The following is a 72,089-nucleotide window of genomic DNA, read 5'->3' on the forward strand; positions in this document are numbered from 1 at the left end:
TTATGACCCACTGGGAATGTGATGAAAGAAATATAATGATTTATTTCAGCTTGTATGTACTATTATTCTTACATTTCATATTCTTAAAATAAAGTGGTGATCCTAACTGACCTAAAACAGGTAATTTTTACTCTGATTAAATGTCAGGAATTGTGAAAAACTGAGTTTAAATCTATTTGGTTAAGGTGTATGTAAACTTCTGACTTCAACTGTATGCTGGCTAAATTAGACCCCTAGTGGGATTAAATAGAAGAGTTAAACCAGGGCTGCTGCATGCTACGTCATAAGACCATACACAGTAGTAGAGGGAAAACCTTGCTCACGGTAATCCCTCTCTGTCCTAGTAACGACCTAGCCTCCTGGGTTAATGATTCAGCTCATTCAGGTTTAGGGGCTGCTGCATGCTGTAGGTCACACTTGCAAAACCAGTATGTAAACAGCACTATGTACTTACATACTGTACATGCCCCCTCAATGTATAGGATGATTATGACTATTTTAAGAATTGTGATGGTCCCCTAGATGGCATTGGGCCAACCTGTGATTTCTTTGTGCATTTCTAAAGAGAGGCAAGGTGTCTGGCAGATTTAATGAAGCCTTTGTTGCTCCTTTGGCTGAAGATATTTGGGTGCATTCATTCAGTAGTCTTGTTTTTTTTCATGTTGTAACAATAAGAGCTTTCAGTTAGAAATACAGTATTACAAGGGGAATTAGCATAGATATGTGATTCTGAAGGACTGCAGACACCCTGGCCCCGGCGAATTAGCATAGATATGTGATTCTGAAGGACTGCAGACACACTGGGCCCGGCAAAGTAGCATAGTCACCATTTGATTATATAATGAATCACCCTCTCTCAAATCCCGGCCAATCCTATCTGGAGGAACAAGTTGGTAGCACTGATTTACTTTGAGATTACCTAATCTTATTGAGGAGAAGACTTTCCCTTTTCCTTCAACCACGGAGAACATGAAGAGATTGAAGATAGACGAAGTGAGAGATGATGCAGATATTTTACCACATCCTACTGTACGTATCACTCAACTATCTCATTAAGTGGAGGGATATGCTAGGCTTATCATGAATGTGCATTATAGTTAGCTGAATAAAGCAAATTCAACTGAAGCCATTGCTTAATATCGTAGTGAGTGTTTGTTAATTGGATTCTTGGACAGGAACATAAGGCATTAGCTGTGTGATAGATAGAAAAGTTGGGAGCTGGATAATTTGTATGAAAATTGATGTACATGGCTTATTCACAACATTGCCTGAATATGTTTTGTTGATGAACACCACTGACCTTCTGTGGACCACTCGAACTGAATCACTTATGTGACAATAGACAAGTATATACAAGTATAATGCAAATTATTTGTGTTACAGTATTACTTCTAGTATTTCAACATTTCTGTAAAAAATAATATATATAATATTAATATATATATATATATATATATATATATATTTTTAAATCTAAAATGAATACCCCAGCATAGGGGGACACATATTATTGTGATTTTCTCCCCACCAGGTTCAAACTGTTCACTCTATGTGTGGCTGTAAAATAAAGTGAATATTTGAATGGTCACCTCATAAAACGTGACTCATACATTGCACATGATCAAAATCCCATTCTATTGCTCAGTGTGAATTCCTACTCATCCCAGCTCTTTGGAGGAACATTTCCTCTCCGTTATCTACTGTGTAAACATCATTTAGGTTGTCACCATGGTGATTCTAACTGAAACTGCCACTGACAGGAAATCACTTTATGTTTGTGAAGTCTGTGTTGATTGGTTGTGTGTCTGTGCATGCATATCCAATATGTAACAATCACACCTCAGCCTCTATAGTATACTATAGCTGAGTAATACGTTTTAACATTTTGAATGAATTCCCTGTTTTATTAGTATTGATGGAAAACCCAAGCCTAGTGGATTTAGGTTTCTGTGAATACTGAAGCGTTAACTACATGGTAACAGATCTGCTTTCATTGTCTTTAAAATTGTAAACCGATGATTGAGTTCAGCAGGTGTGCTGGAGCCCTCTCTCTACCCTGCTTTCAGTCTCTGTCTCTCTCTAACGTTCCCCACACACACACACATTTCCCCCGTCAACCTGTTCTTCTATCACTATTTCTAAATTCTGAAATATATTTTAATTCTATTTTTATTTCACTTTTATTTAGCCAGGTAGGCCAGTTGACACAAGTTCTCATTTACAACTGCAACCTGGCCAAGATAAAACAAAGCAGTGCGACCAAGAACAACAACCCAGTTACACATGGGATAAACAAACGTACAGTCAATAACACAATAGAAAAATCTATGTACAGTGTGTGCAAATATAGTAAGATTAGGGAGGTAAGGCAATAAATAGGCCATAGTGGTGAAATAATTACAATTTATCATTAACACTGGAGTGATAGATGTGTAGATGATGATGTGCAAGTAGAGATACTGGGGTGCAAAAGAGCAACAACAAAAACAACATGGGGATGAGGTAGTTGGGTGTTCTTTTTACAGATGGGCTGTGTACAGGTACAGTGATCGGCAAACTGCTCTGACAGCAAATGCTTAAAGTTAGAGAGGGAGATATTAAGTCTCCAGCTTCTGATTTTTGCAATTTGTTCCAGTCATTGGCAGCAGAGCACTGGAAGGAAAGGCGGAGAAAGGAGGTGTTGGCTTTGGGGATGGCCAGTGAAATATACCTGCTGGAGCACGTGCCACGGGTGGGTGTTGCTATGGTGACCAGTGAGCTGAGATAAGGTCTGGCTTTACCTAGCAAAGACTTATAGATGACCTGGAGCCAGTGGGTTTGGCGACGAATATGTAGCGAGGGCCAGCCAACGAGAGCATACAGATCGCAGAGGTAGGTAGAATATGGGGCTTTAGTGACAAAACGGATGGCGCTGTGATAGACTACATCCAATTTGCTGAGTAGAGTGTTGGAGGCTATTTTGTAAATGACATCGCCGAAATCAAGGATCGGTAGGATAGTCAGTTTTACGGGAGTATGTTTGGCAGCATGAATGAAGGAGGCTTTGTTGCGAAATAGGAAGACAATTCTAGATGTAATTTTGGATTGGAGATGCTTAATGTGAGTCTGGAAGGAGAGTTTACAGTCTAACCAGACACCTAGATATTTGTAGTTGTCCACATATTCTAAGTCAGAACCGTCCAGAGTAGTGGTGTTAGTCGGGTGGGCGGATGTGAGCTCTTGATCGGTTGAAGAGCATGCATTTACTTTTACTAGCATTTTAAGAGTAGTTGGAGGCCAAAGAATGAGTGTTGTAGGGCGTTGAAGCTCGTTTTAAGGTTTGTTAGCACAGTGTCCAAAGAAAGTGTGTGAGCAAACTCTGAACCTTGTTCAAAAACCCTGAACCTTGTTCAAAAGAAGTGAGTGAGAGAGAACTTAACTTCCCCTGATGACTTAACTTCCCCTGGTAGCTCTGCAGTTACCAGACAAATGCAGTGACAATCCCTCCTGCTCAATTACAGCAGTTGGGAGGGGAGCAGGGAGGTGTGGGGGAGAGGTTGGATAGAGGACTCGTGTTCCAGAGAATAGCACACGTCAGGGGTGTGTCATCTGACCCTCGTGAGCTGAACCACATCCATTTATACACACCACTCACTGTGTGTGAGACAGAGAACAAAACGTAACCTGGATTCAGCCTGAATTCCTTATTTAGCAGGGGTACGTTCTAAATTGTTAACAACAGACTTAGCAAAATACACAAAACTCGTTTTTTTTCTCTGTTTTGTGTATATTTGAAAATCAAACGTATTATTAATTTGTAGTGGTCATACAGTCAGTTGCTTTGCCATTGCAACACAACTGGACCTCTAAGCCACATCTTAAACCTTTACAACACCCTACAAGTGTCCTTCAGGAAGCTTGTACCACTGCCCATTGTAGGCAGCAGTGCAGTAACAGACAGCAGCAGCCTCCAGTAGGGGCAGTCCAGAGAAATATATTAGTCAGCTTACAGAGCTCCCTGACAACATAAAGAGAAAAAGAGAAAAAGCGCTTTGGGGGTCAGAGGAGGACACTCGAGTGATACAGGCTCAACCCAAGAGCAAGGACAATTCAACGTAACCTAACCCCTCCCTGCCTACTGTTTAACCCCTATGAGCCATCACCACAGCAACGTGCTGAACATGCCTGTTGGTTTAAAAAAAAGGATTGAGACCGGTTCTCTTTTTCCCCTCCTCCTCTCTCCTCTACTTCCTTGTTTCCTCCCCCACCCGATGTTCTTGTGAAAGAGAGTGTGTACTGCAGGCAGCCAGCCAGCCACCCTTTCGGCTGGGTTCTGCCCGGGAGGCCCCGGCTTCAGCAGTTCAGCCAATCAGAGCACAGGCAGAAGGAAGGGCTTAAACCAGTCCCCATCCCGGCCCCCCTACTGCGTGCATCTCATGCAAGCTAAACTTACTCCACATAGTCTGACTTCCTGGACCCAGGGAGAGAGTGTTGCGATAGTACTGATCTGTGTAGGAGCCCCATACATGACTGCTTTGTTTGAAACTGTGAGCTTGTTTTAACCTCCTCACCAGTGAGAAGAGACTATAGGGATTTGCCTTTTTTTAGCTCTCCATTTCTACTTCACCACATCGGTGGACAGGATGATAGCAGCACAGCTTCTGGCCTACTTCTTCACTGAGTTGAAGGATGATAAAGTCAAAAAGGTGAGTGCCCTGTAGGGACCTTGCAACAGCAGGAAGAGCTGTTGCTACCTTCCTCCTAAAAATAGGACAGCTTTGAGGCACAGAGCTCAGGGCCATGTGACAAAATGTGACATAATCTGAAGCCCTGGGCTTATCGAGTGCCCCCAGATTCTCTCTGACTAGAGTCATGGTTACGTTTCCCTGTGTTGTGATAGCGTGCAGCAGCGTTTACAGTGTTGGTCAGGGCATCTTGTCTGTACCAATGCAATGTCCTTGAAACCAGGATGTGGGCTGCCCTGAGCAGTGGGCCACGGGTTTTTCCACGTCTGTTGTGAATGAATGTGTAGGGTGTGGTAACTCTAACCCTGTGAGAGGTCAGGAGCATCTAAAGCTACCCACCTCTTATAAGCAGAGGGTCAGGTTTCAGCCACCGAATGACATTGCCTCCACCAGCTTCCTGGAGGCCCTTGCTGTAATGATTTCACTCTGTCATTGTTGAGAGAGAAAGGAATGCAAACGTTGAGAATGTGCATGTTGGAACTGCCCCATACCTCCTCTCTTGGCTGTTGTAGGACTACTGGCTAGGGTGTGTTAGTGGCAAATGTGCCTAAAGAAAAGCTAGCAAGTACATACTCTAGCTGGCAAGCCTATATCCTTGTGGTAAATGTAATGTCACTAGATTAAAACCAGCAATTATTCAGAAGTATCAAACATCTTTAGATTTCTCTGGCACATCCGTGTAAACAAATTACAGGGAGGTACAGGTTATATATTCTCTGAAGGTTATTTGTGTGGATGTCTGAGATGTGCTGCTGCATGACTTGTAGTGCTAATTAATGAAACATTCCGTTGCAAGTTGTTGGGCTCAACTAGTGTTTTGTAACAGGCCAAAACAGCGATCAAAAGATGTATGTGCTTTTACGTGTTTGGTCAGCTGCAAGTACATATTTTTTTAGAGTTATTTCCCCCTCTAAATCTGCTGTTTTGGTCATCAACTCAGTTAATGTAGGAAACTGCTAGAAAGAGAACCCATGTGTTCTCAATTGACGCAACTCTAGAAAGGAATCTAAAACATTTAGGTGTTGTACAATCCAATCTTCCTTAATTGTGCAATATCCTCTCACTTTTTTTTGACAGTATGTGCAATATGATCAAGGATAAGGAATGCGGCATAGGTATCACATAGATTGTGTGTATTTGTACTGACTCATTTACGTGATTAATATGTCCTACGTGCTAATAGGCCACACTCCCATTCTACATCTTTAGGAAACAGGAAACAATGTGATGACTGTAAAAAGTCACCAGTGAAAGCTAAGTTTACATATCCTCACTCCTTTATTGCGATGTGTGCTGTGGTAGTTTAAAAACATTGACATATCTAAATATTTGTTTGGCATACTCGAAGGCTTTTAGCTTGTGGCTAGAGAAACACACCCATATTACATTTGGTTATCAGGTTAAACTCTCAAACGGTGTTCTGAACACAGTGCAATGAAGGTTCAACAGGCAGCCATTTTTAGTCAATGCCAAGCATTCTTTACAGGGTTAATTGTGTCTACAAAACTACAATAAATAATACTACATGTTTGTAAAAAAAACGTATTACCAAATGTCATCAGCCTAATCTCAAGGCTGATGAAATGGTTAGAACAGGAAATATGTGTAATATTTAACCACTGGAACAGGAACTCCACGCATTCTTCTTAAATGACTGATATATTTAGTGCCTTCAGAAAGTATTCATACCTCTTGACTTATTCCACAATGTTGATTTGTTTCAGCCTGATTAGAAAATGTATTAAATACAATACCCAATAATGACAAAGTGAAAACAACATGTTTTTATACATTTCAGCAAGTTTATTGAAAATGTACTTAAGTATTCACATCCCTGAGACAATAAATGCTAGAATCACATTTGGCAGCGAGGACCGTTTTTGAGTCTTTCTGGGTAAGTCTCTGAGAGCTTTGCACACCTGGATTGTACAATATTTGCATATATGTGTTTTATTTTTTTTCCTCAATCTGAACCAGGCTGTTACACAACAAAATGTGTAAAAAGTCAAGGGGTGTGAAGGCACTGTATGGTGTGTGTTACTAATTTTTTTATAGCAATGCTGACTATGTTCTGTATGACAATCATCATGACTTGCTTTTTATATTTCCTCCATTGGAAATAGTAAAGTTTATACAGTTAGTGCTAACCCAATCATTTTATATCTCACATAAATTCCTTTCAGTTTTATTCCTCTTGTTACAGACCGGTACTGTCTAGCTCGTTACTGGAATGTCTCGAGGTAGCTCAATAGAGCTCTGTCCTCAAATAAACTCCTGTTTTATTTCACTAGTGCTGCCTTCATTCACATGGACAGATGTGGAAAGGCTTTAGAGAGAACGGCTCACTCTCCCAAGATTAAGGGTCAGAGGTGTGGCCTTCATGTCACTAGGCCCAGTATGTAAAAGGACAGCTGAATTACTAGTATTACTTGAATGTTTTGTAACTTTTGGTGTCGTTTGTGAGCCCATTGTGTTCCCTTTCAAGGAGAAAGCAGATAAAATAATCTTAATGTTTTGAATGTTGATGTATGAAGGATGAGTGGATTAAACTGAATAAAACATTTCCCTCAAGAAGAAGGTGGCTGTCAAATCAAACCTTATTTGTCACATGCGCTGAATACAACAGGTGTAGGTAGACCTTACAGTGAAATGCTGAATACAACAGGTGTAGGTAGACCTTACAGTGAAATGCTTACTTACAAGCCCTTAACCAACAATGAAGTTTTAATAGAAATATGTGTTAAGTAAATTTTTTAAAATAGAAAGTAACAAATAATTCAACAACAGTAGTAAAATAACAATAGCGGGGCTATATACACGGGGTACCGATACAAAGTTGATGTGCGGGGGCACCGGTTAGTCGAGGTAATTGAGGTAATATGTACATGTAGTTAAAGTGACTGCATAGATAATAAACAGAGAGTAGCAGCAGCGTAAAGAGGTATCTGGGTAGCCCTTTGATTAGCTGTTCAGGAGTCTTATGGCTTGGTGGTAGAAGCTGTTAAGAAGCCTTTTGGATCTAGACTCTAGCGCTCCGGTACCGCTTGCCGTGCAGTCTATGACTAGGGTAGCTGGAGTCTTTGAGAATTTTTAGGGCCTTCCTCTGACACCGCCTGGTATAGAGGTCCTGGGTGGCAGGAAGCTTAGCCCCAGTGATGTACTGGGCCGTACTACCCTCTGTAGTGCCTTGCAGTCGGAGACCGAGCAGTTGCCATACCAGGCAGTGATGGTGCAGCTGTAAAACCTTTTGAGGATCTGAGGACCCAAATCTTTTCAGTTTCCTGTGTGGGAATAGGCTTTGTCGTGCCCTCTTCACAACTGTCTTAGTGTGTTTGGACCATGACAGTCTGTTGGTGATGTGGACACCAAGGGAACTTGAAGCTCTCAACCTGTTCCACCTGGTCCTCCTTTTCCTGTAGTCCAAAATCATCTCCTTTGTCTTGATCATGTTGAGGTTGTTGTCCTGGCACCACATGGACAGGTCTCTGACCTTCCTATAGGCTGTCTCATCATTGTTGGTGATCAGGTCTACCACTGTTGTGTAATATGAAAACTTGATGATGGTGTTGGACTTGTGCCTGGCCATGCAGTCATGAGTGAATAGGGAGTACAGGAAGGGACTGAGCACGCACCCCTGAGGGGCCCCCGTGTTGAGGATCAATGTGGAGGATGTGTTGTTACCTACCCTTACCACCTGGGGGTGGCCCGTTAGGAAGTCCAGGATCCAGTTGCAGAGGGAGGTGTTTAGTCCCAGGGTCCTTAGCTTAGTGTTGAGCTTTGAGGGCACTATGGTGTTGAACGCTGAGCTTTAGTCAATGAATAGCATTCTCACATAGGTGTTTATTTTGTCCTGGTGGGAAAGGGCAATGTTGAGTGCAATAGAGATTGCATCATCTGTGGATCTGTTGGAGCGGTATGCAAATTAAGTGGGTCTAGGGTTTCTGGGATAATGGTGTTGATGTGAGCCATGAGTGATTGATGATGATGATGTGTTGATGTCTTTCAGATCGATAAGTACCTGTACGCCATGCGTTTCTCCGACGAGACGCTGTTGGACATCATGAAGCGCTTCAGGATGGAGCTGGGAAATGGGCTGGGCCAGGACACCAACCCCACAGCAACCGTCAAGATGCTGCCCACCTTCGTCAGGTCCATTCCTGACGGTTCAGGTGAGCATAGATATTCAGATGAAGAAGAATTGTGGGAAATGTATGCCTTTCTTTAAAGGGGACAAGATGTAACATGTTAAAGATTTGTACAGTTACTGGTGTAGGATCTTAATTAGTTTCAGGACATTTACTGCACACCAGGAAATACAAACTTGTAGTGTATTCAAGCTTTAAAAAAGGCTTCTAAAGTTCGTAATTTCCACTTTCGAATATCAGACTTGATTTGACCTCTGCTGAGTCCCCCAACAAGCAGCATTCCAAACACTTAAGACACACCTTCTCCCCTCAGCCCTCAAATTAAGTGGACACCTCTGATAACGTATTATGACGTCTGACGAGTTGACACTTGCAGGGAAAGGAGCGAGGGAAGAATAAATCAATTTTAAATGGACCACTCTTGCCTGGAAATTTGTCACTCGTTCATCCCACTGTTGTGTTTTCAGTCATTATGGAACTGTTGTGTGTGTGCATTATATGCGCGACATTCAATTATGATTACACTTCATATCTTGGCTAGAAGACAACGCATCCACAGACATCGAATGTTAGTTATCCTACTATATCGGGTAAATCGATGTATGAGTGTGATGTCAGGGAAAGTTATGTTCGCAAGTTATCGTTTCCAAAAGCTAAACCAAACAAAAACATCTACTGTTATCATATGTGTTTGAGTCATCATGTGCATTAGTAACACAATTTCTAACTTATTTACACTTGTATGTTGACTTCTCCATATTAATGTTGGTTTTAAATTTTGGCTGAGTTTTCTTAGCGGATGTACAGTCATCACGAATTGAATTATGGGGTGTTTCAGGCCCGTAGTGAACATAATTGTACACTCGCAAACTCGATCAAAAACGAGGGCTGAGGGGCTTATGTTGCCAACTTCCCTTGCTTGGCTAATCATTTGGACCAACGACAAAGATGGCCACGGGGATTCCCCAAGGGCATAAGGCGAGGGTGAGTGGAGGAGGGTCTGTCTTTTATGAGTTTGAAACGCAGCCCATGTGACGCTACTTCAGCTTTTGGACGTTAACAAGGCAACACTGCATCTTAACTCCTCCTCCACATTTACTGGATTGGTTGAACAGTGGAGAAGAGAACTTCCCCCAACAGTTTTTTTCTTCTTCTTGTCAAGACCAGTATATAAGGGATCTATTTTCAGGCATTTCTTTTACGCCTTATATGTTAGGTTAGCTCAACCAAAACATTTATAAACCCCGACAAAAATGTCCATTAATAATTCACATTTCCTCTGCTGCAGAATTATTTTCCTGCTGTGAGAAACTGCTGAAATGAAAATCGAACATCTCTACACATCTAGGTGTGAGAAAGAATCCCGGGGTGTAATCATTAGCCTGAGATGTTAAAATTAGAGTTTTTATTGGACAAATTCAGATAAGTCCCTCCCCATTTCATTCCATTTGCTTTTGTTTAAGAAACGCTTTGCAACAGAATCGGTGGAATGATTTACACCCCAGATGGTCAAGTGGCATTGTTTCAGTTTTTTTCTCTCATTGGCTAGAGTTACAGTCACAATAAACATTTGAGGATCTGATTTCCTGAGTACAACCTACATTTAATTTTACCAATATTAAAGGACACAATCTCATACATCTCACCTCATCAATTCTCCTATGATCTTTCAGGGCAGGTCAATATGAGTTGGCAGCACATTCGATCTGCCAACATTCAAATCAAACCATTTTAATGAAAAGGGTTATCTGATGTTCCTGATACAGCAAGTTGAAATAATGTTTGATTCATGAAGAATTGCATCTTATTGTGTCCAACACTTGTAAACTTTGCTAGAATTTGGTGACAACTGGTGTGTCTTAATCTATAGTAGCAGAAGGTTGATACATTTTTTGATCAACTGTTTCAAATTGACAAATGAAGCATCCAGTTCATCAATGCATTCATTCAATGATGAAGGAACTGTTGTCGTCTGAATTGCTGTAGGCCTACTGCAGCGACAAGCTTGCCATGTAACCATGGTAGAATCTGCCTTTGCTGCAGCGTGTAAGCATTCTATATTCAAGCCCTCCAGCACCCTATCAAAAGCTTGTGATTACATCATAGATTACACATAATCCCACCTCCAGATTTTTACAGGCAGTCAGTGTCTGATTCTACCGTCTGTACTCGGTGGAAGGCTGTGTTATGTGTGTGACCGGCGGGGTTGGAACCCGGGTCTCCTGTGTGCCACAAGATTGTGGTAAGCCATTGAGCTGAAGCCTATAAGCATTAGCTTGGGGAGCTACAGTGGGGCAAAAAAGTATTTATTTATTTATTTATTTACAGGCCTCTCTCATCTTTTTAAGTGGGAGAACTTGCACAATTGGTGGCTGACTAAATACTTTTTTGCCCCGCTGTATGTGTGAGCATGGTCAACATGATCAACTATATGTGTTGTGTGTTATCAACTAAATGGAATACGTCTATCAGCTACGGCAACACAAATGTTTCCTGCGGTCAGTGACATGGTACTTCCTTCAATCATTTATTCCATAGGGAATTGTGGAAGGGAGTGGAGAATTAGATTTCAAACAATGTTTTTCACAAGGCCATCTATACTTTCATGTGATTTTCAGCGTCTTCATTTGTAAGTAATACGATACTAATAAAGATGGATATTGTAAATACAGTATAGTTGCTCCTTTAAGACTCCTACTGTTACTGTGTTAATAAGTAACATCCAGGCTGCTGAATTCTGCTGTCATTCACACTTTAAATATTTGTTCATTTATTAACAAGGAAGCAAGCAGTTAAGGAAGTCTAATGGGTTTGACTACCTCTTGACATAGCCTAATGTTGCAACGCTACACTGACTGAAGTTAGTGCAACTGTTTAGTGCAATCATTACCTAATGAATCAACTACTGGTAGGCTAAAAAGTATCTATTAACATGCTCTCAGGAAAGCGCAATTCAGAGACGAGTGGTCGTTGAAGCTTTCTCACTTTCCCCTATCAGAAGACCAATTTGTCAGACTGTGAAAACTAGCTGATAGCCAACCTAGCAATGATTTATTGTTGTCAGGCGACAGCAGTAGGGTGAATTAGGTTGTTAATCTGTCTGCACTCAGTGTTTTAGGATTGGATGTAAAAAAAATAATTTAAAAAAAGCATTTCCTGTCAAACAATCACTTTGAAGTAAATCACAGCAAATGTGGCATACATCACACTGTCAGGGTATTAGCTTGTGAATGGAGTAAGAGATCATATATGCAGTAGGTCTTTATGGTTCAAATGTTGCATTTCCTCTTGTTTTGTTTTTTTACTTTTCAGTTCTGTTGGTTTTCAAAGGAGAAGTTGTCATGCCCATAAAGTACTACTGCTTTAATTGTAACATGTTCTCAAGACAGTTTGACAATGTCTTTCATTCCCAGGAGAGCGGAGTTTTGGCAAGAGTTGCCAGGAGCTTTAGCCAAACTGATATACTCTTGCATGGCAATGCCAAGGATAGTCAACCCAGGCATGGGCAACACAAGGATAGTCAACCCAGGCATGGGCAACACAAGGATAGTCAACCCAGGCATGGGCAACACAAGGATAGTCAACCCAGGCATGGGCAACACAAGGATAGTCAACCCAGGCATGGGCAAGACCAGGAGTTCAGTCTCTGGGGAATGTGACTGTAGAAGTACATTTATAACCTACGTACCTATACTATGGGCCAGTGGCTCATATGTTCTTGCTGTGTCCACATTAGATTAGATTATATTAACTTTATTATCCCACCAGGGTAACATTTATTTGGTTGTGTTCTTAGAAAGACAAAGTACAGATGTAGGATCTTAATTTAAACACCCTGTTGAAGGAGAATTTTCCTGCAATGCATCAACCCCTACAAAAAAAATTATGATTCATTATAATCCACACAATAATTCACATTTCCTGTTGCTGCAGGATTATTTTCCAGCTGTAGCAAACTGGCTCAAATTAAGATACTCCGTCTGTACATAAAACAGAGGAACACAGAATAATAATAAAATGCATTTGAAGATGCGACGAACGTTACACATCCATATTGTTTTTGCTTGTTACAGAGAAGGGGGACTTCATTGCTCTGGATCTGGGAGGCTCGGCTTTCCGCATCCTGCGAGTAAAGGTGTCCCATGAGAAGAAGCAGACGGTTCAGATGGAGAGCCAGGTCTATGACACTCCTGAGGACATCATCCATGGCAGTGGCACTCAGGTACGGAGTAGACTTTCAAACTCAAACCATATGTAAATGTCTAAGAGCCCGATTCAGACTTGAGATAAGTAGACTTAAAACTGCAATATGCAACTTTTTGGGTAACCCGATCAAATTCACACAGAAATATGTTATAGATATGTCATTTGCATTGAAAGCAAGTCTAAGCGGCTGTAGATAGGTTCTTTGTGTGCTATTTCTGTGCTTAGTTCTTAAGTTTTGTTTTTGCGTCTTTTACTTTCGGTTTTGTACACCAGCTTCAAACAGCTGGGAAAAAATGTTGTTATTGAAAATATATTTCACAGCGGTGATTTCGGGGTGTGGTTTGATGTCGGTGTCTCTTGTGTGTGTTCGCAGGTGGGAAGAGTTAGCCCAATTATGTTGCCAATTAGCTTCAGCCGGCCGGGGTGCGAAAATTAGTTTGACTGTGGATAGCCTATCCCTGGAGATAGTTTGGGACCGTCAATAAATTGCACAATGTAAATGAGACAATAATTTCAGGTTGCACACCTTCTAGTTGTCTCATTAAATGCTTTCAATATTTGAATTTCTACAATTTTATAGTTGGTTTGAGGTTTTTAAGTCATTGACATTTGAAGCTATTGACATTTTAAAATATTGTCCCATGTACAATGTGTAATTTACTGATCGTCCCTAACTAGCCCCATAGAGATATTAAATGTCAAACCAAGTTGACCATGGGCATTACAAAATGATTACTTGGGTGCTGTGGGCAGGATTAAAATTAACAATAAGGTGTAACGGGTTCGAACAACAACAAAAAATGCTGTTTAAAGCTTACTTCGTTATTCAATGATTTTTAATCATTTTCAGTGCGTCAGTGATAGCCCTGAAAGCCTAGTGGCAAGGGAAACACAACCAAAGTGTGTATTGCAGTCTCTCCTTGTCCATACATTGCTTTCGAGATAAATGTCCCTCACTGAATTGTTTTCCTTTTGCAGCTGTTCGACCATGTTGCAGAGTGCCTGGGCGACTTCATGGAGAAGCAGAATATCAAGGACAAGAAGCTTCCAGTTGGCTTCACCTTTTCATTTCCCTGTGCACAAACCAAACTGAATGAGGTGAGATAATTATTTATTTATTTATTTTTAACCTTTATTTAACTTGGCAAGTCAGTTAAGAACAATGACGGCCTACCAAAAGGCAAAAGGCCTCCTGCAGGGACAGGGGGCTGGGATTCAAAATGAACACACCAATAGGACAGTACACCTAAGAGTATCCGTTTCAAAGACTGTTCATATATTATAGCTCATTCATCTTTAGCCTAACTTCCTGTTTGTCTGTTGCAGAGTTTTTTGCTCAATTGGACTAAACGCTTTAAAGCCAGTGGAGTTGAGGGAATGGACGTTGTGGCACTTCTGAATAAGGCCATCAAAAAGCGTGGGGTAGGTTTGATGTTTTCAAGCATCCTTGCCTGATGCAATGACAATGAAGTTCAGTCATAAGCAATGATTAGAAAGAAATCTGTTGCACCACGGTTGTATAATTGTAACCCTGTGCTTTTTTTCAGGACTATGACGCAGACATCATGGCAGTGGTCAATGACACAGTTGGAACCATGATGACCTGTGGCTTTGATGACCAGCGGTGTGAAGTTGGTATCATCATAGGTAGGACATCCACTTACCTCCCAACAGAGAGATACAGCGCTTTTGGATTTCAGTGTTTCCCTTCTTATCATCCTTTTACCCCAGTTTTGTTCAAGCCGGGCTGAAGCTCATTGGTTACACTCTTAAATGAAATGTTATTTGTCACAAGCGCCGAATACAACGGGTGTAGCCTTTACCGTGAAATGCTTGCTTAAAATAAAAATATTCTGCTTAAAAAAGTTTTTTAAAGGTTTAAATTATTATTATTTTTTATTTAAAAAAAATAGAGTAACACAAGTAATAAAGTAAAACGCACAAGAATGGAGCATCATGAATATACAAAGCTACACTGTATATACAGGAAGTAGTACTCTCGCTACTAATATGTTGTCTCTTGGTGTTTCCTCATTCTCCTTCATTTCTGGATATACAACAGAATTTTAAAACATGCAGCTGTAAATTAAAACTGCAGCCAACACTGTTTATAGGGAATTGATGTGGATGTCCTGGCCGTTGTTAATGACACAGTGGGAACCATGATGACCTGTGGCTATGACGACCAGCTTTGTGAAGTGGGGTTGTCATAGGTCAGCCTGGCATTCATTTGCCGCCTTCATTCAGAATGGCTGTTTCATTGTCAGTATTATGAGTCTTTACCTCTAGCTACTCAACAGTCTTTCAATTGAAAGGCTTTATTGGCATGGGAAACATGTTTTACATTGCCAAAGCAAATGGAATAGACAACAAACACAAGGGAAATAAACAATCAGTAAACATGACAAAAGTTTTAAAATAATAGAGATATTTCAAATGTTATATTATTGGCTGTGTACAGTGTTGTAACATTGTGTATCAGTGTTGCAAATAGTTGAAGGCAGATTCTTCCTCACCATTGCTTCGTCATCTTGTCATCATGTCATCTCAGGCACAGGTACTAATGCTTGCTACATGGAGGAGCTGAGGCACATTGACCTGGTGGAGGGAGACGAGGGCAGGATGTGCATCAACACAGAGTGGGGAGCCTTCGGGGACAATGGGATGCTGGAGGACATTCGCACAGAGTTTGACAGAGAGATTGACCGGGGATCTCTGAATCCAGGAAAACAGCTGTATGTCTGCTGTTATTATTAAACTATAAAGTAGATCTTACCGAGTGACTTGAAGACTTGAAAATATCAGTCTAGTGTTTTGGTAGTAGTTGTTGTCTTACGTGTTGCCTTTTCTCTCAGTGTTTAGTAATGTATTGTGTATTTTTCTCTCCAGGTTTGAGAAGATGGTCAGTGGGATGTACATGGGCGAACTTGTGCGACTCATCCTGGTCAAGATGGCCAAAGAAGAATTTTTGTTTGAGGGTCGGATAACCCCTGAACTTCTTACCAAAGGGACATTTGAAACAAAACATGTTTCTGCCATTGAAAAGTAGGTGTCAATCAGTTTTATTTTCCTTCGGGTCCAGACGACTTGTATCATGTTTTAAGACTGCACACTACTACTGTACACCTTTTAATGTTATTTACCACCACTGAGCTCATCCCTTCTCGGTACCTGTCATTGTCCAGGAGTAAAGAAGGCCTTACCAAAGCCAAGGAGATCCTAGGTCGCCTAGGTGTAGAACCATCTGCAGATGACTGCATCGCCGTGCAGCACGTATGCACCATAGTCTCCCATAGATCAGCCAACCTCATTGCTGCCACTCTGGGTGGCATCCTCTCCAGGCTAAAGGACAACAAAGGGAATCCTCGTCTTCGCACTACTGTGGGAATCGACGGCTCTCTCTACAAGATGCACCCGCAGTGAGTAGTCTATACCAGAAGAGGGCCCCGTAGATACAGTGATTAGCCTATACCGCTAGAGGGCCCCGTAGATACAGTGATTAGCCTATACCGCTAGAGGGCCCCGTAGATACAGTGATTAGCCTATACCGCTTGAGGGACCCCTGGATGCAGTGTTTAGCCTATACCGCTAGAGGGCACCCTGGATGCAGTGTTTAGCCTATACCGCTAGAGGGCCCCCTGGATGCAGTGTTTAGCCTATACCGCTAGAGGGCCCCCTGAATACAGTGATTAGCATGTGCCACTAGAGGGCCCCCTGGATACAAGGCATAATGTACCTAGCTCTTATTGTGAATCTTAATTGAGTACCTTGATTTGAAGATATGTGATTCTGTCATGGTTTAGGGGTATACTACAATGAACTTTGAAAAAAGAGACACTGATACAGATATCAACGTTATATTTTAAGTACTCGGGCAAAAAGTCTGAGTTGTTGAGTTGCATGAAAGGTTGAGTTACACATGAGAGTCTAAGGTCAGGATTTTGGTCTGGCTAAGAATCTCCCTGCCCATCTCTTCAGATATGCCCGGCGTCTCCACAAAACCGTCCGCCGCCTAGTTCCCGAGTCAGATGTCCGCTTCCTGCTCTCAGAGAGTGGCAGCTCCAAGGGCGCTGCCATGGTGACTGCCGTGGCCTACCGGCTGGCTGACCAGCGTCGTCAGATCACAGAGACCCTGGATGAGTTCAGACTGACCAATGACCAGCTGCTGGAGGTAAAGAAGAGGATGAGAACGGAGATCCAGAACGGCCTGGGGAAAAAGACCCATGACAGCGCCACCGTCAAGATGTGGCCCACATATGTACGCAGCACACCGGATGGATCAGGTAAGAAAAGTTCAACTGGTATTGAAACTAGTTAGCCGGGCTGTGATTCTACCTGTTGAACACAGTGGTTTAGCTCTGTGACAAAACATTTAGAGATGAATTACATTTGACATGCGTTATAACTCAATGGGAATTTTACACTTCCTCTGGTCTTCATGCTGTGTATAAAACCACATCAACAGGTTGACAGATCCCCATGCAGTATAAAACCACATCAACAGGTTGACAGATCCCCATGCAGTATAAAACCACATCAACAGGTTGACAGATCCCCATGCAGTATAAAACCACATCAACAGGTTGACAGATCCCCATGCAGTATAAAACCACATCAACAGGTTGACAGATCCCCATGCAGTATAGAACCACATCAACAGGTTGACAGATCCCCATGCAGTATAGAACCACATCAACAGGTTGACAGATCTCCATGCAGTATAAAACCACATCAACAGGTTGACAGATCCCCATGCAGTATAAAACCACATCAACAGGTTGACAGATCCCCATGCAGTATAAAACCACATCAACAGGTTGACAGATCTCCATGCAGTATAAAACCACATCAACAGGTTGACAGATCCCCATGCAGTATAGAACCACATCAACAGGTTGACAGATCCCCATGCAGTATAAAACCACATCAACAGGTTGACAGATCCCCATGCAGTATAGAACCACATCAACAGGTTGACAGATCTCCATGCAGTATAAAACCACATCAACAGGTTGACAGATCCCCATGCAGTATAGAACCACATCAACAGGTTGACAGATCCCCATGCAGTATAGAACCACATCAACAGGTTGACAGATCCCCATGCAGTATAGAACCACATCAACAGGTTGACAGATCTCCATGCAGTATAGAACCACATCAACAGGTTGACAGATCCCCATGCAGTATAGAACCACATCAACAGGTTGACAGATCCCCATGCAGTATAGAACCACATCAACAGGTTGACAGATCTCCATGCAGTATAAAACCACATCAACAGGTTGACAGATCTCCATGCAGTATAAAACCACATCAACAGGTTGACAGATCCCCATGCAGTATAGAACCACATCAACAGGTTGACAGATCCCCATGCAGTATAGAACCACATCAACAGGTTGACAGATCCTTAATGCTTTGCCACACTGCTGTATAATGATGGCCTCTTTCCATGTAAGGACATTACATTGTGCATTTTATTGGCTCAGCCCCTCTTGCAGTGCACTGATTAAGGTCAATGTGTTTCTAAGACTAGCACAATTATTGCACAGCACTCCCACACCTTGATGTAAATCAATCCAATTCTAATGAGAGATTAAACTCTGATAACACACTGCTTGTCTGAGCCCTAATTTCAATTGGCTATGACAGTGGTAACACTTTACATAAAGTGAACAAGTACAATGCATTGTAAGACTTGTCATAAGCTTTTATGAACCATTTATAATCACTTATGTTTTCTTAATCGCCTCATAAATGAAATGGAAAATCCAATAATATTTTGTTTAATTAAAGATGGTATTCTTATGTTGTGTTTTCCAGAAAAGGGTGATTTCTTGGCTTTGGATTTAGGAGGGACAAACTTTAGAGTGCTGTTAGTGAAGATCCGTAGTGGCAAGCGACGGACAGTAGAGATGCATAACAAAATATATGCCATTCCTATGGAGGTGATGCAGGGGACCGGAGAGGAGGTGAGTTCGTTTTGGACTTTCAATAGAGTATGGACTTATCTCATTCTGTACCAAAACAATAAACATGTTCTCACACATTAGAAAAGGTAAACGCAACAGATTCTATTATATTTCCATAGAAACAATAGAACACGCATTAAGCACATTCTAACAGCCAACCTTTGTTACCTATGTAACTTAAGTAAATGTAACATGTGCTTGTTGAAACATACCCTTCATTCCCCCCCCCCCCCCTCTAGCTCTTTGACCACATTGTCCAGTGCATATCTGACTTCCTGGACTACATGGGCATGAAGAACACCCGCCTGCCTCTGGGCTTCACCTTCTCGTTCCCGTGTAGACAAACCAGCCTGGATGCGGTGAGCTGACTGCATCCTTTACAGCAAGGTTTCTTAAACTAGGGGTCGGATGAGGTGTAAAGTAATCAGCCATTCATCAGCTTTTTACATCTCAGACATATTGTTCACAACTTGCTCATTGCTGTGTGTGTGTGTGTATGTGTCTGTGTGTGTGTGTATATTAGTGTACATGCATACATAAAGTTGAAGTCAGAAGTTTACATACACTTAGGTTGGAGTCATGAAAACTTGTTTTTCAACCACTCCACAAATTTCTTGTGAACAAACTATAGTTTTGGTCGGTTAGGACATCTACTTTGTGCATGACACAAGTCATTTTTCCAACCATTGTTTACAGACAGATTATTTCACTTATAATTCCCTGTATCACAATTCCAGTGTGTCAGAAGTTTACGTACACAAAGTTGACTGTGCCTTTAAACAGCTTGGAAAATTCCAGAAAATAATAGGCTAATTTACATAATTTGAGTAAATTGGAGGTGTACCTGTGGATGTATTTCAAGGCCTACCTTCAAACTCAGTGCCTCTTTGCTTCACATCATGGGAAAATCAAAAGTAATCAGCCAAGACCTCAGGAAAAAAAATTGTATACCTCCACAAGTCTGATTCATCCTTAGGAGCAATTTCCAAATGCCTGAAGGTACCACGTTCATCTGTACAAACAATAGTACTCAAGTATAAACACCTTGGGAACACGCAGCTGTCATACCGCTCAGGAAGGAGGTGTGTTCTGTCTCCACATTGGTGCGAAAAGTGCAAATCAATCCCAGAACAAAAGTAAAGGACATTGTGAAGATGCTGAAGGAAACAGGTACAAAAGTATCTATATCCACAGTAAAACGAGTCCTATATTGACATGACCTGAAAGGCCGCTCAGCAAGGAAGAAGCCACTGCTCCAAAACCGGCATAAAAAAGCCAGACTACGGTTTGGGGACAAAGATCGTACTTTTTGGAGAAATGTCCTCTAGTCGGATTAAACAAAAACACACTTTTGACTGTCTTCGCAAAGTATTGTGGAGCCCTCAACAATATATATATATTAGAGAGAGAGATTACTCTCAAAACTAAGGCAGGATCCCCATTTTAAATGTTGTGCCGATTTTCTTCATTTTAGGCTCAAAAGAAGTGCACTGTTTGTCCTGTTGCATGTTTTCTAAAGATAGTAGCTAATATATTTATTTATTGAGTGTCCAACAAACCTCTAAATCTTGACGCAGTGTGTGTGTGTGTGTGTGTGCGTGTCAGTGTGTGTGTGAATCACTAATAGAACATCCCTGTGTCTGTGTTCAGGGCATCCTGGTCACCTGGACCAAAGGATTCAAGGCCACTGACTGTGAAGGGGAGAATGTTGTGGGGCTTCTCAGAGAGGGGATTAAACGGAGAGAGGTAAGTGGAGAGGTGGCATGATTCTTTAACCTCAGCCCGGACCTGAGCAGGAAAATCTCTTGGCCCTAGATATAACGAAGGCCCCTGCTGTAAGTGGCTGTTCTTTGGGTATATAATATATACAAGCTGAGATCTTATGGGCATATATTGACAATCAAAAGTTGCTGGAGGCAGCTCTTTTTGTTTGTTTTTACCATGATTTATAAAGTTGTGATACAATATTTGTCAGTGGTATTTCTATAAATTCAGTTCTGCTCATCTCCCCATTGCATATGTTTCCCAAAGACGTCCTGTACATGTGACTTTACATCTGTGTTTACTTCAGGAGTTTGACTTGGACGTAGTGGCAGTAGTGAACGACACAGTTGGGACCATGATGACATGTGCATATGAAGAAGCCACCTGTGAGGTTGGCCTAATTGCAGGTTGGTCATCTGTTTTCAGACACCTCCATAATGCTGATTCGAAATGGTGTCTGCCTAATGATAGAGCATGGGCAGGAAATGGACACGTACACACTGTTGACTGTTCCTGTGTCTTCGCAAAGTATTGTGGAGCCCTCAACAGTGTCCAGGTGTATCGATTTATTTTCTACGATGTACATTTTGTTTCCTGCACCTGGCAAAGGGCAGTACTTTCAAAACTAATTCTAGACCATGGCAATATAGATTTGAGTGACGGAGAGGACAAGTGAAAGTAGGAATTATCAGAATAACAGCTGATTGCGAGAGTAACAATGTCCCTATATCTAGACAACTACAGAACATTATTATTATTATTATTATTGTGTTTGGTCGGAACCAGCCCTCCTCTGAAAGGCTGAGATATTTGACTCAGGACAGCTAATCAGATGTAACAGTGATTGTCTGAGACGGGAGTTTGTTTTGCCCCTTGTGTTGGTATTCAGGATTTGGACCACAATGGACAAGAGTTGCAGCTCGTGAAATTATTTCTTCACCTCGTGTTAAGGTCCAAAATTCCAACCATTTCAAAAAACATTTCCTGGTCTCTGAGATTCAACGTTTAAACCACTTTAGACGTGGGCTGCAACTCCCTGTCTTTCTTGGTCTAATGTTACTTTCTGTTGCCAATCCTTTTATGCACTCTCGTCAAAAGGGGACGGTTCTGTCAGTCTGACACGCTCTCTGACCTCATTCGGGGCGTGGCTACATACTATGAACAGTTTATAGGAGATAGATTCTCTTATCCCTCCTAAAATCACATTCTAATCTTAACAAATGTTTCATATTATATGTACAACGTATTGGATGGAAACTTGACAGATAAAGGGGATTTACTTTCCAAGTTACAGTATTTTGTCCATACAATTTGTTTATGGAATCACTGACCATTCCCCACATTGTTATGTTAGAAATATTGTTCCAGTATCCACTTTTGACCGTGTTTGATTTTTTGGCGTGAAAATTGTCTGTGAAACAACGACATTCCTTTGGTTGATACTTAAGGGGGAGACAGAGCCCCCCCCCCTTCTTCCTGCAATTTACAACCGGGTGTGTGTGACCTGTCAAACCGGCCCAGTTCCCTCTTCCCCTATTCTGTGGGTGAGAGAAGGTCTGGTTATTGTCAATCATTGCCAAGCTGATCTGACCCATTGTGATCATCACAGGACAGTCATAACAACATGTATGGTTTGTGGTTTCAGGAACTGGCAGCAACGCCTGTTACATGGAGGAGATGAGGAACATTGAGACGGTGGAGGGAGATGTGGGGAGGATGTGTGTCAACATGGAGTGGGGCGCCTTCGGGGACAACGGCTGTCTGGATGACATCAGGACAGAATATGACAGAGCTGTGGATGACTTATCACTCAACCCTGGCAAGCAGAGGTGACTGGGCTGCTCTCTCTTTATTTGATATTGAATAGTCTTGTTATTAGAGATCTAGATATACTAATTTATTGATTTTTTTCTTCATCTCAGGTATGAGAAGATGTGCAGCGGTATGTATCTAGGGGAGATTGTGCGAAACATCCTGATCGACTTGACGAAGCGTGGCTTCCTCTTCAGAGGGCAGATATCAGAGACCCTAAAGACCAGAGGCATTTTCGAAACTAAATTCCTCTCCCAGATTGAAAGGTTGGCAGCCATATTGAATCTGCGATTGAAATGGTAACTGATTGTGTCATAACTACCTTTTGTTGTGCAATGGTCTCAACAAAATGTCTTCATTTTCCCTTCAGTGACCGCTTGGCGCTACTGCAGGTGAGGTCCATTCTGCAGCAGCTAGGTCTGGACAGCACATGTGATGACAGTATCATTGTCAAGGAGGTGTGTGGTACAGTGTCTCACCGGGCGGCCCAGCTCTGTGGAGCTGGAATGGCCGCCGTCGTCGACAAAATACGAGAGAACCGCGGGCTGGACCAAATGGACATCACCGTGGGGGTGGACGGAACGCTCTACAAGCTTCATCCACAGTGAGTAATAATGATGTGATTGCAATTGGCTTGTAATAACATGTATCACAGTCATTGACTGAGTTATTCGAGTTGACAATGATATTATGGTGAATGTTGAGTATGGGCCAGCAATGGTTGTGTAGTTTTATTGCAGTTATAAAATAAAAATTGTATAGCTCATCTTCGTTCTATTCTCGTTTATCAAGTTCTACATCTTCATTGATTTACTTTCAGTGTAACAATAGCATGAACAAAGTTAAGTGTGTTATGCGAGACCAACCATGTCTTTTTCTATCCATTCACAGCTTCTCGGGGATCATGCACCAGACAGTGAAAGAGTTGGCCCCTAAGTGCAATGTCAACTTCTTTCTCTCTGAGGACGGGAGCGGCAAGGGTGCAGCCCTCATCACTGCTGTGGGATGTCGCATGCGTGAGCAGGAGGAGAAGAGCTGAGTCTGTTTGGCCTGCCCCCCTCCTCGTCCTCTTCCACTTCCTCGTCTTCCTCTCCTTACACATGGTTAGAGAGGTATGCTACAGTATGTGTCCAATAAAATTAGATTTTATGATTTGATTTAACGATGACGCTGCTCAAGTGTCTGCCACTCTGCTTCAGACACAACCCGTTGCGGGCACCAATGACGGAACATTACATGCTTCTAAACCATTTAAATCTTACACCTGCAATTACCAGCCTGTTTCCTGTTTGTGTTGGTCTGCTGTACCGGATGGAAGGAACTGGGCTCAGTCTTATTATTGTGATGTTAGAACACTGCTGTAGGTATTTGGGGGCTAATGTAAGAGAAGAAAGGGAATATTTCTGCTTTGAATGTCTTGTACCTTGCCTAGGTATGTTAAGTGTTATTTATTTTATAGTGTGGATGTTTTGACATAATGAGTGATAGGGGATAATCATTGTAAGGTTAAAGATCTCTATTGCAAAATTGAGTTTTATTTTTAACATTGCGTTCTTCTGTATGTATTTCCAAAATGTCAAATGTCAACTTTTCTTTTGTTTGCTAGAATTTCTAGGGTTGTCATGAATGCACCATTGTTCCTTGACCTTTGAGTATATTTTCATTGCACAAGCTCGTTCAAAAGTCTATACAGCCACCCTGTAGGATTTGTTCCTTAATACATTGCTTTGGCAGTCTTTGTGAAACCTCTCAGGTTTAGTCATATTAAGTAAATGTAAAAAATCATGCTTTTTACCTAACAACTCCTCCTGAAAACCAGCGCTCTAAAGCAACTGGATCAATAAAAGTGTCTTTTGTGAACAAGATAGCGACTTGAATTCCAACAGTGTACAATGTAAAATAAAATAAAAGATGCTTATAACAGAATAAAGGGAACAAAATAGGAGTATACGTTTGCATCCTGCAGTTGAATGTTTGAGTCTTACCGTACAAAAATGCTAGAACACGATAAATGCTAGAACATGATAAATGCTAGAACATGATAAATGCTAGAACATGATAAATGCTAGAACATGATAAATGCTAGAACATGATAAATGATAGAACATGATAAATGATATAACATGATAAATGCTTGCCTTATTTGGTGTCAGATGTCTAGAATACATTTATTTTGTACAATTATAGAGATGCACTAAAGCTGGTCCAAATGATGCAATGGGATTAAATGAAACTTTATTTTGATGTGCTTTGCAAATATAAAGCTTTTACATATCTTTGAATATCTATGTTAATTATCATGGCAATACTTTTTTCCAATAAAGGTCGACTTCCTTTCTGAGCTTTTGTTCATGAAATGTTCCAGTGATGTTATAGTTAGGACATTGATAATATAATACAGACAGTTAAGCTCATGGACAAGGATGCTATGTTTAGCAACAACCATATTTTTTGTTATTTTGTGAAATAATTTCACTTACAATATGTCTAAAGATATATATATTTTTCAGTTATGGTTATGTAAAAATAGCATTCTGTACATGAGCAAGATATTATGAAGAACTAACTTAACACGAACTTACACTCAGAAGTAATTTATGAAAAACACTGGCATTATGCTACTATCATAAGGTGGAAAGTTATCTCACTTAAATCGTCTATTATCAACAGCCGTAATTAATTTCTAGTCACCAGCATATTATAATAATGCACAGTGTAACATTTTACAATACTTTAAATTGTGCAATTCCTCAGTGGGGTGACTTTTCTGTGCTACATTACACTATATCAATATCAACTACACAAAACAAAACCTGCATCATTTGACATGAGCAGCAAAACATGTAGTGGGATATAAATGGAAATTACATTTTTGAGCACATCGCAAGACACATTGAAAGTACTCTTTATGGTACAAAACTACAATTAAATACACACTGTGACATCCAACAAAGGTAATAGTTACCAAATATCACATGATCCTTTTTAAATTCACATGCTTTGTGATTGGCTGTTTTCATGTTGTACACAATTATTGATGTTTTTTTCTCTGACTTCATTGCGCCATTGAATACTCCCCAAGACTATTTCAATTGTACTACTTTGCACTGACAAACACTTGTTGAAAAGCTTATTTCAACATTTTACACCATAGCTGCAAACATGGGCTCTATGGGACACGACATCTGTTCCTCAGAACTCTTTCAATCTGCTTGCCACAAAATCTGTCTGCTCAACGGTTTCCAATTCGAGTTATCTAAAAACGGCTTAAAAGCTGTTGCCTCGAAACAAGTCAAGTTCTGTGCTATATTGATTTTGGTGACAGTTATATTGCTGTAGAAGAGGTTGCAGACATGGCTATAGGACAATCCGACTTGTGAACATAATCCCGAGCTGTGTATTGCCGCTTTCCACATCTGTTGTCTGTAGCTTTCCATGATATCTGTTGTCTGTAGCTTTCCATGATATCTGTTGTCTGTAGCTTGTGAGGTGTGGAAACACTCTGCTGCTTTTATCAAATTTGTTTTGTTTCTTTTTAGGCTGTTGCTCTGCCTGTCTGTCTGTCTGTCTGCTACGTGTTGCTTGTCCTATATTGCTCTGTCTGTCTGTTTGCTACGTGTTGCTTGTCCTATGTTGCTCTGTCTGTCTGCTACGTGTTGCTTGTCCTATATTGCTCTGTGTCTGTCTGTTTGCTACGTGTTTCTTGTCCTATATTGCTCTGTCTGTCTGTTTGCTACGTGTTGCTTGTCCTATGTTGCTCTGTCTGTCTGCTACGTGTTGCTTGTCCTATATTGCTCTGTCTGTCTGTTTGCTACGTGTTGCTTGTCCTATGTTGCTCTGTCTGTCTGCTACGTGTTGCTTGTCCTATATTGCTCTGTCTGTCTGTTTGCTACGTGTTGCTTGTCCTATGTTGCTCTGTCTGTCTGCTACGTGTTGCTTGTCCTATATTGCTCTGTGTCTGTCTGTTTGCTACGTGTTGCTTGTCCTATGTTGCTCTGTCTGTCTGCTACGTGTTGCTTGTCCTATATTGCTCTGTCTGTCTGTTTGCTACGTGTTGCTTGTCCTATGTTGCTCTGTCTGTCTGCTACGTGTTGCTTGTCCTATGTTGCTCTGTCTGTCTGCTACGTGTTGCTTGTCCTATGTTGCTATGTCTGTCTGCTATGTGTTGCTTGTCCTATATTGCTCTGTGTCTGTCTGTTTGCTACGTGTTTCTTGTCATATATTGCTCTGTCAGTCTGTCTGCTACGTGTTTCTTGTCCTATGTTGCTCTGTCTGTTTGCTAAGTGTTGCTTGTCCTATGTTGCTCAGTCTGTCTGCTACGTGTTGCTTGTCCTATGTTGCTCTGTCTGTCTGCTACGTGTTGCTTGTCCTATGTTGCTCTGTCTGTCTGCTACGTGTTGCTTGTCCTATGTTGCTCTGTCTGTCTGCTACGTGTTGCTTGTCCTATGTTGCTCTGCAAGTGCTCACTGCTCATTGTCTGCCTGTACTGTTATTGGAATAATAACCTGGGTTCACTTGCACATTTCACAATATGGTCTACAAAGTCAGGTGACACACAACATAAACCAATATTACACTAAAACAACACAAATAATAACACTACCTTAATACTGCAACAGATAAGGCTTGGTGCTTATACCATGGGAGTTCCCTTTCCTATTCTTCCTTCCCATTGGGGCAGCAGGTAGCCTAGAGGTTTGAGTGTTGGGCCAGTAAATGAAACCTACCCTTGAGCAAGGCACTTATCCTCAATTTGCTCCAGGGGGGCCGTACTTCTATGTCTGACCCTGTAAAATAACACATTTCACAGCACCTATCTGGTGTGTGTGTGACGATAAAGGTGTTTGGTGCGACTGACTGATGGACTGTACACAATAATAACATGATTTGTTTCACTTCTCCTAGCAGCTGAGCTCATGTCCTCAGCTTTTCATGAGTTTGACTGAGGTGTGGTCATCTTGTTAGGTGGAGTTGTGGTGGACCACAGTGCTGTTGGTGTTGTCAGGGCGATAGTTGCGGGTCATCCTGAAGGTCCGTGTGTGCTGTAGCTCCATCTTGTCCTCCTCCGACACCTTGATGAAAGGGACCCAGCTGAAAGCGTGACGGAACCCCGAGCGAAACCTAGAAAAGAGAGATTCCAATGGGAATATCACAAAGCAAGATCAGCAAGTTAGCCAGCTAACTTTGATAAACATTTAGAATTAACTCTTGCATTTCTGCTTCATTAATAAAAGCTCAGCTTGAATGTGGGTTTTAGGTTGTTGAATCTATGATACTGTATCATACCACTTCCACAAGATGAGTGTAGTGATGTGGCCTAGCTTTATCTTTGGTTGTGATGTGGCCTAGCTTTACCTTTGGTTGTGATGTGGCCTAGCTTTACCTTTGGTTGTGATGTGGCCTAGCTTTACCTTTGGTTGTGATGTGGCCTAGCTTTACCTTTGGTTGAGGCAGCAGTAGATGATGGGGTTGTACATGGTGGAACTCATGGCCAGCCAGAAGATGGCCAGGTAGATCTGCTGGATGTACGTCTGCATGTAGATCTCAATGTTGAAGCTGCCCAGGATGAAGTAGATGTGGTAGGGCAGCCAGCACAGGGCAAAGGTCGTCACCACCACTATCATCATCTTCACCACCTACAGGGAGCACAACATAACACACTGACAGCACAGCACACTGAGACAACACAACACACTGAGACAGCCCAACACACTGACAGCCCAGCACACTGAGACAGCCCAATACACTGAGACAGCCCAACACACTGAGACAGCCCAACAGACTGAGACAGCCCAACACACTGAGACAGCCCAACACACTGAGACAACACAGCACACTGAGACAGCCCAGCACACTGAGACAGCCCAGCACACTGAGACAGCCCAGCACACTGAGACAGCCCCACACACTGAGACAACACAGCACACTGAGACAGCCCAAAACACTGAGACAACACATTGAGACAGCCCAACACACTGAGACAACACATTGAGACAGCCCAACACACTGAGACAACACAGCACACTGAGACATCACATTGAGACAGCCCAACACACTGAGACAACACAGCACACTGAGACAGCACACTGAGACAACACACTGAGACAACACAGCACACTGAGACATCACATTGAGACAGCCCAACACACTGAGACAACACAGCACACTGAGACAGCCCAAAACACTGAGACAACACACTGAGACAGCCCAATACACTGAGACAGCCCAACACACTGAGACAGCCCAACACACTGAGACAGCCCAACAGACTGAGACAGCCCAACACACTGAGACAGCCCAACACACTGAGACAACACAGCACACTGAGACAGCCCAGCACACTGAGACAGCCCAGCACACTGAGACAGCCCAGCACACTGAGACAGCCCAACACAGAGACAACGCAGCACACTGAGACAGCCCAAAACACTGAGACAACACATTGAGACAGCCCAACACACTGAGACAACACAGCACACTGAGACATCACATTGAGACAGCCCAACACACTGAGACAACACAGAACACTGAGACAGCCCAAAACACTGAGACAACACACTGAGACAGCCCAACACACTGAGACAACACATTGAGACAGCCCAACACACTGAGACAACACAGCACACTGAGACAGCCCAAAACACTGAGACAACACACTGAGACAGCCCAACACACTGAGATAGCCCAACACACTGAGACAACACAGCACACTGAGACAGCCCAAAACACTGAGACAACACACTGAGACAGCCCAACACACTGAGATAGCCCAACACACTGAGACAACACAGCACACTGAGACAACACACTGAGACAACACACTGAGACAGCAGAGCATCTCTGATACCATGGCATATACATGCACCAGACCTGGGTCTAAACTCTTGATTTAGTGCAGCTCAAGCATTTGAAGTGTTTGTCTTTGTTTGGTATGCATATGCATTGACCATACTGGTAGAATACTGGACGCAGTGCTTTCAGTAAATAGAGATACATAGAGAACACAGGTTATTATAAACTATTCCGTCAAGGCTTTGCATCAATATGACATAGCTGACCTTGTGTTTGGCCTGGATCTGGTTCTGGAAGTGGTCTGAGGCCTCCCCCGGTATCTCACTGCCCCACAGTGTCTGGCCAATAAGGCTGTAGGTGACCAACATCACCAGCAGGGGGAGCAGGTAGATCAGTATGATCAAAGCTATCTGGTATCTGTGAGACAAATGTTGAAGGTCAAGTATTACAGACACAAATATGTGATAACGTGGGCTTGGGCTTGAAACATCCTTTTCTTTTAGAGACTTTGAAGTATTGAATATAAAAAATTAAGCATGTATTTCTGCACACAATGTATATAGACTATTTTTTTTATTTTTTTCTACTGCGTTATTGACTTGTTTATTGTTTATCCCATGTGTAACTCTGTGTTGTCTGTTCACACTGCTTTGCTTTATCTTGGCCAGGTCGCAGTTGTAAATGAGAACTTGTTCTCAACTTGCCTACCTGGTTAAATAAAGGTGAAATAAAAATACAAATAAAAACAAAAAAAAGGTGCTATCTAGAACCAAACAGGTTTATTTGGCTGTCCCCATAGGAGAACACTTCGAAGGACCCATTTTGGTTCCATATAGAACCCTTTCCACATAAGGTTCTAATCTACATAGACCCAAAAAAGAGTACTACCTGGCACCAAAAAGGGTTCTCCTATGGGGACATCCGCAGAACCCTTTTGGAACTAAGGGTGTACATTTAGACCAGAGATGGGCAACACCAGTCCTTGGGGTCCGGAGTGGTGTCACACTTTCCCCCCATCCCTAGCAAACACAGCTAATTAAACTAATTCTATTCTAAACTCAAGATCATGATTAGTTGATTATTGGAGTCTGCTGTGTTTGCTGGGGCTGGGGCAAAAGTCTGACACCAATTAGGCCCCCGAGGACTGGAGTTGCCCATCCCTGATCTAGACAGACACATTACTGAGAACGGTGCTGTGGGTGTCTCACGTGAGATGGTGTTTCCCACCATAGTCATCAGGCCAGTTGACGAAACAGAGAGTCCGTGGTGGATAGTACTCGGTGACAGAGTAGTAACACTGGGGGAATGCCAGGGAGAATGCCACCGCCCAGATGACACCAATCACAATCTTGGTAGACGTGGAGGATAGCCTTAGTTTCAAAGGGTAGATTATGGCCATGTATCTGTGGAAGAGAACCAAGCAAAGGTCAGGTACAGTCCGAGACCTATAACAGTGCATGTCATTGGCTGCTTAGACCGCTGAAGACTGAAATGTTCTGAAAACCCTGAATGAATGGGAGGGTCCTCATTCTGTCATAAACTCAGCAAAAAAAGAAACGTCCTCTCACTGTCAACTGCGTTTATTTTCAGCAAACTTAACATGTGCAAATACTTCTATGAACATAAGATTCAACAACTGAGACATAACCTGAACAGGTTCCACAGACATGTGACTAACAGAAATTGAATAATGTGTCCCTGAACAAAGGTAATCAAAATCAAAAGTAACAGTCAGTATCTGGTGTGGCCACCAGCTGCATTAAGTACTGCACTGCATCTCCTCCTCATGGACTGCACCAGATGTGCCAGTTCTTGCTGTGAGATGTTACCCCACTCTTCCACCAAGGCACCTGCATGTTCCCGGACATTTCTGGGGGGGAATGGCCCTAGCTCTCACCCTCTGATACAACAGGTCCCAGACGTGCTCAATGGGATTGAGATCCGTACTTTTCGCTGGCCATGGCAGAACACTGACATTCCTGTCTTGCAGGAAATCACACACAGAACGAGCAGTATGGCTGGTGGCATTGTCATGCTGGAGGGTCACGTCAGGATGAGCCTGCAGGAAGGGTACCACATGAGGAAGGAGGATGTCTTCCCTGTAACGCACAGCATTGAGATTGCCTAAAAAGACAACAAACTCAGTCCAATGATGCTGTGACACACCGCCCAAGACCATGATGGACCCTCCACCTCCAAATCGATCCCGCTCCAGAGTACAGGCCTCAGTGTCAAGCTCATTCCTTCGACGATAAACGCGAATCCGACCATCACCCCTGCCTGGTAAGACAAAACCGCGACACGTCAGTGAAGAGCACTTTTTGCCAGTCCTGTCTGGTCCAGCGACGGTGGGTTTGTGCCCATAAGCGACATTGTTGCCGGTGATGTCTGGTGAGGACCTGCCTTACAACAGGCCTACAAGCCCTCAGTCCAGTCTCTCTCAGCCTATTGCGGCCAGTCTGAGCACTGATGGAGGGATTGTACAGTCCTGGTGTAACTCGGGCAGTTGTTGTTGCCATCCTGTACCTGTCCTGCAGGTGTGATGTTCAGATGTACCGATCCTGTGTAGGTGTTGTTACGCGTGGTCTGCCACTGCGAGGACGATCAGCTATCTGTCCTGTCTCCCTGTAGCGATGTCTTAGGTGTCTCACAGTACAGACATTGCAATTTATTACCCTGGCAATTTATTGCCCTGGCCACACCTGCAGTCTTCATGCCTCCTTGCAGCATGCCTAAGGCACATTCACGCAGATGAGCAGGGATCCGGGGCATCTTTCTTTTGGTGTTTTTCAGAGTCAGTAGAAAGGCCTCTAGTGTCCTAAGTTTTCATAACTGTGACCTTAATTGCCTACCTTCTGTAAGCTGTTAGTGTCACAGGTGCATGTTCATTAGTTGTTTATGGGTCATTGAACAAGCATGGGAAACAATGAAGATCTGTGAAGTTATTTGGATTTTTACAAATTATCTTTGAAAGACCAGGGTCCTGAAAAAGGGACGTTACTTTTTTTGATGAGTTAATATGACATGACATAACTTCTGTTCATGAGAGCTTTGAAAACAGCAATGTCTACAATACAACCGTAGTTTGAACTCATTAACATATTTATGATTTAATACAAAAAGGATGTGGTGCTGATTTCAGGGTGATGTTACAACCAGAATTAACCGTCTGTCAACGAAATATCTGATTAAATGTCATTAATATCGTGAAAACACACACACACACACACACACACACACACACACACACACACACACACACACATTGAGTGGGAGAGAAACAGAGAGAGAGATTTTAAGCCAATGTATAACACAAAAGTTAAACAGCGTATATCCATAGTTATATGCAGAATAATATACGAATTGTCCAGATATCAACAGAATATGTGTATTTAGGTAGGCTAGGGCGCTCTTTTATGCGCGCACAGACATGCACTGTGGTGAACACACAAGACGATAAAACCCGGTGAAGCGATAAATTGAATATATAAAAAAAATCTCGTGTTGTTAAGCAAATTAAAACAGTATCAGAATTATAATGTATTGCACTCTTATCATCTCCAGTGCTCTGTAGGCTATATTGGGAAAAAAATATTAATATAAATCAGAAATATAATTTAAAAATCTGCATGTGAAGATTATTGGATTATTGTCCACTTCAATGACAAGTAGCTTCATTTGGCATGTATCTGAATGATACAGACATTGATGATAAGATTGATTATATGTCTTCTTGGGAACGTGCGTAATTTGAAGACATTCACCATGGTTTGAGTGGAAATTGCAATTTTTTTATTTCCCTTGACAATTATGTGGTCTCTACCGACTAGATCAGTCTGTTTCACGTAAATAGCAAGTCTCGTATGTTCTTACCGGTCAACCGCAATAGCTGCCATAGAATAAACGCTTGAGCACATTGCTGTGATGGGATAGAAGTTCTGAAACCTACAGTATCCCAACCCGAAGTACCAGTTGCTGTGTGTAGCATAAACAAAATTGAAGACAGTGTTGAAAGTCGCCATTGACAAGTCCGAGAATGCAAGATTTACTATAAAATAGTTAGTCACTGTCCTCATTCTTTTGTGGGCCAAAATTATCCAAATTACAGTGACATTTCCTGTGACGGACACAATCACTATCAGTGAATAAGCAATTGCCCACAATGCCACTTGCCAATCCGGCTGTTCAAAACGATTGTTTGTCGTCTTGTTTCCATAACCCTGAAAAGATATGGTTGTTGAAAGGTTGACCGGTTCCGACGTTGTTGTAGCCATCTCTATATCACACTAGACAAAATCCCTTTAGCGTTTTGGGCAATGATTGATTAGTTCCGATGTCCGCTTCTTGAACAAAAATCACAATTCAAAACCATTCAGGTGTTGTGAAGTCCAAGGACCCTCTCCGGCTCTCCTGCTATTTTTGAAATGCGCTTCATGGCCACAGAACTTTATCAGACTTGCCAGTGGCTGCGTGCGTAAAGCTGAGCTGCCAGCGGTGATTGGAGAGCTAGCGGTTTGGAATGTGCGCACGAGCCTACAATGTAATCAACGTGTAGGGTTTGACGTTTCAGTATAATACAACAGCTGTGATAGCACAGATGCACATGTGCTGTCAATAACATATAGCCTACAAATATAGCCTCACTCAAAAGAGGTCCAGGAACATGCAGAACACAATGAAGCAAAACAGGCACACAGATAGGAGTGACATTAGTCTGCAATGGGCTCCTTCAGCCAAATGGCTCCATTCATTCTAAGTGATAGGGGTGAAGAGATTTAACCACAATGACATCATGTGGCCAAATATCCTTAAACCCATGGGTTAATATTGCACTATTGATTCCATGTAGTCTGACATTTGGCTTCAGGTATCAACTTCTCCATTGCAAATGGGTTAAAGCCATTAGAGATTTATTGCATTAGTGTAGCTTAGCATTATAATATTTTGGGTTAGCCCTCAATTTGGTAGTTTTATTCCTTTATGAGATTTGATTAAAATAATGTAATCAATTCTGGAGGTAACCACAGAGCAGACCGGGGTCATCATGCATGTAGTAACATAACTGTCTGTCTATCTATAGTATGTCATATTGATTGATATTAGATTATACACGTCTGGGGATTAGTGCTATGTCCGGGTTGTTTTGAAAAGCCAAACATGATATCTGAATGCAGAGGAGGCTACAGAGTCCAACTACTCCCCAATGCCTCAGGCTCAGCATACCAGATAAGTGCCATTCTATTTCAAGTAGCTTGCCAGAAATGAAACAACTCATAAAATCAATACAGTATGTGGCTAGAAAAGGTTTAATGATAGTGTCTTGCAACTGTCTAAAATCAACAATATTTAATCCACTGTCCGGGTACCATCCATACATGAGACAAACACCAGCGAGTCAAAATGAACCAAAATAGATGTGTGATGAATCCTCCCATCCAGGCAAAACAGAAGGATAGAATTGTTGACATGGTCTAGTGGTTCAGCAGACTTCTTTCAGAATACCTGGGTTAAAATAGATCAAAATTCCTTAGATATTGTTCCACCACATTGTGAAATTCCCAGTTTTCTCTGAAAAGTAACTCTGTTGACATGGTATTGAAAAATGGGCAAGACCTTTCTGCATGAAGTTCAAGTTTTGGTTTGTCTAAATTCAAAATAGTATCTAATTTTGCCACATTTGACAGTAGGCCTACCATATCACATTTGACAGTAGGCCTACCATATTATCACATATCACATTTGCATTTGACAGTACCTTATAGACCAGACATAGGCAACTTTGATTGGGATGGGGGCCACAAATAATTCTGAACTCATCATAATGTGCCGCATTTGAGCCACCAGCTGCTTTACAGCAAATTCTTTGCAATTCCACACATTTGCCATAGGGTGGAGAGAAATGTTTGCAGTTTTTAATATGATATCTGAGTGAGACTGACTAACAAAATCAATGGGGACCCCCAGGTGGTAATTAGATTATTACTATAAGGAAATTGATCCGAGGGCCTTCAAAAGGGATGCCCGCGAGGCACCCAGATGCCCATCCCCGCTATATACAGGTTGGTTGTTTAGCAACAAAACCGATACGTGCACAACTATGGGGCACAACAGATGTGGTTGGCTTAGATGGTTGACAACATGTAAACTATATTTAGTCTCCAACGTTTGTTGAAAACATAAACAAATTTGCACATTGAGCACTTGTTGTCTTGCAAATATATCGTTAAGGTTGGTTATCTAGCTAGCTAATTTTTGCTATATTAGTATTGACATGAAATCTGTCAAAACACCCCAAAAAAAGACATGGTATCAAGAACAAGATGAAACTAGCTGAAATGAGCTACTTACAATTCCCCACATGGCAGTTTCATGTCATTGTTGGTAGCTATCTAGCCATCCAGAATCACAATTTACAGACTTCTGCCCAATTGAAGCGTGTGCATCGTTTTCGTGACATTGTCCGCTTTCCCATCTATAGACAATTATACAAATAACCACATATAAAAATATAAACACAACATGTGAAGTGTTGATCCCATGTTTCATGAGCTGAAATAAGAGCTCAGAAATGTTCCATACGCACAAAAATCTTATTTCTCTCAAATTCTGTGCTGACTGCAGGAATGTCCACCAGAGCTGTTTCCTGAAAATGTAATGTTAATTTCTCTACCATAAGCCACCTCCAATGTTGTTTTAGAGAATTTGGTAGTACGTTCAACCGGCCTCACTACCACAAACCACGTGTAACCACACCAGCCCCGGATCTCCCTATCTTCACCTGTGGGATCTTCTGAAACCAGCCACTCGGACAACTGATGAAACTGTGGGTTTGCACAACTGAAGAATTACTGCACAAACTGTCAGAAACCGTTCCAGGGAAGCTCATCTGCGTGCTCGTCGTCCTCACCAGGGTCTTGACCTGACTGCTGTTCGGCGTGGTAACTGACTTTAGTGGGAAAATGCTCACCTTCGATGGCCTGTACCGGACAGATGGCGTCGTGTGGGCGAGCAGTTTGTTGATGTCAACATTGTCAACAGAGTGCCCCATGGTGGCGGTGGGGTTATGGTATGGGGTTATGGTATGCGCAGGCATAAGCTACGGACAATAAACACAATTGCATTTTATCGATGGCAATTTGAATGCACAGAGATACCGTAACCAGATCCGAAGGCCCATTGTCATGCCATTCATCCACCTCCATCACCTCATGTTTCAGCATGATCATTTTTCAAGGATCTGTATACAATTCCTGGAAGCTGAAAATGTCCCCGCCAACTTTGCACAGCCATTGAAGAGGAGTAGGACAACATTCCACAGGCCACAATCACCAGCCTGATCAACTCTCTGCGAAGGAGATGTGTTGTGCAGCATGAGGCAAATTGTGGTCGAACCACAATGATGACTCCTTGCTGTCCCCAGTCCACCTGGCTGTGCTGCTGCTCCAGTTTCAACTGAATACCTGACATGATGACTCCTTGCTGTCCCCAGTCCACCTGACTGTGCTGCTGCTCCAGTTTCAACTATTCTGCCTTATTATTATTCGACCATGCTGGTCATTTATGAACATTTGAACATCTTGACCATGTTTTGTTATAATCTCCACCCGGCACAGCCAGAAGAGGACTGGCCACCCCACATAGCCTGGTTCCTCTCTAGGTTTCTTCCTAGGTTTTGGCCTTTCTAGGGAGTTTTTCCTAGCCACCGTGCTTCTACACCTGCATTGCTTGCTGTTTGGGGTTTTAGGCTGGGTTTCTGTACAGCACTTTGGGATATCAGCTGATGTACGAAGGGCTATATAAATACATTTGATTTGATTTTGATTTGATTTAGATTTGAACCAGATACTGACTGGATTTCTGATCCACACCCCTACCTTTTTTTTTTTAAGGTTTTTGTGACCAACAGATGCTTATCTGTATTCCCAGTCATGTGAAATCTATAGATATCATTTCAGATGACTGATTTCCTTATATGAACTATAACTCAGGGGAAGCAACAATAGTATTGGTATAGGCCTATATTAAAACCAGGCGTTATATACACAATGTAGGCTACATCCATATAAAAAAAATACTAAAAGGTTCATTACGAGTAAACATGTTTGGTCTGTAATGTAGAAACATTAGGCTACATCTTTGAATTTATACCAACAGTGCAACATAAAACGTCATATGTTGCCCTAACAACTGGAATACAGGCACTTTCAGGGAAACGCAAAAATGGAAACTTGTGAATTAAACCGACTAAATGACCCTACTAAAACAGAAGCCACCGTGGCAGAGTGCTCCCATTCATTCCTCGCAGTGTCCTAATTGGGGCGTCTGACTATCAGTCAAAAAATATTTACTGCTGGCAGGTGGTGCTTTAACAGAGTTCCAGGTGTGTGGGACGAGAAACAGGAAGTTCATCTTTCGGAATCGAAAGAGGGATCAAACATGTCTAATGATGTCAGATATTGTGAGAAGTTCTCCTACGTCTTCCTAAAGTTCGCCCTCATTGTATATTCCACTATCTTCTGGGTGAGTAGTCTATGCTTAATATCCCCCGTGTCGCCAAATACAGGCAGACTCGATGCAAATAACAGAGGGCGTATAAACGGACTCGCGCATTCCGCAAAAAAACCCATTAATATTCGCCCTTGCTGGTGTTTAAAACACAAAATATTATCCAATTGCCTATTAGGATTGTCAATAACTTAAAAGTTAGTTTGGATCGACAGGTGTCCGATATTGTAGTCTACACACGGTTAATTTTGGGGCTAGTGGTTTGATAGGCATCTGAACGTCGTATCGTAACCACACCCTCTGGAAGTGACATTTTGCACACTGGCTACTGTTGCCGTGATACACACGATTCATTTGAAGGAATATCACAGGTTTCGCTACCATAACAAACAAAAAATGTAGGCCTATAGATGGTCTCATGGAATGGCATATTTTCTAGAGCATTTGCTATTTGCCAATACACCAAATACTATTTGCTAAAAAAAAATGCCATGGGTATTAATTTGCTACATTGTTTGTTTTTGCTGGTGCCTCACTTCAGAGTCTAGTGGAATGCACATTTTACAGTGTGTGCCGTCGAAGGGCATGTGACCGACAGTATAAGTGCTAATAAATGCCATGTTTGGATAAATAGAGGATTATGAGAAGAGTTAGTGCATAGGATATCTTGAAAGTCCATCCTATTTTATCTGTCAGTAGAATGAGATTTACAATGGCTTGTGAATAAATTGTTAGTGCACAAAGTGCATTATGCCCGCTATACTCTCAGAAGGTTGCCATTTCAATTCGTTAAACAAGCAATACATGTCTTTCATGGTTATTTTCTTCAACAGTTCAATGGAACCAATGTTTTGTGATCTTGATGGATGATCTGAATCCAAATTTACTTAAATATTTATTGGTGATCCATAAATTGATGCTTTGCATAGAGAGTAAAGAAAATCATTGCTCAGGAGTTTTCAGTTATTCAGTCCATATTTGGTTTCAATAAAGCAAATACAGTTGAAGTTGGAAGTTTACATACACCTTAGCCAAATACATTGATTTAGCCAAAACAGTTTCACAATTCCTGACATTTAATCCTAGTAAAAACTATCTTAGGTCAGTTTGGATCACCACTTCATTTTAAGAATGTGAAATGTCAGAATAATAGTAGAGAACTATTTTAGCTTTTATTTCTTTCATCACATTCCAAGTGGGTCAGAAGTTTACATACACAATTAGTATTTAGTAGCATTGCCTTTAAATTGTTTAACTTGGGTCGAACGTTTCAGGTAGCCTACCATAAGCTTCCCACAATAAGTTGGGTGAATTTCGGCCCATTCCTCCTGACAGAGATGGTGTAATTGAGTTAGGTTTGTAGGCCTCCTTATTCACACACGCCATTTTCAGTTCTGTCCACAAATTTTCCAATGGATTGAGGTCAGGACTTTGTGATGGACACTCCAATACCTTGACTTTGCTGTCCTTAAGCCATTTTGCCACAACTTTGGAAGTATGCTTGCCGTCATTGTCCATTTGGAAGACCCATTTGCAACCAAGCTTTAGCTTCCTGACTGATGTCTTGAGATTTTGCTTCAATATATCCATTATTTTCCCTCATGATGCCATCTATTTTGTGAAGTACACCAGTCCCTCCTGCAGCAAAGCAACCCCACAACATGATGCTGCCACCCCCGTGCTTCACGGTTGGGATGTTGTTCGCCAGCTTGCAAGCCTCCCCTTTCCCCCCCCAAATGTAACGATGGTCATTATGGCCAAACAGTTCTATTTGTGTTTCATCAGACCAGAGGACATTTCTCCAAAAAGTATGATCTTTGTCCCCATGTGCAGTTGCAAACTGTAGTCTGGCTTTTTTATGGCGGTTTTGGAGCAGTGGCTTCTTCCTTGCTGAGCGGCCTTTCAGGTTATGCTGATATAGGACCTGTTTTATTGTGGATATAGATACTTTAGTACCTGTTTCTTCCAGCATCTTCACAAGGTCCTTTGCTGTTGTTCTGGGATTAATTTGCACTTTTCACACCAAAGTATGTTCATCTCTAGGAGACAGAACGTGTCTACTTCCTGAGCGGTATGACAGCTGTGTGGTCCCATGGTGTTTATACTTGCGTACTATTGTTTGTACAGATGAATGTGGTACCTTCAGACGTTTGGAAATTGCTCCCAAGGATGAACCAGACTTGTGGAGGTCTACAATATTTATTCTGAGGTCTTGACTGATTTCTTTTGATTTTCCCATGATGTCAAGCAAAGAGGCACTGAGTTTCAAGGTAGGCCTTGAAATACATCCACAGTTACACCTCCAATTGACTCAAATGATGTCAATTAGCCTATCAGAAGCTTCTAATGCCATGACACAATTTTCTGTAATTTTCCAAGCTGTTTAAAGGCACAGTCAACTTAGTGTATGTAAACTTCTGACCCACTGGAATTGTGATACAGCGAATTCTAAGTGAAATAATCTGTCTAAACAATTGTTGGAAACAAGAAACTTGTGGAGTGGTTGAAAAATGAGTTTTAATGACTCCAACCTAAGTGTATGTAAACTTCTGACTTCAACTGTAGATTTGAGCCTGAACAGATCAAGGTTTCTACATTGTTAGGGTTAACAATATTTCTACACAGTATTTTGTTGATAATGGCTGTGTGGGCCACTCCTGGGCATAATGGATTCAAATGTGGGCATCTTTAGTGCTTTCTCTACCACACATTCTCTCTCTCACTCACACACACACACACACACACACACACACACATATATATATATATATATATATATATATATATATATATATATATATATATATATATTTTTTTTTTTAATGTATTATTGGCTCTGAACAACCTGCCAAGTCTGGCAACATTAAAGTTGGTTGGAAATATCTTTTGATTTTATTGTACACACAGTAGATTATCTGTTGAACAATCAAACAGTTACTCAAAGAAGGGACTGCATTCAGTGACGAATTCACCCATTGTTGTGATTTTGAGTGTTTGGAAAATTGACAGGAAATCCTGCAGATCATCCATCAGGAATCCTGCACGAAAAGCCTATAGTCCAATAATGATTGATCATTTCATGTTTCGTATTGTGGGCTTGTTAATACCAGGAATGTTATTTTGATTGCCCTCACTGCTCCTTAACGACAGAGCTATCAGGAAGCAGGCATACACATGTTAAGGGCCTTCAACAGGAGGCTGCTGAGGAGAGTACGGCTCATAATAATGTCCGGAACGGAACAGCATCAAATATATGGAAACCATGTGTTTGCCCTATTCGATACCATTCCACTGACTCCGCTCCAGCCTTTACCACGAGCCCGTCCTCCCCAATGAAGTAGCCACCAGCCTCCTGTGAACATAAACAAAAGGCTGCATGGACCTCCCGCATTATTTTCTCACTAATCTGTTGGATTTCTCCTCGCAGGCATTTCTGTCAGGGTGTTCCAGTCCGTTGACTCTATGACAATAGGTATACTCACAAGGCTTCAGTGTGTGCATGGATAGTAGTAGTTCTGCTGATGTCAATTTTATTTTTATAGAAACATGTTTTATTTGTATTATTTTTGCTCACTGTTGATACAGTTACTAAGTACTTTGCCATAGGGAAGAATGGGGAAGTAGAGAGTCAGACCACAAAATCATGCTGATGAATGTGTGCCCCTGGAGATAGTTGAGAATCCACAGCGCCATGCCAACGTGCTAGCCAACGAGCTAGTCAACGTGCTAGCCCCTCTAATACCAGATAGGTATTGGATTATGGATTTGTCAGTATTGTTTTAAACAACAGTGTGTGTATTTGCTCAACAACTAGATATGCATATTATATATTATTTTACAGTTTGACCTGTGGAAAGAAATCTAGTATTTGCAGCAAAACATATTATTTTACGACTCAGATATCAAAGAAGAGAAACTAAATGTATTTTACAGAGGTGTTTCATTTAAGGATTTGACGTGATTATCTGATGCACATGCGAGTCAATAGGTTCTTATAGTCCTCAGCAATTAGAATCCTTTGTGTTATTTTATGTGCCTTGAGTGTCCTGTTAAATATATCTAGTAGTGATGCTTAATGCACTCACGCAGTCACTGAAACGTTCGGACTCTGACGTCAATGCTTACATCTTGGATGCTTTTAGTAGCCTGCCTTCATGCCATATAAAGTCACATAAGTCATTTAAAAGCAAGTCGCTATTATCAAGAGGTTCATGAATAGAACCAAGGATGGTATTTTGTTCCACTAAAATTGGTTATGTTAAGCGGACAGTGAGAGGACAGGGCAGGGTAGATTTCACTTTTTGTCCTGGATGAACACTCATGCGTACCAGCACTGTCTTTGAGTACTGCCTTTTTAGATTCCGCTAATTTACAACTCACAACAACTTGAGGTCATGGTCCCTTGTCCCTGCTGATGTTCCTGTCTAGACCAGCAGACAGACAAGCTGCCTTACCCTTTGGTGCACAATTCCACATGGTCTGTTTGACATTAGGACAGCATTTTAATGTGTTGTGAGCACAGAAACAAATACAAACCCTTACAGAAAATTCCAGTCAGAGTGCAGAGTTTACAGGCCTATGGTCTGTTTACTGCCAAACTCTGTTCCTCCCTTGGGTGTTTGCATGTAGATGAGGAGTTTTTCCTAGCAACCACATATAGCGCCCTCCATTTGGACTAGTATCAAGGGATCGAAAAGCCTTGTACTTTCCTGTGTAGGCCTACATTGTGGTATCAATCTCAGTTCAGAACGCAGTGCCGCCTCATAGCTGTTTGGTGTGTCTCTTTCAATTACCGACCACCTGTAGCATCAGAACAGTCACAATCACAACAGCAGAGCTCAGTGTTCTACTTGCAATTAAAACCTCTGGCATTATGTGCACAGACAGTTTCTTTGAATTACTAACAAAGCCAGAATTGCTGCATTGATGTTTGAAGAGAAAATCTAATTGGCCCTGAAGTGGGGAAAGCTGTCCAATCAGCTGCCTGTGGCCCACCTGCCACCTGGGGAAATAGACATACATAGACACTGATTAGTTGTCACAGGTATAAGATGTAATGAACACCGGAGAACATCACTTTTGTAATACTACATCAGGATTACATACTGGTTCATTAGTGCTGCAGGAGTTACTATTCCCAATGGAAAATGAATACTATCACTACCTCGCAGTTGCTTTCCAACCAACAGTGAAGCTGGAAGAAAATTTGATCTTTCACTTACTGTTAAACCAATGTGTTTCTGTGTTTGCATTCATGTGCTGTGAATATGTGATTTTAAATAGATTGTTTCCTATTAACTTTCATTACTTTTAAAGAGTGAGCCCTTCTCCTTGCTGGAAATATTTTGACACTTTCAGTAAAATATCATATGTATTGCTTTTCTGCTAATGCTTAGCAAACTAATCAGCTAATTGAAATGGCAATGGACAGCCAATAAACTTAGTTAGTTATATTCTCGCCATGTAGCTAACTACTGGAACTACACACTATTTTTTTTTCTGCAAAAATAAAATAAAATATGGGTAAAGTAGGCCAGAATCTCCAATGCGACATCTGTAGCCATGAAATGTTTTGAAAGGCTGGTCATGGCCCACATAAACACCACCATCCCAGACATTCTGGACACACTCCAATTCACATACCACCCCAACAGATCCACAGATAATACAATCTCTATTGCACTCCACACAGCCCTTTCCCACCTGGACAAAAGGAACACCTACATAAAAATGCTGTTTATTGACTACAGCTCAGCATTAAACACCATAGTGCCCTCTAAGCTCAACACTAAGCTAAGGACCCTGAGACTAAACACTTCCCTCTGCAACTATGTGGTGCCAGGACAACAACCTCTCCCTCATTGTCAGCAAGACAAAGTATCCGAGCACACTCCCATTCACATCACAGAGGCTGTAGTGGAGCGGGTCGAGAGCTTCGAGTCCCCCGGTGTCCACTTCACTAAGGACCTATCATTGTCCAAACCCATCAACACAGTCTTGGAAGAGGGCACAACAATGCCTCTTCCCCTTCAGCAGGCTGAAAAGATTTGGCATGGACCCTCATGTCCTCAAAGTTCTACAGCTGCACCATCGAGAGCTTCTTGACTGGCTGCATCACCACTTGGTAGTGTTGTCACAATACCAGATTTTTTTACTTCGATACCAGATTTAGTATCACAATTCTCGATACTGAGACGATACAATGGCAAAAAAAAGAACGTGTATTAGCTAAATTGACAGAATATATATTTTTTTACATTGAATGTGTTGATAATTAGTAGAACATGCATACATTAGTTAATTAATTAGCATTTTATTGTGTGACATAAGTATTTGATCACCTACCAACCAGTAAGATTTCTGGCTCTCACAGACCTGTTAGTTTTTCTTTAAGAATCCCTCCTGTTTTCCACTCATTACCTGTATTAACTGCACCTGTTTGAACTCGTTATGTGTATAAAAGACACCTGTCCACACACTCAATCAAACAGACTCCAACCTCTCCACACTGGCCAAGACCAGAGAGCTGTGTAAGGACATCAGGGTTCAATTGTAGACCTGCACAAGGCTGAGATGGGCTACAGGACAATAGGTAAGCAGCTTGGTGAGAAGGCAACAACTGTTGGCGCAATTATTAGAAAATGGAAGAAGTTCAAGATGACAGTCAATCACCCTCAGTCTGGGGCTAGATCTCACCTCGTGGGGCATCAATGATCATGAGGAAGGTGAGGGATCAGCCCAGAACTACACGGCAGGACCTGGTCAATGGCCTGAAGAGAGCTGGGACCACAGTCTCAAAGAAAACCATTAGTAACACACTATGCCGTCATGGATTAAAATCCTGCAGTGCCCGCAAGGTCCCCCTGCTCAAGCCAGCGCATGTCCAGGCCTGTCTGAAGTTTGCCAATGACCATCAGGATGATCCAGAGGAGGAATGGGAGAAGGTCATGTGGTCTGATAAGACAAAAATAGAGCTTTTTGCTCTAAACTCCACTCGTCGTGTTTGGAGGAAGAAGAAGGATGAGTACAACCCCAAGAACACCATCCCAACCGTGAAGCATGGAGGTGGAAACATCATTCTTTGGGGATGCTTTTCTGCAAAGGGGACAGGAAGCACTGTATTGAGGGGAGGATGGATGGGGCCATGTACCGTGAGATCTTGGCTAACAACCTCCTTCCCTCAGTAAGAGCATTGAAGATGGGCTGTGGCTGGGTCTTCCAGCATGACAACGACCCGAAACACACAGCCAGGGCAACTAAGGAGTGGCTCCGTAAGAAGCATCTCAAGGTCCTGGAGTGGCCTAGCCAGTCTCCATACCTGAACCCAATAGAAAATCTTTGGAGTGAGCTGAAAGTCCGTATTGCCTAGCGACAGCCCCGAAACCTGAAGGATCTGGAGAAGGTCTGTATGAAGGAGTGGGCCAAATTCCCTGCTGCAGTGTGTGCAAACCTGGTCAAGAACTACAGGAAACGTATGATCTCTGTAATTGCAAACAAAGGTTTCTGTACCAAATATTAAGTTCTGCTTTTCTAATGTATCAAATACTTTTGTCATGCAATAAAATGCAAATTAATTACTTAAAAATCATACAATGTGATTTTCTGGATTTTTGTTTTAGATTCCGCCTCTCACAGTTGAAGTGTACCTATGATAAAAATTACAGACCTCCACAGGCTTTGTAAGTAGGAAACACTGCTGATTTTGCAGGTTATCAAATACTTGTTCTCCCCACTGTGACGCCTTTGTGCCTTTTTTTAATCTCATTAAACAAAATGTGTAAACTCTCCTAAGCCTTTGTTTACCAGAGACCTTATTTTCGGCATTCATCCAAAAATGCCATTAATCTGTCATGTTTTGCTGCTATGTTGTTGTCTTAGGTCTGTCTTTATGTAGTGTTGTCTCTCTTGTTGTGATGTGTTTTGTCCTATATTTTTAATACCAGCCCCCGCAGGAGCCCTTTTGCCTTTTGGTAGGCCGTTATTGTAAATAAGAATTTGTTCTTAACTGACTTGCCAGGTTAAATAAATACATTTACCCATGTCCAGCGAACCATGGCGGAGTTAGTGCCTACTACCTATTCCCAGAGTGCATTTCACTTCCCAGGGTGCAATGCTCCGCCCAGGGCTTCTGGCTGCTACAGGCTACTGCTAGCAAGCCCAGACAAGAGTAGTCTAAATATGTTGCTGTCAAGTTATGATTGCATTTCACGTTACTTTTGGGTTGTGTAATTATATTATAATACTCACATGAATGTCATGCTGAATATATTAATGTCATTGTCATTCAAAAATCTTTCAAATTGGCATCCAGAGTGGCGCTGCGGTCTAAACTTAATTAAAAAAAATCTGTTTTTTATTAAGTTGAATATGTGCTCTTTATGACAGAATGTTTAAAATGAGGTGAAATAATACTAAGTTACACTATTCAAAAAGGGCATGGAACATGGATACCGGTGGGATGGATCAACCCATTTTATAAGTAACCTTTCAGTACAGGTAACCACTCTTGTCCCCTATACTAAATTCTCTGATCTCCATGTTTCTATTTCCGGTAGCTGGTTGGGGGGTTCGTCCTAGCCATCGGTATCTATGCGGAGGTGGAGCGACAGCGCTACAAAACCCTGCAGGGGGTGTTCCTGGCCCCCGCCATCATCCTCATCGTCCTGGGGGTGGTGATGTTCATTGTCTCCTTCATCGGTGTGTTAGCCTCCCTCAGGGACAACCTGCTGCTCCTCAAAGTGGTGAGTAGTAGACTCACACAATTTCATCCAAGACTGGGATATAAAGCTTGAGGTTTATCAGGTTCACTACACATCAGACCTGGTTCAAATACATACAGTTCCTTCAAAGTATTCACAGCCCCTTGACTTTTTACACATTTGGTTTGTTACAGCCTGAATTTAAAATGTGTTAATACCCCATCATGTCAAAGTGGAATTATGTTTTTAAATGTATTCAACCCCTTTGTTATGGCAAGCCCAAATAAGTCAAAATGTGCTTACCAAGTCACATCATATAATTTATTAACTCACTGTGTGTGCAATAATGGTGTTTAACATGATTTTTCAATGACTACCTCATCTCTGTACCCCACACATACAATTTTCTGTAAGGTCCCGCAGTTGAGCAGTGAATTGCAAGCAGATTCAATAACCAAGACCAGTAAGGTTTTCCAATGCCTCACAAAGAATGGTACCTATTGGTAGATGGGTAAAAAAAAAAGTTTTTTAAAAAGCAGACATTGAATATCTCTTTGAGCATGGTGAAGTTAATAATTACACTTTGGATTGTATATCAATACACCCAGTCACTACAAAGATAAAGGTGTCCTTCCTAACTCGGTTACTGAAGAGGAAGGAAACCTTTCAGGGATTTCACCATGAGGCCAATGGTGACTTTAACCTCTAGCTTCGAGCAATCCCGTATCCGGGAGCGTAATCATAGCCTCAAGCTCATTAGCATAACGCAACGTTAACTATTCATGAAAATCGCAAATGAAATGAATATATTGGCTCACAAGCTTAGCCTTTTGTTAACAACACTGTCATCTCAGATTTTCAAAATATGCTTTTCAACCATAGCTACACAAGCATTTGTGTAAGAGTATTGATAGCTAGCATAGCATTAAGCCTAGCATTCAGCAGGCAACATTTTCACAAAAACAAGAAAAGCATTCAAATAAAATAATTTACCTTTGAAGAACTTTGGATGTTTTCAATGAGGAGACTCTCAGTTAGATAGCAAATGTTCAGTTTTTCCAAAAATATTATTTGTGTAGGAGAAATCGCTCCGTTTTGTTCATCACGTTTGGCCAAGAAAGAAACCCGAAAATTCAGTCATTACAACGCCAAACTTTTTTCCAAATTAACTCCATAATATCGACAGAAACATGGCAAACGTTGTTTAGAATCAATCCTCAAGGTGTTTTTCACATATCTATTCGATGATAAATCATTCCTGGCAGTTTGGTTTCTCCTCTGAACCAAATGGGAAAATGCACGCAGCTGGAGATTACGCAATAATTTCGACGGAGGACACCATGCGGGCACCTGGTAAATGTAGTCTCTTATGGACAATCTTCCAATGATATGCCTACAAATACGTCACAATGCTGCAGACACCTTGGGGAAATGACAGAAAGTGTAGGCTCATTCCTGGCGCATTCACAGCCATATAAGGAGACATTGGAACACAGCGCATTCAAAATCTGGGGTACTTCCTGTATGAAATTTCATCTTGGTTTCGCCTGTAGCATTAGTTCTGTGGCACTCACAGACAATATCTTTGCAGTTTTGGATACGTCAGAGTGTTTTCTTTCCAAAGCTGTCAATTATATGCATAGTCGAGCATCTTTTCGTGACAAAATATCTTGTTTAAAACGGGAATGTTTTTTTATCCAAAAATTAAAAGAGCGCCCCCTAATGCATAACTGGTTAAACAGTTACAGGCTGTGATAAGACAAAACTGAGGATGGATGAGCAACATTGTAGTTACTCCACAATACTAACCTAAATTACAGAGTGAAAGGAAGGAAGCCTGTACATAATAATATTCCAAAACATGCATCCTGTTTGCAACAAGGCACTAAGTAAAACTGTAAAAATTGTGGCAAAGAAATTAACTTTATGTTCTGAATACAACGCATGATGTTTTGGGGCAAATCCAACACAACACATCACTGAGTACCACCCTTCATATTTTCAAGCATGGTGGTGGCTGCATCATGTTATGGGTATGCTTGTCATCGGTTAGGGAGATTTTTGTTGTTGTTGATAAAAATAAATGTAATCGAGCTAAGCACAGACAAAATCTTAGAGCAAAACCTGGTTGTCTGCTTTCCAACAAACACTGAGACACATTCACTTTAAAGCAGGACAATAACCTAAAACACAAGGCCAAATATACACTAGTATTTTATCAAGACAACCTTTATTGAATTACAGTTTTGACTTAAATTGTCTTAAATCTATGGCAAGACTTAAATGGATGTCTAGCAATGATCAACAACCAACTTGATAGGGCTTGAATAATGTTTAAAACAAAAATGTGTGAATATTGTACAATCCATGTATCGAAAACTTACTCAGATTCACAGCTGTGATCTCTGCCAAAGGTATTCACTCAGGGGTGTGAATACTTATGTACATGAGATGTCATTTTCAATACATTTGCAAAAATGTCTAAATGTTTTTTCACTTTGTCATTATAGGGTGTTTTGTATAGATGGGGGGGGGGGGGTATTTAATCCATTTTGAATTCAGGCTCTAACATAACAAAATGTGAACTAAGTCAAGTGGTACTTTCTGAATGCACTGTATGTCAAATACAGTATGTTCATGTATTTAAGCTGTGCTTTATTTAGCTTGGCCTTTACAATTATGGGACTATTTCATTGGTTCCATTGTACCTGGGGGAAAAAACGGTTGGTCGCTAAATCCGGCGAGAAATAGGACCATGTAAAAACGGCTAGCTGGAGCTCATCTGAGCGCTTGGCAGGATATGCCCTCACCTGCAATAAACTTAATGCTGATTGGTTTTGGTTCTTTCAACTATAGTGCTGTTCAGTTAGAACATGATGTTGAGGCCCATCACTGTAACTTGGTCACCAACTCCGTCAATTAGAAGGTTTTATATACAGTGCATTCCGGAAAGTATTCAAACCCCTTGATTTTTTTTCCTCCACATTTTGTTACATTACAGCCTTATCCTAAAATTGATTAAATCGTTTTTTCCCCCCATCAATGTACACACAATACCCCATAATGACAAAGCGAAAAGCAATTTTTTAAAATTATTTGTTGCCAAACCCCGAAAATATCACGTTACATAAGTATTCAGAGCCTTTACTCAGTACTTTGTTGAAACACCTTTGGCAGCGATTACAGCCTTCGAGTCTTCTTGTGTATGACGCTACCAGCTTGGCACACCTGTATTTGGGGAGTTTCTCCCATTCTTCTGTGCAGGATGGGGAGTGTAGCTGCACAGCTATTTTCAGGTCTCTCCAGAGATGTTAGATCAGGTTCAAGTCTGGGGTCTGGCTGGGCCACTCAAGGACATTCAGAGACTTGTCCCGAAGCCATTCCTGCGTTGTCTTTGTGCTTCAGGTCATTGTCCTGTTGGAAGGTGAGCTTTCGCCCCAGTCTGAGGTCCTTAGTGCTCTGGAGCAGGTTTTCATCAAGGATCTCTCTGTACTTTGCTCTGTTCAACTTAACCTCGATCCTGACTAGTCTCCCAGTCCCTGCCACTGAAAAACGTCCCCACATCATGATGCTGCCACCATGCTTCACCGTAGGGATGGTTCCAGGTTTCCTCCAGACGTGACATTTGGCTTTCAGGCCAAAGAGTTCAATCTTGGTTTCATCAGACCAGAGAATCTTGTTTCTCATGGTCTGAGAGTCCTTTTTAGGTGTCTTTTGGCAAACTCCAAGTGGGCTGTAATGTGCCTTTTTACTGAGGAGTGGCTTCCGTCTGGCCACTCTACTATCAAAGATCTAATTGGTGGAGTGCTGCAGAGATGAGAGAACCTTCCAGAAGGATAACCATCTCCACAGAGGAACTCTGGATTTCTGTCAGTGACCATCGGGTTCTTGGTCACCTCCCTGACCAAGGCCTTCTGCCCCAATTGCTCAGTTTAGCCGGGCGGCCGACTCTAGAAAGAGTCTTGGTGCTTCCAAACTTCTTCCATTTAAGAATGATGGAGGCCACTGTGTTCCTTTGGACTTTCAATGCTGCAGAATTTTTTTAGTAGCCTTCCCCAGATCTGTGCCTCGACACAATCCTGTCTCTGAGCTCTACAGACAATTGCTTTGACCTCATGGCTTGGTTTTTGCTCTGACGTACACTGTCAACTGTGGGATCTTAATATAGACAGGTGTGTGTGCCTTTCCAAATCATGTCCAGTCAATTGAATTTACCACTGGTGGACTCCGATCAAGTTGTAGAAACATCTCAAGGATGACCAGTGGAAACAGGATGCACCTGAGCTCAATTTCGAGTCTCATAGCAAAGGGCCTTTATACTTTTTTAAATAAGATATTTCTGTTTAGTTAATTTTTTTAAATTGCAAAAAAATCTTAATCTGTTTTCGCTTTGTCATTATGGGGTATTGTGTGTAGATTGATGAGGGGGAAAAAAGTGTTTAATAATCCATTTTAGAATAAGGCTGTAACTGAACAAAATGTGGGAAGGGGTCTGAATGCTTTCCAAATGCACTGTAGTTGTGGTGCACAACACTCCTAGATAGAAAAATAGCATGTAAGCGTCCTTTAATTATAGAAATTTTCTTGAGATGGCAGGGGAACATGCTCTGACTTGAGGTGTGCGGGGTGGAGATCTGGACTGCATCCAAGCGCACTGATTGGTTGGAATTGAGAGCGATGTAGGCTGTCATTGTAAATAAGAATTTGTCCAGTCAGGTTAAGAGGGCCAGCCTTTTTTACAATACCATTCCATTGGTTTCAGTTGTTAAATTCTAGGAAGTTCCATGCTGCAACACTCGCTGCATGGACATGGAATGAGCCTTATAATGTGCTTCTGTGACTGTGTACATTCCTTGAAACAACAGTCTTTCTCAATATAATTTCAGGTCTTCAGTGCTAGTGGCACGAGACAATTTAGCTCATATCAGTATGCGAAGAATGTGCTAAGCCATAAATGTTACCTGAAAATGTTTGCATAGCATCACAGTTGGCTGGGTTGTTATAGCTTGATTTGTCTGCAAAGTCAAACAAGCGGTAATTAAGACACAACCACTAATGAAAGTCCACTAGCTCCATAATTATCACTGACTTATTAATTTGGAACAGTTTACTCACCCGCGTTGACAACATTTTGAAATATGTTATCGTACTGTAGCAGGCCCTCATCCATTTAGCGTTTTTCACTTTACTCTTATGAATTAATGACCAAATGACTATGAATCACATTTGAGATGCTTTTGCATCCACTTTTAATTAGACACCAGTACTTAACGTATTGAATTCGATTCCTTTATATAGTTTGACTCACTTTTGAAAAATATTTGATTTTTTTTTTGTCTTCTACTAAAAGCAAGGTATTTTTTCTACCCTAAATAAATTCTGCAATTTTGTTTAATTGGGGAACACTTTTTTATGCTACAGTGCAGGAAACTACAATACAGGCTGTTTGAATTGAGCCTGATATTAAAAGACATACAATCAGCAACATCTTAGAATGGTGCCCCTTCAATATCATCAATGATTGATCAATACATTTGTTTTCCAGTACATTTGTTTTCATATTTAAAAAGTTGCCATGAAAATGGTAGAGAGCAGCAGCAGTCTAGATGTCAGATCTAACCTTTGGTTTTGAGGTTAGCAAGATACGATCAAAGATGGGCGGCAGGTAGCCTAGTGGTTAGAGCGTTGGACAAGTAACCTAAAGGTTGTAAGATCGAATCCCCGAGCTGACAAGGTAACCCACTGTTCCTAGGCCGTCATTGAAAATAAGAATTTGTTCTTTACTGACTTGCCAAGTTAAATAAAGTAAAAAATAAAATTCAGATCAAAAGGACTCTAACCAAATGTCCATTAAACCATTTAAACTTGACTGTTCTGTGGATTAACCTTTTTAAATTTGTTTTTTTTTTAGTTTCTCTACACCTTGACATTCTGTCTTATTCTGGAGCTCCTCGGTGGCATCCTGGCTCTGGTTTTCAGGCATCAGGTACTGTAAATCCCAATTATATCACGTTATTGAGAGAAAATCTATGATTACGAGTTTAATCTCTAAACAGCAAAAAAAGAAATGTCCTCTCACTGTCAACTGCGTTTATTTTCAGCCAATTAAACGTGTAAATATTTGTATGAACATAACAAGATTCAACAACTGAGACATAAACTGAACAAGTTCCACAGACATGTGACTAACAGAAATTGATAAATGTGTCCCTGATAAAGGGTGGGTCAAAATCAAAAGTAAGTCAGTATCTGGTGTGGCCACCAGCTGCATTAAGTACTGCAGTGCATCTCCTCCTCATGGACTGCACCAGATTTGCCAGTTCACACAGATGAGCAGGGACCCTGGGCATCTTTCTTTTGGTGTTTTTCAGAGTCATTAGAAAGGCCTCTTTAGTGTCCTAAGTTTTCATAACTGTGACCTAAGTTGCCTACCGTCTGTAAGCTGTTAGTGTCTTTACGACTGTTCAACAGGTTCATGTTCATTAATTGTTTATGGTTCATTGAACAAGCATGGGAAACAGTGTTTCAACCCTTTTACAATGAAGATCTGTGACGCTATTTGAATTTTTACAAATTATCTTTGAAAAACGGGGTCCTAAAAAAGGGACGTTTCTTTTTTTGCTGAGTTTATATACATGCTGTCTCTTATTGGATACATTTACCTGGGCTTGTGCAAAGTTCTGATTTTAAAGGGGCAATCACCAGCTGCTACATCCATTTTTTGGACATATACATTAATGATATGTACACATTTCTTCTTGAAGAATATAACTTATAAATGCCTCCATGAGAGCCCAAAATATAAGCTTGTTTTACTCCAGTGTTTGTAAACAAAGTGAATGTAAACAAACATTATATAGCCTCAAGATGGTGAAAACTATAATGTTCATATCATGGATCCTTACATGGCTCTGTCTATGACTTTGAGTGTTATTACATTTTTCCAGCCCCATCCTTCAGCTTTTTACCGAAACGGTGGCTGGGAGACGCTTTGTTATTGTTTCTACTGCTGATTGCCGCTTTACATTGGAGAGCCAACAAGTTTATGAAACGTGTACATTACAATATGTCAACGTAGTGGGACAAAATCAGTTGTGTTGATATCAGGCATGGATACTAACCGCACATTTGATATCAGATTGCCACTTGTGGTTTCCATGTAGGCATTTTCAAATGTATTGTCTATGATATTCCAATTACCATTGCGTTTTGAAATTCTGGCCTTTACATTGTTAAGCCACAAACTTCTGAGAATGTGAGACCCTTAATTTGATATGCTGATATCAATCATACAAAAACAACGAGTTAATATGTTTTTCTTGTATTATGACCCTTTCCTGATGTGTCAATGACAAGAACAAGATCAGTGTGATAAGCACACTTCCATTTGATCTGTATTGAAGATTAGATGTAGAAAACCTAGTAGTCTTTTTGGGAGTTGATGAAAAAGAAGGGAGAAAGTTCTAGAACAAATAGAAAAAAATAATAGCACAGCATTTCACTATTTCATAAATATTTAAGGTAAACGTTTAAACAGCAATGACTAGTCTAATTTGTAGAGATAATTGCCATTTTCAAATCTCAACAGTAACTAATCCTCCAATAGTCAAATGCAGAAGTCAGGATAATTTTCAATCAAAAATTCATGACTGAATTTAGGTCATTTTTATTGAGAGGAGGAATAAAGGGAGAGTGTCTGTCAGTAAAGAGTTCCCCATTTGTTTTAATTATTCAATTGTTATAATGCTGCCTACACACTAATATCTCAATCCTACAGTCTTAATACATTTCACCCTCTATTTGACTTTTCCACCATAGACAGTGGATCTCTTAAACAAAAACATTCGGAAAGGAATGGTGAATTACTACGATGATCTGGATTTCAAAAACATCATGGACTTTGTTCAGAGAAAGGTAAGATTTCTGTTTGAAAAATAAGTGGATTTTCTTTGAAACTGTTTGCCAACTTTTCCCTCCATTTCTGTTGATGAAATGTAATTTGGGATTATTCACTTTGTGACATGATGGTTGGCCAACTCAAGGGCGAAGCGCAGTTTGTAATTAGAAGATTCCTACTGGGTTGGAGGGCGATGGATGCTGTCCATGCAGCGTTTGGAGTTCTCATTCTCACACCTAACCTTGACCAGATGTGTTGAACTCTTTTTCACCAGCGACCCTGCTTTGAGTTGTTACACGGGAGGACTACTGATGATCGAAAAGTCACCTATGTTTAAATCAAACACAAGCATTGGGATTTATTTTGAGCATTATACTCTATTTTATTCCATGAGCACCAAGCCGTTTCGTAGGATGCAAAATGTTGAAGGAAATAGCTACTTATTTCTGTGAATGTTGGAGGACAGGTCTGTCTCCCATAATAGAATATTAATGTGTCATTCTGTCTCAATTCTCTCCAACTGTGACGTGTTTGACATATCCTGAACCACGTCAAACACAGGCGCTTTGACAATCCCCACTGAGGAAGGTAGTGGTGTTAGTTTGGACTTGTTGATGGGAGGTAAATCAATACAACTGCAGTGAGTGAATGCTGCTGTCCCCTTTTTATAGCCTTGAAAACCCTTCCAGGTCAATAGAAAGGAAAACTGTTTCTAAACTGACTATTGAATAAGAGTTTGTAGTAGCCCCCCCCCCCCCAGGTACTTTGACAGGGTTTTCACAGATATTTTCTTAAGTGCAGGTTTATGGTGAGATGTTGAACTGCTTCAGATTAGACAGTGTTTGAGTCTACGTTGGACTTATTTTTAGAGTGCGAGGGAGTAAGTGTAGTTCAATTTGCTTTTAACTCGGAGGCGTTTCGCCAGCCAAGGTGGAGACGGCCTCTGGAAGTGGTCACTCAGATGGAAGCAGGTTCGATGGGGGAAATGATTGTATTGTGTACCGTAGGATGTCTTTCATGATGGGTTTAGTGGCGTCCGAGGCACAGCTTTTTAGGGAGACGTGACTTTCTGCCACTGGATTGAGACATCTGCAAATGTATTTGCATTAAAAAAAAATCACTTCACAGGACTGTGAAAAGGGACACTATTAAAATGAGTTTGCAACCACATGCAAAACATTTGTGAATGTTCAATGACAGTCTTTACGCTTTTAAGCAGTCTCTGCTATTCAAAGTCGTTGCTTATGTATCTAATGGCTGTAATTATAGCAGGGTATTTTAATAGCACTCAAATGGATGCACGTATCTCAAGCCTCTTTGGCAGAACCCTAGATGGCTGAATTAGATTTCTAGCTTGCGGTGTGATATTTCGCTTCAAGGTTTTGCGTGTGTCCAAAACAAACATTTAACTTTTAGCACAGGTCGGTTTTTGTTTCTTGATCTCTAGAGTAGGCCTAGTATTGCTTTAGCTTGGGATAGTTCCTACACTCTGATGTTAGTCTGTACTGCCTACATGGTCTCTGTGGTGAACCATGGAGTTGGTGCATAGCGCTTGTAGAATCTGCTGGAGAAAAGGTTACTTGCTAATCTCCCTAAGCACAAACAAGCTCTCTCTACCTCATGTGCTTGTAACTCAATCATGTCAGAGCCACTCCACCTCATTAGTTCTCCATCATTACAACCATGTTTTTTTTTTTGGGGGGGGGGGGGGGGGTTCTTCAGGAATAAATATGTTCATAGGTAAAGATGCCCTGATTTCTAAATGATTCTCTTACAATCTCGATTTAAAAAGCCACTCTACTAAGAGTGTCTAGTTTACTGGAACTAGCTAAATGCTGAGGTAATTACCCTAGCTGCATTTGAGATGCAGAGAGACATTCAAATGAGTTGGGGGACTGGCATAGGAATCATGCTGCTCATAAAAAAAATAAAAAGCGGACTAATATTTATTCCTACATTCCCCCATGAGAGCAGTTGGCTCAATGAATGAATGCAGAATAGTGAATATCTGTATTATTCAAGTAAAATATGGAATTTACCTCTGGACATTCTTAATAAGTGTTCATTTTGATCCCTTCACTGAAACTTTACAGGGTTCTAAATGACCAAATGATGTTTCACACCCATCATGCTATAGCTTCTGGCAAAGTACACTTAAAACTTTCAGAGAATCCTATCCAGCTAATTGAAATAGGTACTAGCAAATTGCTCTACGTGTTTTAAGAGCCTTTTTAAATGTATGAGATTTGAAGAGAAAACAGACCCACAGTGTGTATCTCAGCTCTTGTAAGTTATAGTAATTGCAAAAGATCAACGTGTAACCAAACGTGCTGTACCAGAGCAGAAAAGTTAGAAATTGTACTTGAAGTTCAAACTAACAACGATTTTAAAGCCCTTTATAAGGCTATAGTTCTATGCTTCAAAAATAATGTATAAGCAAATGGCATGCTAGAGTGTGGTAAAGCAAAGAGTTGCGCCACTTGTTGTGCATGATGTAAGGACCTGTTAAAAACGTATTGGATATGTGTATCTGTGTAGGCATAAAATAGTTTTTGACCGCTTAATTAAGGCTTTAAAGTTGTGTGTTTTTAAAGAGGGATCAAGGTATAGGCCAGTGGCGTAGAGCAGTTTGGAAGCGGTTACAGTTGAGTCTTTCTGGGTAAGTCTCTAAAAGCTTTGCACACCTGGATATTGCAATATTTTGCACATTATTATTTTTTTAATTCTTCAAGCTTTGTCAAATAGTTTGTTGGTCATTGTTAGACAACCATTTTCAGGTCTTGCCATATATTTTCAAGCAGATTTAAGTCAAAACTGTAACTCGGCCACTCAGGAACATTCACTGTCTTGGTAAGCAACTCCAGTGTAGATTTGGCCATGTGTTTTAGGTTATTGTCCTGCTGAAAGGTGAATTCATCTCCTAGTGTCTGGTAGAAAGCAAGCTGAACCAGGTTTTCCTCTAGGATTTTGCCTGTGCTTCATTCTGTTTGTTTTTTTATCCTGGAAAACCCCCCCAGTCCTTAATCATTACAAGCATACCCATAGCATGATGCAGCCACCCCTATGCTTGAATATATGGAGAGTGGTGCTCAGTATTGCATTGGAATTCCCCCAAACATAACACAAACGTTTTTTGCAGTATTTGCTTTTGTGTGTTGTTGCAAACAGGATGTTGGAATATTGCTATAGGCCTACCATTCTATAACTGTTTTGATAGTTGTATTAACAATGTTTGTTTCTGTCTGTTGTTCTGTCTTTACAGTTCAAATGTTGTGGAGGGCAGGAGTACAAAGACTGGGAAGTGAACATGTACCATAACTGTACAGCTCCTGGACCGCTGGCTTGTGGAGTGCCTTACACCTGCTGCCTCGAAAACAAGGTCTCTGCTGCTCTTCCATCGAGAGCTCATAATGCAAATTACAATATAATAGATTGTTATTTAAATCCATTTTAATGCAAATTTGGAGGGAAAAAATATATAATACATCTGTCACAGTACCCAACCAAACACACATGACAGGCTGGGAGCAACATAGGGCCAACTCAGCAGAGCAGTGACCATGGAGCAATTTTGGGGGGTTGAGTTTCTTGCTTAAGGACAAAACGGCAGTAGGTAGCATAGGGGATAATGATGCCAGCAACCTTCCAACTGCAGTTCACTCTGGCCTGCTTTTATCCATCAGCCCTGTGTTTCAAACCAATAACCTTCCAGTTACTGGCCCGCCTCTCTAACCTCGAGGCTACTGTTTTCTCCAAGTGACATAAAATTTCACAAGTTCACATTTTCTTCTGACAAGTGTCTGGTGGAAAGAAAACTGAATCAGGTTTTGGTTATTTACACTCATAACTGAACTGTTTAGCCTTGTATTGTTTCAGCAGAGAATGTTTAATTGTCACATTCACCGGTGCAGTGAAATGTGTTTTACAGGGTCAGCCATGGTCATGTGGCAACTCTGGAGCAGATTAGGGTTAAGTGCTCAAGGGGCATATCGACATATTTTTCACCTTGTCAGCTCGGGTATTCGAATCAGCAACCTTTTGGTTACTGGCCTAACGCTCCAACCGCTCAGCTACCTGCCGCCTTATTGGAGACCACATCCATAGCAGCACTGTATGTCCCCTAATACATTTGGATACTTGTCAAAAACTATTAAACAGTAGCTTAGATTTTATCTCTGTATCTCTAGATGCCTCCTATGACATTTGTTCCCCTCTGTGTTGTTCTGAGCCCTACATTCAACAGTAGGGTCGTTCTTGAATTGCGGTGGCATTTTGGCATTTGCATTCTTTTCGTTGTAATTTATTTGGGTACCTCTTCCCATTCTAAATCGACTATGACTGCTTAACGACTTTTAAATAATTGTTATCATGATGATAACGTTGTGTCACCAGTAGGAGTAGTAACACCAATAACAAATAGGTAATTGAGGATTTTCTTAAATGGAGGCCACAGATGCTCAAATCTAAGGTCAGTAACCATTTCAAAATAATTTACTAAAGTGATATGATTTAATCATTTTGCTCATAATATAATTTCTCTTCATTTAAATTGAGTAACACCAAAAACACTTATTTAGGCACACCAAATGATCAATGGAATCCTCAAATGGTTGACCTACTAGAAGGCTGGGATTAACTCATGCATTTCTTTAGTATAGACTCCTCTGATAAGTTTGCCACTGGAGGGAATGCTCAAGGTCCTTGTATACCTTTTGTAATAAGTGATTTTTCAAGGCAGTATTTTATTTAACCTTTTACTTAACTAGGCAAGTCAGTTAAGAACACATTATTATTTTCAATGACGGCCTACCCCAGCCGAACCCGGACGACGCTGGGCCAATTGTGCACCGCCCTATAGGACTCCCAATCACGGACGGTTGTGATAAAGCCTGGAATCGAACCAGGGTCTGTAGTGACGCATCTAGCAATGAGATGCAGTGCCATAGACCGCTGTGCCACTCGGGAGCCCCTGGTAACACCAATGACAACTTGGACATATATTTGTTTTAAAGTATTTTAATAGCTTTATTTGCTTTTATTGAGCTATACAATATATTGTTTATTTTCTAGCATTTAAAATAAATCTCTCTAAATCTGAAAAATGTCACTAGAACTCATCACTACTGGGACAAGCCAATTTGCTTGCCCTTAGTACTTTAAACAATGCATCAAAATATAGGTTTTGAAGTATAAAAGACTTGCATTATGTTTTATTATTGATTAACAGTTCCATATAAACACAAACCAGTCATTTTAAAGTGTTTTTCATTGTTTCTGAGGCCGAGGGGCTCAAATGCCATCACAATTCACTATCACAGCTTGCAATACTTGCAATTGTATTGCTTTTAATTTATCTGGTGAGAGGCAGCAGCCAACATTTTACTTGTTTTAATGTCATCAACCATTGCCAGAAGCATTCCACACGGGGAAAGAGGGTCATCGGGATCTTTGTTAATCAATATCATGGGGCTGTGATTTGGTTCTCAGTCATAGCTAAATACAAACATTTATTGAAAATATGAATATTGTGAACTCTGACAAAAATCTGACTGTGAAAAAACGTTGCATTATTCATTTGCTGAGAAAGCAATTGAATGTTTAAGTAAGGTACACACAATCCACCAATCAGCAGTGGTCTGGGACAAGGTAGTGCGCCAGGTGAAGTTAGGCCAGGGGTGCACAGCTGCAGTCAGAAAAGCAGCACTGGATCATCAGCTGGAACAGGTGGACTGGCAACAGGAACTGCCAGGAATCATGTCCTCAGGCACGGTGCGCCGGCCCTCTGGGAGGGGAGACGTAGCACTCACAAAACATGGGGTCTGTGGATGTGAGCCTTTACCATCTCCTCTCCCTCTCTCTCTCTCTCTCTGAGAGTAGGGTGTCACTCACCACTTTGTGCTCTTAAAAAGTACAAAGAGAACATAAGGCAGGTGGGGACAGGGGGCTTATGCTGCCATGCCGCTGTAAGAGGATCTGGCTCTCAATCCTAATATGTTCTGTTGATGGCTCTCAATCCTAATATGTTGTCCTGATTTTTAAATGGCAAGGTAAAAAAGACTCTGTCTATTTTATTTTGAGGGGACAGCAAATGTACACTGTTATACATGCTGTACACTCACTACTTTACATTGTAGCAAAGTGTCATTTCTTCAGTGTTGTCACATGAAAAGATATACTCAAATATTTACAAAAATGTGAGGGGTGTACTCACTTTTGTGATATACTGTATATTTGTTCTTAACTGACTTGCCTAGTTAAATAAAGGTTGCATTTAAAAAAATATATATATATATATATATATATTCAGTCAGTCGATGGGATCTGAGATATAGTAGCAGAGAACCTTCAGGGAAAATCCCCTACCTATCTGGCTTAATGTATTCTCTTATCTCTAAACTCCAGATATTGACACCTCACAAGGCTTCACAGAAAAGCGTGAGACAAAAAATCTTGCATTGTTTGTCCACAATTCAAATCCGGTCTCTGAAAGGAATAAAAAACAGTCTGGACCATGTCGATCTTAGTTCTTGTCGTTTTATGCCAAGCATAAATTTGGTCTATTGACATTTCAAATGCCTGTACTTGGCAACTCTCCTGAAGTTTCCAAAAAATAAAATAAAATAAGATAATGCCTGTCAAAATGCCCATGGGCTGGCTGTCATATCACATTTTCTCCTCCATGGTAGCTGTCATTAATGAGCAAAAGATTGAAAGACCACAGTTGCTCAGGGATATTTCTGTCAAAATACCCTCAATAATGTTTACCTTTATCATTCAAGTGGAATTCATTCAAGTAAAATATAATGGACAAGTTCTATCCGCATCATTTTGTCTATAAAAAGAGGTAGGTGTCTGTTTTTGAGAGAAAAAAGCTGAAGACAGTAGATTTCTCTGGTGTAGGTCATTCAGGGCTGCATTGATGGGTTGTGTGTTTTCCCTCACTTATTATCATCTACTGTTTGTACCTTTTAATGGATTGTGGGCCCCAGCGGTGGTTTTGGCAATGTTTAACAACTTGTTTCAACTTGCCTTTTCTTTCAAAAATGTTGAAAAACTGAGCATTCTGTCACATTGCTTACTAATATTTAAATCAAGGTCTTAGCTAATATTTTAAATTAGGTTTATTGGTTGCTCTTTTGAGCTTGTCCTCTGGCTGGATATTGGCCTACATGTCCATTAATAACATGAGCATGCCGAGTTTTGCGTTCCCTAATGCGATAACTGATTTTTGTGAACTCTCTCTCTCTGAAGGATAATGGGTATGTAGCTATTAGCTGGACTCCCATGAGCCAAGTAGCCTGAAATCCAGAACCTGTTTTGCTGACATTCCACTCCTTGTACTCTGTGTAATTAGCATGACAAAGAGTGGAATGTTTTCCCAGGCTACTACCCAAAGGGCCAAACTTCTAAAATAGTTCAACTACACCAGGGCTTCTGAGCCTGTTTTTACATGAGATCTAATATTTCTAACATCTGTTTAGAAGATCGACAAGTCAAAGGGTTCCCACGTTTAGACATTTTATTCACTTTCCCACAACTTTGTACACACAAGCATCAGGCTGTTTGATTCTCTGTTTGAGAAAAGCAAGTGGAGATTGATTCTTTAAATGCCAAATTATTTGGATAATCCTCATCAAAAGATGTATCCTAACTTCAAATATGCTTGTGTAACCTGCCAATAATGTTCAGAACTATGTTACATCCCTTTGACATAGTATTATCTTGCTCCTTTTCAGCCTAATGAAGTTGCCAACACACTATGTGGATTTAAGGTCCTTGAAAATGAGGTAAGACTGTCTGATCGAAATGTTGTCTCAATGTCTCTCACCGGCTCAATTTCTAAATGTGAAAGTCTAAATGTGAAACGTATGTGTACCGCTGTCAGGAACAGTGCCGACCAATAACCAAATTAATCTTTGCTTTTTAAACATATCTGAAACACCATATCACATGTATTCATAGCCGCGGGAAGTTTCATTTGATTTGGCTCTCTTTTAGTCCCCATTTGGACTAATCTTCCAAGAGTCCTTAAACATTAAAATACAATTTATAATACAAACACACTTTCACATATAACACACTATTACAAACATACATAATATACTAACATAATGACCCAATAAATACTCAATCTAAAAAATATTGATTCTTCATCTACTACAGTCCCACAGCATTTCTATGTATTATATTTAAATAGTTTTAAAATAATGTTTACATTTATATATTGAAAGGTTTCTAGTTTGCTCAGTTAATTTATTCAATTTCTTTATTGCTCTAAATCAAAATGTTATTTTGCCTATTTCTTTTTTCTGTCTGGACAACGTATAGATAGATGGTGGACAATCTATTCCTAGTATTTACGGAATGTCTGTCTCTTACCAACTGAATACCGTTGTGAATAGAACTTAGCTGTTTTAAATTATGTATATTATGAAATAAAATAAGCATATTTTTTTCAATTATCTTGTTGATTGATGACCAACCAAGAACACTGCACATGAATGCAACAGAAGAACCGTATCTCCTCCTTAAAACAATCCAAACCCACTCCCTAATATTCTCCAAATCTCCTTGTAAAGCTTGCTGTACCTGTTGAACCTATTGTCTTGCTGCATAAATTGTAGTATCATCTGCAAATATAGTAGCTTGAGTTTCAACCAAGGCATATGGAAGGTCGTTGGTATATATTAAATAAAGAAGTGGCCCAAGGCAGCTGCCCTGCGCTATTCCACAGTTTTACACATGAGGGGAAGAAAATGAACCATTGATATAGGTGGACTGTTTCCTGTCAGTTAGATATGACTGTACACAATTCAATGCTACCTCCTTAAAACCATAATGAATTAATTTTGTCAAAATTATTTCATGATCCACTAAATCAAATGCTGCACTGAAATCTAAAAATAGTACACCCACAAACTTATCCATAGCATTGAGCCACTGGTCAGTCATGTCAACCAATGCAGTGGTAGTGGAATGTTTTTTACGATAAGCATGCTGATTGGCTGTAATCAGATCATTCTTTTCCATGTACTCCCATATTTGTCTACTCACAATACCTTCCAATATCTTACTGAGTGTAGGGAGTAGACTAATTGGTCGACTATTGGCAGGAGTAATGGGTTCTTTGCAGTCTTTCGGAATAGGACAGTTTAGCATGCTTCCATACATTTGCAAACATCCCCTTTTCCAGTGACCAATTAAATATGTATCTCAGTGAAACTGCAATCTGGGGAGCAGCACAGCGAAGTAAAAAAATTGTCCATAAGACCATAACCTGTAGATTTACCATCAGGTAATGACTTCAATAGGTTTAACACCTCCTCCACTGACACCGTTTGTAGACTAAAAGAGCAGATCTTGTTGCTCATAATATGATCATCAATCCATTGGACAATAGCTTGTTTGGAAGAATGTGTGTTTACATTGTTGCTCAGTAAATTAATTTTCTTTGTAAAAACAAATCTGCAATATCAACTGGTTTTGTTATTATTCACCCGTCAACCTCCACACTAGATGGGCATGAGGAGATAGATGTACCAAGTAAGCCCTTAACTGTGTTCCATGCCTTTTTACAATCATTTTTACAATCAATTAAAGCATTGCTGTAAAATAACTTTTTTTCCCTTTCGATTCAATTTAAAATGCATAATTACGCAATGTTCTATAATTCTGATCATCAATTTCTAATTTTGACTTGGCTGCTAAGACTTTTGCCATAGGGGGTTTCTTTGGAACCTTGGTGTTCATAATACTGTGACCATAACCATGGTCTGTCCAGCCCACTGGCATTGATCTGGATTTTAAGCATTGCAATGGTATATTACAGAAAATCAGATCAATGCATGTGTCTGAACGATGACCCAACTTAATTGATGATCTAGTAGTATCATTAACCATTTGTTTCAAACCACAGTTCTTAGCATATCTCATCAATTTTGTTCTATTCGAATTATTGTGATCCTTCCAATTTATATTAAAATCCCCCAAGATAAATACATCTCTGTTGCTATCTGTGGCCTGGTCAAACCCAGTACATAAGTTATCCAGATAGGACACCTTAGAGCTAGGAGGTCTATACACACATCCTACCAATATGGGTGCCTGGTGAGGCAGATGTACCTGAGCCCATAGTGCCTCTACTTGACCTACATTAAGGTCATCCCTCCTCTTAAAAGGTATATGATTCTGAATGTACAGTGCTACACCCCTACCATTCCTATTCATGTCTCTTCTCAGTAGACTATATCCATGAATGTTAATTTGCCCATCATTTACAGATGCATCAAAATGTGTTTCGGTCAAAGCCGAAATTATGAATATTATTTATGTTGACCAAGTTAAAAACCTCATGTATTTTGTTAGGAAGGCTACAAGTAGTGGTGCTGAGGATGCTGCAGAACCCCTATCCCCATAAAGGCCTGCCATTTACATGTTTACACTGTACATTCTGTCCCTCCTGTCAGAGGCTGGCCTTGCAGGAAGTCATCTACATCAGAGGTTGTACTGATGCTGTCTTCATCTGGCTCATGGATAACTATAAGATAATGGCTGGCTTGCTGCTTGGCATCTTATTCCCCCAGGTAAGAGTTAACCACCATGTCAGACTGAAATCTGATGTTCACCAATATTACACAATGAATGATTAATACAGCGATGGCGTGGGCTCAGAACCTTGGTTAATGGCTCTAGCAGAAGGCAGGTACAGGTTTCCACATAACGGTATATAAAAATGCCAGTGATTATTGACAGATGGAAGGTATTCAGTTATATTGTGAGCTCTTTCGTGTTTGATTTAGGAAATCACTTTTAGAAATTGTTTTAGTTCATAAATGTATCCTATTACACAGATTTTTGTGGTGGAGTTTATCGGTTTCTATAATGGACTCATATTTATAATATACAGTTGAAGTCAGAAGTTTACATACACTTAGGTTGGAGGCATTAAAACTAGTTTTTCAATCACTCCACACATTTCTTGTTAACGAACTATAGTTTTGGCAAGTCGGTTAGGACATCTACTTTGTGCATGACACAAGTCATTTTTCCAACAACTGGGGGAAGGAAAAAGGGGAAGGCTTGCAAGCCGAAGAACACCATCCCAATCGTGAAGCACGGCGTTGGCAGCATCATGTTGTGGGGGTCCTTTGCTGCAGGAGGGACTGGTGCACTTCACAAAATAGATGGCATCATGAGGAAAGAAAATTGTGGATATATCGAAGCAACATCTCAAGACATCAGTCAGGAAGTTAAAGCTTGGTCGCAAATGGGTCTTCCAAATGAACACTGACCCCAAGCATACTTCCAAAGTTGTGGCAAAATGGCTTAAGAACAACAAAGTCAAGGTATTGGAGTGGCCATCACAATGCCCTGATCTCAATCCTATAGAAAATTTGTGGGCAGAACTGAAAAAGTATGTGCGAGCAAGGAGGCCTACAAACCTGACTCCGATTTACCAATTCTGTCAGGAGGAATGGGCCAGAATTCACCCAACTTATTGTGGGAAGCTTGTGGAAGGCTACCTGAAATGTTTGACTCAAGTTAAACAATTTAAAGGCAATGCTACCAAATACTAATTGAGTGTATGTAAACTACTGACCCACTGGGAATGTGATGAAAGAAATAAAAGCTCAAATTAAGCATTCTCTCTACTATTATTCTGACATTTCACATTCTTAAAATAAAGTGGTGATCCTAACTGACATAAGACAGAGAATTTTTACTAGGATTAAATGTCAGGAATTGTGAAACTGAGTTTAAATGTATTTGGCTAAGGTGTATATAATCTTCCGACTTCAACTATATCTATAATGGTCTCATCTATAGTGGTCTCATATCTCGACTAGAGAGGAGGATGCATCCTCCTTATCAGTTTCTAAACTCAGCCTCTCAGAACAAGTCATGGATTGGCACATTAGACACTTTCTATTGGTTTCCAATTCCATGTCCATATTATCAAGGACAGAGGGAAAATGGGACAAATGTGCAACATTGAATTTACACCTTCAAATTCTGTGAGTGTAGTTTCTCAGATCGTATTAAGAGCTTTTTGAGTTATTCTAGCTGTTGGCACAAATGTAACTAATAGGAGGTGACAGGGTGAAAAATGCCCTGAAATGAGGCCTGTTTTTTTTTCTTCTCGCAATTACTTCAGAACAACGGCAAGCAGCTCGGACAAAAGGTAATATTATGAAACAGGGCTCCACGAGAGTCCTTTAGGTGCCTTTTGGCAAACTCCTAGTGGGCTGTCTTGTGCCTTTTTACTGAGGAGTGCCTTCCGTCTGGCAACTCTACCGTAAAGGCCTGATTGGTGGAGAGCTGCAGAGATGGTTGTCCTTATGGAAGGTTCTCTCATCTCAACAGAGGAACTCTGGATCTCTGTCAGTGACCATCGGGTTCTTGGTCACCTCCCTGACCAAGGCCCTTCTACCCCGATTGCTCAGTTTGCCTGGGCGGCCAGCTCTAGGAAGAGTCTTGGTGGTTCCAAACGATATCTTTATTTTAAGAATGATGGAGGCCACTGTGTCCTTGGGGACCTTCAATGCTGCAGACATATGTTGGTACCCTTCCCCAGATCTGTGCCTCGACACAATCCTGTCTTTGATCTCTATGGACAATTCCTTCGACCTCATGGCTTGGTTTTTGCTCTGACGTACACTGTCAACTGTGGGACCTTATATAGACAGTGGTGTGCTTTTCCAAATCATATCCAATCAATTGAATATACCACAGGTGGACTCCAATCAAGTTGTAGAAACATCTCAAGGATAATCAATGGAAACAGGATGCACCTGAGCTCAATTTAGAGTCTCATAGCAAAGGGTCTGAATACTTGTGTAAATTAGGTATTGTTTAAAAACATTTTTTTATACATTTGCAAACATGTCTAAAAACCTGTTTTCACCTTGTCAGTATGGGGTATTGTGTCTAGATTGATGAGCCGTTTTAAAATGTAATCCATTTCAGAATAAGGCTGTAATGTAACAAACTGTGCAAAAGGCAAGGGGTCTAAATACTTTCCAAATGCGCTGTGTATATACATTCGGAATATGAGTGTGTTTGGCATGCTGGATGGGTCTCCTAGTTAGGAATGCTTCTCCACTGCATAGAATACATATTTGGTTTATCTCCCATACACATGAATTCCCTATGGAGACATAGCTTAAATTTGCTGTTTTCCACAGTGTCTTATAGACGGGCCGAGACAGAGCAGTATTTCCACAGCAGTGAGTCTCGATGAGTGTATAACTTGTTCCACCCTTACAGCTGAGAACTAATCATGAGGCCGTTTTAGGGTAAGGGAGGTTGGGGAACATAAGCAACAATCTCCTCAATAACTGACTTGAGCTGAATGCCTTGAAGAAATCTATTGTTGTCCATGTAGGTTCGATGTTGAAGCCTCTCTGTTGAAGTGTGACCTTGATGAGTAAGGGAACCTGAAGGGCTTCCTTGTTTGTAACTTACATGCTCATCTACCATAGCTGTGATTAGTTAGGCACTTAAGTCCGGAAGGAACATTTTCTCCGGATGAGAAGGTGAAGATGCAGATGAGAAGGTGTTTCATAATGGTCCCACGAGCCTTGCTTCACCACATGCTCCATAAAATGTCCTGTTAATTAGCTATGTTTTATTAGCAATATTACCACTTGTATCTTGTAGAAAAAGGGATGGAGAGCGCTACATGGATACATTTGTAGATATCCCTGTAGATATTGTAGATATTTACAATTGTAAATAGACATTTAGATATTGTAGATATTTAGATATTTATTGTAGATAATTATTGTAGATATTTAAAGATGGAGATTGTTCTTTGGTTACCAATAAGTATGAAAATTGTATGCGTCAGTGTCTTTGAGACTTTGTTGTGAAGGGCAGAATACGTCACATGTTAATTATGTGTCCAAATGCAATCTGTTCCTCTGAAAACAATGAATGCAAATACAATTGTAAGTTTATCGAGAGAGACTTTTGTTGTTTTAAATATTAAATCATTAGAATTCTTTATTGGCCGCTACATTTTCACCTCCCCCATAATTTTGAGCCAATTAAGAAAATACTACAGATCTCCTTTCAAAACACAACCCCCTGGGCACAGATGTCATTTGTCTATCAGATGTCTATTTTTGATTTACATTCGGTTGAGTTGTCAAGTAACCTGAATTCAAGTCAAAACAACAAAAAATGTCACCATTACATTGGATTTAGGTTAAAAGTTGGGTGAATTTTTTAAAAATATTCCCTTACTTTTAGTATATCCAAACAGTTTTCAACGTTGATTCAACGTCATCACATTTAAATATATACAGTACCAGTCAAAAGTTTGGACACACTTACTCATTACAGGGTTTCTTTATTTTTACTACACTTATTGACTCAAGACATTTCAGGGTTGTTTCATTTTGAATTAACTGGTAAAAAAAAATGTTTTTAAACATAATTCCACTTTGACATTATGGTAAACCCCAGTGACCAATAATCTAAATTGAATTTCTTTTAAGTTCAGGCTGTAACACAACAAAATGTGGCAAAAGTAAAGCGGTGTGAATACTTTCTGAAGGCCTTGTAGATGGTTCCCCATATTTACAATCACATGTAGCATTGGAGGGAACACAACTTGGAGGGTATTGACTAAAGACAGTATTGACAGTATTGACTAAAGTGACTAAAGACAGTATTGACTAAAGTGACTAAAGACAGTATTGACTAAAGACAGCTATTTTTCACAGTAAGTGGCTGTAAAAAGGGTTAAGTCTTCTGACGGGCACTTTTAATCAATAAGTCCATTGTCTACTCACTTTCTATTGATTGGAAGGAGCTGTGGCTGCCTGTCTCTGGGAATAAATGATGATCTCTACCACCTGAAGCTATAGTACATTTAGGCAAAAGTGAGTCGTCAAATGAAGTCTTTCCCTGAGATCCCATATGTTATTGATTTGAGGGTATTTCGATTGAGCTACTAATGCTTTATTGATGTTGCCACATAGGATTAATCATTCAATGTAATCTAGTCATTTGAGCAATCCTCCCACATACTGTACATTATATATTGAGACTGTCTGATAAAATGAGGTTGGTTTTCATAGACGGGTTAGTTGTTGAGCAGCAAACCCGTTTTATGCGCGACTATGGGGCTAAACAGACAGGGTTGGTTTAGATTGTTGACAATGAAAATGTAATTCACATTTGCACAAATCAGCACTTGTCTCTCAAATACATTGTTACAATTGGTGGCTAGTTAGCGAATTTGAGTTAAAACACCTCAAAGCAAGACATCAACAACAAGATAAAACTAGCTGAAACGAGGCACCTACGATTCCTCACATGGCAGCTTCTTGTCATTGTTGCTCGCTATCTGGCCATCCAGAATCACAGCAACACATGGACTTCTGCACATCGTTTTCTAGTAGTTGTCAGATAGCTGTTTATTTGAAACAGGCCAAGGTTGAACAAGTGGACAGACAGCCTTAGATTTGATCAGCCATCTGTTCAAGACTTGGGGGACATTTTTCTTATGTCTGAGTTTCAGACCCCTCAGTCAATGAGTTATGAAACTAAAATGATATAGCTGACGGTACTTGCTGGCTACAGCACTTCTACTGATGTTATGTTGAATCCTTTCAACATACACCCACCCACAAGGATACCGTCTAAGAGGCTGCTGGCAGTAAGAGAACATAATGTAGCTTAAGCTCTAGAATCAGCACAAGCTGTGGCTGTCTGTTCATAGATCATTGTAGCTCTCGTCTGTCTCGGGTCTGTGCTTTTGGTTAAATGCATCCTTCAGACAATTTTTTGTACGTTTTTTTAAATGTATTTTGTATCAAGGACAAAATGTCATGATGTGAAACAGAACAAATTGCTTATTGACAACCACCTCCCCCCAAAAAGAAAAAAGGCAGTGGTTGGTAATGCACTGTAGATCCAAAGTACCCCAATCTTTCTCACTTAACATCAACAAAACAATGGAGATGATCATGGACTTCAGGAAACAGCAGAGGGAGCACCCCCCTATCCACATCGAAGGGACAGCAGTGGAGAAAGTGGAACGTTTTAAGTTCCTCAGCGTACACATCAACGACAAACTCAAATAGTCCACCCACACAGACATTGTGATGAAGAAGGCGCAACAGCACCTCTTCAACCTCAGGAGGATTAAATGTGGTTAGTCACCAAAAACCCTGACTAACTTTAACAGATCCACAATCGAGAGCATCCTGTCGGGCTGTACGGCAACTGCTTCGCCCTCAACCGCAAGGCTCTCCAGAGGGTGGTGCGGTCTGCACAACACATCACTGGGGGCAAACTACCTGCCCTCCATGACACCTATAGCACCCCGATATCACAGGAAGGCAAAAAAGATACTCAAGGACAACAACAACCCAATCCACTGCCTGTTCACACCGCTACCATCCAGAAGGCGAGGTCGGTACAGGAGCATCGAAGCAGGGACCGAGAGACTGAAAAACAACTTCTATCTCAAGGCCATCTGACTGTTAAACAGCCATCACTAACTCAGAGAGGCTGCTGCCTACACTGAGACCCAGTCACTGGCCACTTTAACAAATCACTAGTCACTTTAAACAATGCCACTTTAAATAATGCCACTTTAATAATGTTTACGTATCTTACATTACTCATATGTATATACTGTATTTTATACCATCTATTGCACCTTGCCTATGCCGCTTGGCCATCGCTCATCCATATATTTATATGTACATTCACCCCTTTTTAGATTTGTGTGTATTAGATAGTTGTTGGGGAACTGTTAGATTACTTGTTAGATATTACTGCACAGTCAGAACCAGAAGCTCAAGCATTTTGCTACACTTGTTTTAACATCTGCTAACCATGTGTATGTGACAAATACAATTTGATTTGACATTGAACTAGTGCTTGCTAAAGCAAGGTCATCTTCCACAAGGGTGTAGTTCAAGACTCTATTTCCCGTCTCTGAATCTCCTTGTGTTTGCAGTTCTTGGGCGTGATCATTAGCTGGCTCTACATCACACGAGTGGAGGATGCCATTGCTGAGTATGGTAACTACCAGGATGGACTGCTGGACGCAGGGGACAGTGATGGCTTCAGGGAACCCAAGAAGCAGAGCAGAATGGCCAAATGTTGCAGGTGCATGCCAGAGATCGACTGAGCGTGCCTCATGTTATCTAACTAGCCTAAAACACTGCTGTGCTTGCCTCAGCCTTCCAACACACTGGAGCTATCAGCTCGAGTTTTACAACCACTGTTCAGAGACCTTTTAGTGTGCGTTTTTGGTTCTATTCAGGGATTGTTTGTTTTTTCAGGGGTTCATTTATTAAGGTTTTATTAGGATGGAAGGGTATACATACCGGTATGTGCCTGTGCTGTGTGAAAAATAAATGGCTTTTTATTAATATTTTTTTTTCCTCATTGGTGAAGTATCGGTTTTATATATAGATTTACAGCAAAAACATTGAACATTTTCTGTAATACTAAATACAAATATGTACCTCACTAGCCAGCCCCTCATAGGAATACCAATATTTCAATCATTATTACCTCAGACTCCTGTATTGATGCCAATTAAT

General features: G+C 40.8%; 3 protein-coding genes across 4 annotated transcripts in view; 2 read left to right on the plus strand and 1 right to left on the minus strand.

Moving 5' to 3' along the window:
* The first annotated feature begins 880 nt into the window (after positions 1 to 880).
* On the plus strand, positions 881 to 24,967 carry LOC139376946 (hexokinase-1-like). Of its 2 annotated transcripts, none has more exons than XM_071119967.1 (18): positions 881 to 1,029; positions 8,731 to 8,893; positions 12,943 to 13,091; positions 14,054 to 14,173; positions 14,402 to 14,497; positions 14,623 to 14,722; positions 15,627 to 15,810; positions 15,965 to 16,120; positions 16,261 to 16,494; positions 17,054 to 17,358; positions 18,902 to 19,050; positions 19,290 to 19,409; positions 20,701 to 20,796; positions 21,122 to 21,221; positions 22,460 to 22,643; positions 22,737 to 22,892; positions 22,997 to 23,230; positions 23,518 to 24,967. In XM_071119967.1, the coding sequence occupies exons 1-18, from the start codon at positions 970 to 972 to the stop codon at positions 23,663 to 23,665; spliced, it is 2,754 nt and encodes a 917-aa protein (XP_070976068.1). In that variant the 5' UTR covers positions 881 to 969; the 3' UTR covers positions 23,666 to 24,967. The 2 variants fall into 2 exon arrangements, with proteins under 2 accessions (XP_070976068.1, XP_070976067.1); XM_071119966.1 differs by lacking the exon at positions 881 to 1,029 and adding an exon at positions 4,405 to 4,685.
* A 2,578-nt stretch (positions 24,968 to 27,545) lies between these two features.
* Positions 27,546 to 33,818, minus strand: LOC139375701 (neuromedin-K receptor-like). The gene is made up of 5 exons (XM_071117509.1): positions 33,292 to 33,818; positions 30,627 to 30,821; positions 29,685 to 29,835; positions 28,066 to 28,262; positions 27,546 to 27,747 (listed from the first exon to the last, which is right to left on the minus strand). Exons 1-5 carry the CDS (start codon positions 33,690 to 33,692, stop codon positions 27,588 to 27,590), a joined length of 1,104 nt encoding a protein of 367 aa, XP_070973610.1. The 5' UTR covers positions 33,693 to 33,818; the 3' UTR covers positions 27,546 to 27,587.
* A 3,969-nt stretch (positions 33,819 to 37,787) lies between these two features.
* The window catches only part of LOC139375702 (tetraspanin-15-like), a 35,984-nt gene continuing 1,682 nt past the window's right edge, over positions 37,788 to 72,089 (plus strand). Inside the window, exons 1-8 of the mRNA XM_071117510.1 lie at positions 37,788 to 37,938; positions 46,479 to 46,664; positions 52,534 to 52,608; positions 54,441 to 54,536; positions 57,782 to 57,898; positions 62,256 to 62,306; positions 64,986 to 65,102; positions 71,498 to 72,089. The exon at positions 71,498 to 72,089 is cut by the window's right edge and continues 1,682 nt beyond it. Of these exons, the coding sequence (XP_070973611.1) occupies positions 37,855 to 37,938; positions 46,479 to 46,664; positions 52,534 to 52,608; positions 54,441 to 54,536; positions 57,782 to 57,898; positions 62,256 to 62,306; positions 64,986 to 65,102; positions 71,498 to 71,671 (900 nt within the window). The 5' untranslated portion in view covers positions 37,788 to 37,854 and the 3' untranslated portion in view covers positions 71,672 to 72,089. The remainder of the gene's footprint in view (positions 37,939 to 46,478; positions 46,665 to 52,533; positions 52,609 to 54,440; positions 54,537 to 57,781; positions 57,899 to 62,255; positions 62,307 to 64,985; positions 65,103 to 71,497) is intronic.

The sequence above is a fragment of the Oncorhynchus clarkii genome, chromosome 20, assembly GCF_045791955.1.
Source record: "Oncorhynchus clarkii lewisi isolate Uvic-CL-2024 chromosome 20, UVic_Ocla_1.0, whole genome shotgun sequence".
In the NCBI taxonomy this organism is placed as follows: domain Eukaryota; kingdom Metazoa; phylum Chordata; class Actinopteri; order Salmoniformes; family Salmonidae; genus Oncorhynchus; species Oncorhynchus clarkii.

What these genes read in the sequence shown, in the direction of transcription:
- LOC139376946 (XM_071119966.1), top strand. Translation starts at nt 4,623, where the DNA reads ATGATAGCAGCACAGCTTCTGGCCTACTTCTTCACTGAGTTGAAGGAT. An exon ending in TGAAGTTGGTATCATCATAG is followed by an intron (nt 14,723 to 15,626) that starts GTAGGACATCCA and finishes ATGTCATCTCAG; the next exon opens with GCACAGGTACTAATGCTTGC. An exon ending in CTCAACCCTGGCAAGCAGAG is followed by an intron (nt 22,644 to 22,736) that starts GTGACTGGGCTG and finishes TCTTCATCTCAG; the next exon opens with GTATGAGAAGATGTGCAGCG.
- LOC139375701 (XM_071117509.1), bottom strand. Translation starts at nt 33,692, where the DNA reads ATGGCTACAACAACGTCGGAACCGGTCAACCTTTCAACAACCATATCT. An exon ending in GCAGCTATTGCGGTTGACCG is followed by an intron (nt 30,822 to 33,291) that starts GTAAGAACATAC and finishes TCTCTTCCACAG; the next exon opens with ATACATGGCCATAATCTACC. An exon ending in AGATCCAGGCCAAACACAAG is followed by an intron (nt 28,263 to 29,684) that starts GTCAGCTATGTC and finishes TGCTCCCTGTAG; the next exon opens with GTGGTGAAGATGATGATAGT.